At 38.3% G+C, this 72,089-nt stretch overlaps 1 protein-coding gene and 4 long non-coding RNA genes across 6 annotated transcripts; all 5 read right to left on the minus strand.

The window, feature by feature from the left end:
* Positions 1 to 13,423: 13,423 nt before the first annotated feature.
* LOC139192795 (uncharacterized) lies at positions 13,424 to 16,742 on the minus strand. The gene is made up of 5 exons (XR_011577183.1): positions 15,705 to 16,742; positions 15,462 to 15,621; positions 15,288 to 15,356; positions 14,540 to 14,598; positions 13,424 to 13,668 (listed from the first exon to the last, which is right to left on the minus strand). It is a non-coding gene; the product is annotated as an uncharacterized lncRNA (long non-coding RNA).
* Positions 16,743 to 20,117: 3,375 nt separating this feature from the next.
* On the minus strand, positions 20,118 to 22,690 carry LOC139192801 (uncharacterized). The gene is made up of 5 exons (XR_011577200.1): positions 22,477 to 22,690; positions 22,234 to 22,393; positions 22,060 to 22,128; positions 21,312 to 21,370; positions 20,118 to 20,440 (listed from the first exon to the last, which is right to left on the minus strand). It is a non-coding gene; the product is annotated as an uncharacterized lncRNA (long non-coding RNA).
* Positions 22,691 to 28,211: 5,521 nt separating this feature from the next.
* On the minus strand, positions 28,212 to 36,172 carry LOC139196772 (uncharacterized). 2 transcript variants are annotated; one of them, XR_011581850.1, is made up of 3 exons: positions 35,426 to 36,152; positions 34,036 to 34,109; positions 28,212 to 33,866 (listed from the first exon to the last, which is right to left on the minus strand). It is a non-coding gene; the product is annotated as an uncharacterized lncRNA (long non-coding RNA). The 2 variants fall into 2 exon arrangements; XR_011581849.1 differs by having other exon boundaries at positions 28,212 to 34,109; positions 35,426 to 36,172.
* A 7,730-nt stretch (positions 36,173 to 43,902) lies between these two features.
* Positions 43,903 to 44,760, minus strand: LOC114826059 (vicilin-like seed storage protein At2g18540). Its single transcript, XM_070822189.1, has 2 exons — positions 44,395 to 44,760; positions 43,903 to 44,238 (listed from the first exon to the last, which is right to left on the minus strand). Exons 1-2 carry the CDS (start codon positions 44,758 to 44,760, stop codon positions 43,903 to 43,905), a joined length of 702 nt encoding a protein of 233 aa, XP_070678290.1.
* Positions 44,761 to 60,240: 15,480 nt separating this feature from the next.
* Positions 60,241 to 64,156, minus strand: LOC114827313 (uncharacterized). The gene is made up of 2 exons (XR_003776496.2): positions 64,008 to 64,156; positions 60,241 to 60,822 (listed from the first exon to the last, which is right to left on the minus strand). It is a non-coding gene; the product is annotated as an uncharacterized lncRNA (long non-coding RNA).
* Positions 64,157 to 72,089: the final 7,933 nt, after the last annotated feature.

The raw sequence follows: 72,089 nt of genomic DNA on the forward strand, positions 1-72,089 counted from the left end.
AATGACTGAAAGAAAAAATGTATATATACCTCAATGTGCTTTCTAGGTTCTTGGACAAGTTGGACATGTGTGATATTTATGACGAACTTGAGGGGAAGTGACCTTTGCATAATAATTGTAATATTAGGTTTCCTAGTATAGTCCTGATTACTTATAATTAGTCATGTAGTTGTGGGATTATGTTTGTAAATCATGTATATATACCTCAATGTGAGACAAATAGCACATTAGTCAGACTCAAACAACATTCTTCTTTTAAAAATGTACATATGTCTTTCTTTAATTGGCATCAGATGTCAGCGTGATGATGTATGCGTGTCATGTAAGTCATTAAAAAAAGAGTGATCTCGTCTTAAACTAAAATGTCTACGGTTCTCCCGAAATATTTTCTATTTCGAGATTTTAAGCTATTAGATGGTGGCCATGCATCTTTTACTAAGAATCTAATAGCTAAACAATTCTTCGAAAAAGCTCAAAGTCTATAACATCTCATTGTGCACTAAAAAAAGCTCTAGAGAACACATTTTTAAGTTTTTAACTAATGACATGAATAAGCAGTAATACCAAACTATTTAAGTTTTCAACTATTTAGAAAGTATGAAAGGAAATAAAACCAAAATGAGATGTGTTGTAGAATTATTAATCATGTTATTCAGCAGTAGAGAGCCTTTGATACAATGATATATTTACAATAAAGTGGAGAAGGAATAAATTGATATCGGGCACATCATTCATGAAATGCAAACATAAGGCCTATCATTTACAAGTCAAGAGTTAAGTACTCTTATAAATTAGTAAAGTGCATGATGTTTCATCCCAAAAGCAACTTACGTGGAATGGGTTGATCCTCATGAAATGTGATCATTTTCTTCTGGTGCATTTCGGCACAAATACCGAATTCTTTTTGCCATCTAACATCATTCCTTTTTTTTTTTGGGTCAAACTAAATTACTTCTATTAATTAAAAAGGCAAGTACAAGTCACTTAGTACTATGGTCTAGTGATAATCCTATTCACTTGTAAGTGAGAGGTGTTAGGTTCAATTCTCGTCAAAGGCGAATTTGAACCACAGTATTGTTAACCCATTATTAGGTTAAGCTCATCTCCCTTCCCCTTAATGATCACATATAATTATATTATTAAACTGAGACACTTCATTAGTGATAAATCCATTTCATATAAGTCATTTTCCTTCTTGTTGTACGAAAAATCCCAACCTATATCTCGTTGTAATCGCCTGACCAAAATTTCCACGCTTGTCAATATGAAAAAAAAAATGTTAGAGTGATCATTGTGGCTAATGGGTGCATTTTTTGCGCACCACCCTCAAATGGTGATAATACTCACCACACTACTTATTATTATAGGATGAGTTTAAATTTTAAGATTTGTGTCTATGACAAGACAAGACAAATATTGAAATTAAAACTCATCTAATAGTGATAAATAGAATGTTTAGCATCACCATCACTTGAAGGTAGTAAGCAAAAATATTGCCGTCGACTGACACTATGAATAAGATACCAAAAATTGCACTAATATATTTTCTTGTTCATAATCTCTTGCAAATAATCAGCGAGTCTTTTCTTTTTAATCTTGATTTCTTCCCTTTTTTTTTTTTCTTCAAGATTTCTTACTTTTTAATTTAGGTATGTTGCGGTTTTGATATGATACCGTGAGTCCTCTTGGGCCCGCACGGCTCCTCATTAGGCCATCTACAACCGAAGGGTCTAGAGGGTCAAAAATAGCCTGAAAACCGTCTCCAACCAAGGGCTCAGCCAAAGGGTCAAAGGATCAACCGGCTGGCCTAACTCAACCAGCCAGCCGCAGGCTGGGCCAGAATTTTTATTATTCTTGTTGATTATATCCAGCAGGAATGGTAGGCTAAAATTTCAAATACAATGGCAAGTTACAGTTGGATTCAATTTTTTTTTTGGCCAAATTTTTTTTTATGAATTTAATTTGTAGTTTTTAAATTTAAGTTTTAGTTTTAAATATAAGTTGTAATTTTTAAATTTAAGTTGTTGTAATTTTAAATTTAAATAATAAATTATGTTCAGCCATATGACCCTTTGGCACTTAGTTGGAGACGATTTTTTGTGATAGGGCTAAAACGCGCCCTATGGCCCTCGATTGGAGATGGAGGCAAATATGGTCATGTATTGTTTATTAAAACATTAATATCTTTGAGGGCAAAAGGGCTAAAACGAGCCCTCTGGCCAACCTTCGGTTGGAGATGGTCTTACTACCCTCTACCCATTACCAACCATGTGATTTACAACCCCATAGTTTGGCGATTTTTCTTCTGGTGCATTTCGGTACAATTGCCGAATTCTTTTTGGCGTCTGATTTCATTCCTTTTTTTAATTTTTTTATTTTTTGCCAAACTAAATTACTTCTATTAATTAAAAAGGCAAGTACAAGTCACTTAGTACTACGGTCTAGTGATATGCCTCTTCAATTGTAAGTGAGAGGTCTTAGGTTCAATTCTCGCCAAATACGAATTTGAACCACATTATTGTTAGCCCATTGTTAGGCTAAGCCCATCCCCTTCCCCCTTAGTGTAGATAATATTGTTTTTTCACAAACAAAAAAAAGAGGCAAGTACATAGAAAAGGCAGCCCACTAACTAAGTATATGCCCAACAACAAATAAGAAAATGCAGTAGATAGGCCCAAAAGTGGTAGCTGAACAACAACAAAAAAAACCTAAGAATGGAATGGAAACCAGCAGCCACCAGATGCACCTCAATTGCAAGGCCACACTACCACCAAGAGAACGAATCAACGAAACAACTGGATCAACGGAAAATAGGGGTAAACGAGCCACCCGTGTAGTGAATGCTCCCATAATCCTACCAAATAATGCTAAAAGCACTTTAACAGCCACCCAACACCTGAGGAGAAGCACACAGGCGGATTAGCATTGAGGACGCGTGAAATATAGTAGCATCGGAATAAGGGTCCAGATCTGAGGCCAGCTCATGGAAATTGAGACAAAGTTCAAAGAATAAAGCTTAAGAGAGGCCAAAACAAATACCAAAAGAGAAAAAATGCAGAAATTAAAAAAGTTTTTGAGTGGAAGGATGGGTGAAGGATGAAGGAAAGAAGGGGGAAGAAGAAAGATGCAAAGAGTGGAGATGGATGGGAAAGAAGGAAGGAGGGCTAGAAAAGGTGGGAAGGATGGGAGAAGGATGAGGGAAAGATAGGGAAAGATGGGGAAAGATGGAAGATGCAGAGGATGGAGAAGGAAGAGAAAGAGGGAATGAAGGCTAGAAAGAGGAGGGAGTCGGGCTGCTGCCAACATCAACCCGTTTGATATCATTTAGCAGCTCAAATTCATCACTGATTGACTAAGTTACAGAGTATAATATCAGAAAATTAGAAATTTGTCTAGGTTGGGAGAATTATTGGAAGTTAGTTGGAAAGTCGGCTCCTTCAGAAAAAGACAAATTAAAACGGGTGATTCGTCTGAAAGACTAAAATGCCCTTGTGGAATCGCTCGAATCTGTTGCTCTTCGTTGAGGAAGCAATCGAGCAACTGATTCTATCCCCGTATTGGGTCAAAAGGGCCAGACATTTTTCACAGATTCAATCCCTCCTCCGCGGACCTCGGCGTGGGTGTGTGTGGAGGCGGTGACGCGACTCATGTTCTAGAGGTTAGTGGTGAACGACGGTGTGCAGGTATCAGGGATTGCCTGTGTAAGGTTAGATAAAAATTAAAATTTATATACGAGATTTCAAAAAAGGCGAATTTTTATTCAAATTCTTTCACAGGTAATCCCTAATAGTTAGTTGATTAATAATAAAATATGAAAAGAGATGAATTGTTCATTACTAAAATATTCATTATTTTGTGAAAATAGCGGATTGTTGAAGATGCTCATGTTAAATTGACTAGCTATAATAGCTTTTGGGTGATTTTGATGCTAAACTAACAAAATTTTAGCTAGCATTGTTGGAGATACTCTTAGGCTTCAATCGTTCGTTGGGCTTCCAGTCTTTAAAACATTTCGTGCCACCACATTATGACGTAACTTTGCTACATGCTTTCTTGGACTTTTGATTAAAAATGATATTACCAATCTAAGTTACGCTATAGAGATAAGGGGAGGGAGAGAGTTTGACTTCTGGCAATGGCGGAGTTAGAAATTATCGGGGGAAGGGCGAAATTTAAAATGTTAAAAGATCTCAAACATGTAGACAACCAAATCTTAAACATCAAGCTAATCATTCTAATGACCCCGCATAAGCATTAGGGGGCTGGCTACCAACTCGATTAATCTCTAAACGTTTGAAAATTAAGAAATAGTGTCTAGACCTACCTAGTGTCACGGGCCGCATGTTAAAAACAAAGAAAATGCCCAAGACATCATATATCTAAGCCCATAAAGCCTTGTCTTCATGGAAGCTTCTGGAACGTCCCGGAGAAATCAAGAACGTGGCGGAGCATTCAAGATAATCTTAGGGCATTCCGGAACATTCCACACAAGTGTACATATTTAAGCCTCACCTAGAATAATCTAGATTAGGCAAGTTGTATCTAGAACTATGCTAGATATTTTTGGATGTAAGTAGGGGATTCTAGAACCCTCCATTGAGGAGGTGACTTAGACCTATAAATAGGAGGTAAGGCCATTTGGCCAAACCATCCAAGAATTGTAAGCAATTGTAAAGTTCTCTTAACTTTCAATACAAAGCTTCCTTTCTCCCATCTTCTAAGTGATTTTAGCATTCTCCAAGCTATCTTAGCTTTCTTTGTGATTCGATCCGGGGAAGCGAGGCTTCGAAGGCTTACTTAGCTTGTTCATCGAGGTATTCAAGTCTAAGTGCCGCACGGGCGGAAGGCTTAAAGAGTCATCCCGTGACAGCTGGTATCAGAGCCTAGTTCGTGAATCACTTGAAGGAAAGTAAGATATGTCAAGTGGAGAGATGGTGTCCGGAGTCTCCGATCTAAGGGAGCGTGCTGCCGAGGTCCAAGACGTTGCCAAGAGCAAGCCAAAGTTAAAGGACTTGCAAGCATCGATGGAGACCATGGAGGAGCGACTCGAGAAGGTGGAACGAACCATACTCGAGTTCGATACTCGACTTGATGAGGATGTTGTCGACAAGGAGGAAATCCAAACCATGGTGGACAATGGTAAGGATGAACTGCGTGGCTTGGTGGAAGGGCTACGAGATGAGCTCCTTGGCGCTCTCAACACCATGGCAGACAAGATGCGGAGGGAAGTCCAGGTTCACCTTGACAACATAGAGGCAAGGTTTGTGGCGCTTCAAGAAGAGATAAAGGACACAAGGGAACTTAAGGGAGATGTGGCGTTTTGTAAAGAAGCAGTCGTGAAGCAATTCGTGCAAGGGTCGAGGGAAATCAAGGCGTTGGACTCCAAGGTAATCGACTCCTTTAAACCCAAATCCTATAATGGGAAGAGGGAAGCAAAGGAGCTCGACACATTCGTGTGGAACGTGGAGCGATACTTCAAGTACCTGAAGCTTGAAGATGACGAGTCCAAAATCTCAACGGCAACCATGTTCTTAGCTGACAATGCCCTTATGTGGTGGCGTCGCCGGAGCATGGAGATTGAGCAAGGTACGTTCTCTCTCACCACTTGGGATGAATTTAAGAAAGATCTTATGTTGCACTTCTATCCCCAAAATGCCAAGTACGAAGCCAAGGAGAAACTAAGGTGGCTCAAGCAAACGGGGAGCGTCAAAGACTATGTCAACGCCTTCGTGAGCTTGTTATTCGAGGTGCCCAACATGTTAGAGGAAGACAAGCTCATGTACTTCATGAGTGGACTGCAAAATTGGGCAAAACTCGAACTACAAAGGAGACACGTGCAAACATTGTCTGATGCCATTGCCGCTGCCGAATCCTTGATTGAGTTTAAATCAAGCCACCAAGGTGATTCCAAGTCCACGGGGAAGAAGGGTAACCATGAGAGAAGTGGGGGAGAACATAAGCCGAAGGACAAGGCCGAGACAAGCAAACCGAAGGAGAAGAAAGCCGATAAGCATGACAAAGGCAAAGGTAAGTCTTGGCAACCCACTTGTTACCTATGCGACGGCCCTCACATGATGCGAGATTGCCCACAAAAGAAGGCCCTTAAGGCCATGGCTTTCAAGGAGGACAAGGCCGAAGAGAGTAACGATGCAACGATGGGATGCATCCGTCTACTGAATGCCATCCAGACAACCCTCCCACAACCTAAGGCTCAAGTTGGGGGAGGATCATTGTTCGTCGACGTCAAGACTGGTGACAAGACGACGCGTGTGTTGGTGGACACGGGAGCAACACACAACTTCATGACGTCGGAGGAAGCCACAAGGCTTGGCCTCCGAGTCACAAAGGAGCCTGGTAGCGTGAAGACGGTAAATTCCGCCGCCACCCCCATTGTTGGAGTTGCGCGTAATGTGCACGTAGACATTGGCACATGGAAGGGAACGATCGACTTCACCGTAGTCAAGATGGACGACTATGGCGTAGTCATTGGGTTAGAGTTCATGGACAAGGTACGAGCCTTTCCCATTCCCTTCTACAATATTTTCTGTATCCTGGCCGACGGAAGACAACCTTGCCTGGTGCCATTGGAAAGGCAAGCCAAGAAGTGTACCCAGCACTTGTCGGCAATTCAATTTGCCAAGTCTTGGAAGAAAGGCGAGGCCACATTTCTTGCAACCCTAATGTTGAATGAAGGAGAGGAGAAGTACGGGCCTTTGCCGAAACAAGTGGAAGACGTCCTTGTGGAGTTTGCGGACGTGATGCCTAGGGAACTGCCAAAGAAGTTGCCACCAAGGAGAGAGGTCGACCATGCGATTGAGTTGGAGCCTGGTGCTAAGCCTCCCTCCAAATCACCTTATAGGATGTCGCCACCAGAGTTGGAGGAATTGAGGAAGGAGCTCTTCAAGCTACTTGGCTCGAAATTAGACTTCTCCACAGCTTTTCATCCCCAAACTGATGGACAAACGGAGCGGGTTAATGCATTGTTGGAGACTTATTTACGGCACTATGTTAGTGCCAATCAACGAGATTGGGCTAAGTTACTTGATGTTGCCCAATTCTCTTATAACTTGCAACGTTCGGAGTCGACGGGGAAAAGTCCGTTCGAGTTGGCTATAGGGCAACAACCCTTGACCCCGAACACGGTCGTGACTGGCTACACGGGGAATAGTCCAGCCGCTTTCAAAACCGCTAAGGAGTGGCAATTAGCCCACGAACTTGCTCGAGCTCACTTGGAGAAGGCTTCAAAGAAGATGAAGAAATGGGCGGATCGTAAGCGAAGGAATGTGGAGTTCCAAACCGGCGACCAAGTCTTTGTGAAGCTCAATGCGTCTCAGCACAAGAGTACTCGTGGCTTGCACAAGAGCTTGTTGCGGAAGTATGAGGGACCATTCCCTATCATCAAGAAGGTTGGCAAAGCCGCTTATGTTGTGGAACTCCCACCCCGCCTCAAGTTTCACCCGGTGTTCCATGTGAGCAACTTGAAGCCTTATCATGCAGACAATGAGGAGCCAAGCCGAGGTGAGTCTCATCGAGCACCCCCTTTGATGACAGAGGCATTTGACAAAGAAGTGGAGAACATTGAAGCTAAGCGTGTCGTGGTGCGACCAAGACAACCAAAGCATGTGGAGTACTTTGTCAAATGGAAGGGGCTACCATACTCCGAAGCAACATGGGAGAAGGAGTCGTCCTTATGGCAATATAAGGACTTGATCGAGACATTCGAGAGGCAAGAGTCGACGAGGACGTCGACGGCTTAAGTGGGGGAGGATGTCACGGGCCGCATGTTAAAAACAAAGAAAATGCCCAAGACATCATATATCTAAGCCCATAAAGCCTTGTCTTCATGGAAGCTTCTGGAACGTCCCGGAGAAATCAAGAACGTGGCGGAGCATTCAAGATAATCTTAGGGCATTCCGGAACATTCCACACAAGTGTACATATTTAAGCCTCACCTAGAATAATCTAGATTAGGCAAGTTGTATCTAGAACTATGCTAGATATTTTTGGATGTAAGTAGGGGATTCTAGAACCCTCCATTGAGGAGGTGACTTAGACCTATAAATAGGAGGTAAGGCCATTTGGCCAAACCATCCAAGAATTGTAAGCAATTGTAAAGTTCTCTTAACTTTCAATACAAAGCTTCCTTTCTCCCATCTTCTAAGTGATTTTAGCATTCTCCAAGCTATCTTAGCTTTCTTTGTGATTCGATCCGGGGAAGCGAGGCTTCGAAGGCTTACTTAGCTTGTTCATCGAGGTATTCAAGTCTAAGTGCCGCACGGGCGGAAGGCTTAAAGAGTCATCCCGTGACACTAGGCACCCGCTAGTTGGCGACTCTCACGCAGACATAAAATAGGTAACTTTTATTTTGCATTTTATCTTTTTCAATAAATTGTAGGAGACTTGTTTAATACTTGGATGAACACTCATTATATGCTGGTTCCTTATGTTTTCAATATGCTTTGATACTTTATAATCTATATCTCATTCTATTTTTCAATTTATGTATCCCAATACAATTATGTAATTTTTTTTAAGTATAAGTAGACATTTATTTATATGTTATATAATAAATTCAATTATAATTAAAAAAATCGCCTAGGCACCCGTCTTGAAGTTAAGGCTCTAGCCCTCTGCCTACCGCTTGACTAGCACTTAGTGACTTTTAGAACCTTGCAAATCTATAATCGGATAATATCGCAATCAGGACATCTCAAACACAAACACAAATAATGACAACCCTCAACCAAAAGAACAAAACCATGAAAAACATAAAAAAATTAAAAAAAAAAAAAGACAACATAAGACAAATTCATTACACAGAAAGAATAGAGGCAATGTATGTAAAATCAAGCGGTGAATTTTCCTGAACTACTAAAATGCAGACCCAGCAGCCATTGACATAACCATGGAGCACTTGGGAAGCTGAAAATTTCATCACTCCGAGAAGCGGCTTAGCTGGCAGCTCCTCATACAACCCATTTTCTCTGAACACAAACTCCCCCTCCACTTCATTTCTCTTCCCTTCATCTAATCTTTACACATGCAAGCTCCTGATCAACTCGGCTACACAAAAGAGCATAAAGATTCAATATTTAGAGAGAAAATGGAAAATTAGAAAAGGTGGATGGTGTGTTTTGATAAATTTTCCGTGGTTGATGGTGTTCTTAAAGGCCATGAGAGGTCTCAGCAAATGGGGGTCAAAGTCACAGTCACAAGAATGAGAAGCGAGAGAAGAGGATCATGCTGTTGGGGGTAGAAAAAGTACCAAACGCGGTCGATTTCTAACGACCGGAGGTTTGATAGCACTTCCTTGCTCCTTTGTGGCTTTGCCACTGACCCCAGGGCACAGTGGGTTGAGGAGGAAGGTCTTATCCACTAGAAAAATCCATCATTTGTTGATTGTATGAATATTTGTAGTATTATAAGATTGTATCTTTCCTCATGATTTTGTAGTATGGCCAAGTAATTTTATTTTGTATAAATGATTCCTTTTGAAAAGTAAGAGTTTTGCCGAAACAAGCATAAGCTGCATAACCACATTTTCTAGAGCAAATACATTTTCCTATGTACTTCAGTTCGAACCATTAATCCTCTTAGCAATTTAAATTAGTTTGAAGTATAAAAGGCCACTACTATTCATTGAGCTTCTATACAAACAAAAAAAAAAAATGTAAGAGGTTTGTTCACACCCTCTTCTTGAAGTCTAGGTACGTACATCAAAAGGAACAAGCACTAGTAGAAAAAACCATTTGCGCGATAGATCTTTGTGCCACGAAGGAGAGAACGTCATGCAAGGCTGTTTCGCGCGACGAAATCAAGGGATCGTCGAGGAATTTCGTCGGACTAAAATTAAAGTACCAAAAAATTTGTGCGACGAAACAGGGTCATTGCATCACAAAGAATGGACCCCATCGCACAAAGTTTGGCAGAAAATTGCATGTAAGCCTTTAATTGGCGCCAAACAAATACGCAATGAAACAATTACCACAAAAATCTTGCGCAAGAAATCTTCGTCGTGCAATGAGTAAATATTTATGCCAGACAGTTAGTCATTTGAGTCAGAGTAAACATTTACGCTAGACGGTCGGTCTTTTAAGTTAGAGAATCAATGCCAAGCTTCCTTTAAATTTACAGTTTCCCTCTCTTATTCTTCCCAATTCATTTTGGAAACGCCTTAATTTTTTCTGGATTATTATTCCAATTGTTGTTTGAATTTTAGTATGATAGCCGACTCTGGTACTCGTTCGTCAAAGAGAACCTTGATGCCAATAAAAAAAGGTGCATCCACGAGATTTGCACCGGCTAGTTCACTCAGTGGAAGAGTGACCTCCACAAGCATTATGAGCGATATGACGATCTAGAGGTCGCTCTAGCAGTTAGGTGGCCTAAGAAGTTGGTGAACTGTCGGGATGAATGAAAGTGGATTTGCGGCTATTTTCAGGAAGAAAAATACCTTGTAAGTAACATACATTTTAAAAATATTTTTATAATATTTTAATGATATTATATTTTTCTCATTAATTTGTTATAAATATCGAAATTAATATGTTTTTTTAATTTAACAAAAAAAAGTGAAGGCAAACTTGATCAATCGATTGAAGAAGAAACTTCTTCACCACTCTGGCTTGTGACGCTTCTCTTATAGGTTGGAGGAGCGACATCAGGTAAGTGTATATTTATTTTTAGTTTTAATATTTTTCATTGTCCATTACCCAATTGATAACCTATGTGTTAATATTCTTTTATTCAAGGGGGTTGAAGTTTCCATAGATTGACATGTTTAAGGAGGTATACGTTCGGCCCGACAATGAGTTGGCAGAGCAGCTCCATGTAAGTTATTTCAACTTTTAATATTTAATTAGTATTAATATTAATTACATTTATATTAAAATCAATTTGTTTGTTTTCTCTATTCTAGGCCACTATGATGGAGAAGATCTAGATCGTTTTGCAGGAGGTGGCTTCCCAGCTTCCTCTGGAGACCTCGCTCGAGGATATGGTTCATGCCGAGGATGCGGGTTTTCAGATCATGACGGACACCCTAGACCAGACCCTTGGTCGTAGGTTGAGGAATGTTCACCTGGGGCTTAGGAATGCCTGCCATTGGGACCCGCCTACCTTCTCCTCCAGATAGAGTATAAAAGAGGTCGAATCGTTGACATTTGAAGTGGTAGGCCTAAAGCAGCATATTGCGGTCCAGAGCAGTATGATGAACCAAATTCGTCTCCCCCTTCAGTTCTTTGGCATTCGGTTCCCCGATGCATAACCTGCTCCAACTACGACCTCCTACACCCCCTAACACAGTAGCAACACCACCGGCCGACGATTGTGACGTGGACGACTATATTTTGTAGTTTTCTTATTATATTCGGATTTTATAAATTTTCCTCCCATTGTATGAACATTTTAATTAAATATTCTTCTCTTCATTTTCTGTTTTTAATTTCATTAAATTAATTTAAAATAAATAAAACTATATTAATTACAATTACTAAAAAAAAAAAAAAATTGTGCAACGAAGACACTTCGACGCACAAAATACAGAGAAAGGAAAAAATTTTGTCGCGTGATAGTCATTGGACAAAATGCATATAATTAATCATTATTTAAATTTATGGAAATTGATAAAACATCCTTTCGTTAAATTTTGCAAAACGAAAGAGTTCATTGCGCAAAGTTTATGGCAACAACGGACTTTCGTCGCACAACGTTCTTAGTGTTGACGGTATTTTGTCACTGAATACTTACTGGGACGGATTCTTTTCGTCATGCGGTTGCGATTGCGCAATGAACTACTATTCCTCCGTCGTGCACAACCTAACGTCATGACCTTTGTGCGACAGAGACTACGCGACGACGATTTCACCGTTCAAAATTTCTAGCGATAGATTTCAGTTTAGCGAGAGGCCTTTTCTTCGTTGCGCTACCTGTTATTCTTAGTAGTGAAGTGTGTCACCCACTGAATAATGTACATATAAGACCTACACTTGTAATTTGTCTCATTGTCTAAATACTGAGAATGTGAAAATAAAAACAAAAAAAATCGTCAAGATTGAAACCTTAAGATGTTATGCAGGACCCAACCTTGCCATTACATTGGGAAGAGGATCCTCTTCGGACCCAATGTCATCGGATCTTCCGGATCCTTCTTCTTTAAAGGCCAAGTTGGCGTCATGGTTTTCTCGGAGCTGGCGTCGGCCCGGAGTTGGCGTTGTGGCCTCCTAGGAGCTAGTTATTGGCAACGTCATAATAGTCATCGACGACTTGTGGTTTTGAAGTTTTCCAATAAACAAACAAAAAAATGAAGAAGAAGACTCAAAATTAAAGAATTAAGGATTATTGAAGAAGAAGAATTGAAGGAGACGAGGAAAAAGAAGAAAAACTGCAGAGAAAAACGACGGAGGAGGAGGATCCGGAGTGATTGGGTCCGGAAAGGATCCTCTCCCATTACATTGCATTAGATAATTTGGACAACTTCTGGAAACTGGTCAGGAAAACATTGCACAAGGCTCAAAATTACCATTAAAATGTTGAGAATCAACTTAGGATCAGGCGCCATAATAGACCGAGGTGTTGGGTGGAAACGGATCCTCTCCGGATCCCTTCCACCAAATCCACCAAGTCAAAGATTCCAGGCCCTTTAAATTTGATCCAACGACTAAAGTTATTATAACTTTTAAAGGGGGTTCCTGTTTTTAGCTGTTGAATCAAATTTTAAAGATCCTGATTCCTTGACTTGATGGATTTGGTGGAAGGGACCGGAGAGGATCCCTTTCCATGTCCGATTAAAAGGGTGCTTTAGATTTTGGCCCTTAGAACTCAATATTTCTAGATAAAAACCCATCTATCTTTAAAGATCCATTTTAAGCCCAAATTTAAAATTTGCAAACATATGGGAACACTATTGACCTATTAATACAATTTATTTACACTCATGCCACTCATACTTTATGGTCCTTTTTCCAAATTCCTAAATTTATGCCAAATTAATAGTAGAAAAAGTGAAATAAAATGTAAAAAGTGTTTGCATTAACCGTATCCATGTCAAACTAGAAAAGTAATATTTTTTTTTCGTGATATATTTTGTAACAATTTTACCTATATTAATTGGTAGGTAAATTAGTTTGTTCCAATTATTTAAAAAAAATACTACACCTATATTATATATTTTGAATCAAATAACATTCCTCTAACTTGTAGGTAAATTATTTTCTATGTATTGTTATATATGTTAGACAAGTTTTGTTGTTGTATAAACATGAATGGAACATAATATTGTTGATTTTATACATCAAACTGCATTTCTTTTGTTATAGGTAAATTATTTTCCATGTACAAGTACTTATGTTAGGCACGTTTTGTTGTTGGTACATACAATATTTTGAATCATTGTAAAGAAAGATATTACATTACACCCATGGTATAATTGTTGTAGGTAAATTATTGGAAATTAATTTGTAGTTAGGTAATGAACATTTTGTGACACACCCCATCCCGAAGGAGGGCATGCTGGCCGTCACGTGAGAGTGACGTAACCATTTGCACAGTACGGAAGCTTTAAGATACAATTTATAAGTTGATACACCCGAAGGTGAGTCCTAATTTTGACCAATCTGTCAGAACACCGTCGAATTCCTCGTAGTCACCACACCTTTGTGATTCTTGAACCTGGAGGGCGCAAAACCAAAATTGAGTGGGTCAGTAAAACAATTCTTTTCCAAATCCAAACATTTCTCAAAACGTTGTAACCCCTCTCCGTAAAACCTGTATACTTTCCCAGAAATGTAAAATATAAATATACATATATATTCTCAAAACTTCATTTTTACTATCTCAACATTTTTCTTTATCAATCATGCCATGCCATGTCTAATTCAACAGTTAAATATGGATGCATCAACAATAATCATATCAGGTGCAAGAAAGTAATCAACCGGAGGCCCTCTAATAGCCCTGTACGGTTGAACCTAGAGCTCAAAATCTATCACTATCACTCTACCGGAGTCACCTCTGTGACCCGTCCGGCCTTCTGCACACAAGTTACGCTCTAGTGCTTTCTCATCAATCATCTGTGCACATAATCTAAGGTCACCCACCAGTCGGAATCTCACTAACACTCTCGCGACTGGCCTGTTGTACCCACTCCGCGTGGACTGTACGACTAGCATCTACTTGGATCCAAGGCGAGCGTGCGATGCGGTGAATACTATAAGCACTAAACCATGGTGCAGGATTTGAGCTCAATATATATCAACATCATCATAACAGTAATTAAATACTCACCTGATACTCACCTGTGCGTCCGCCGCACCATTCATTCATATGCATCATATCTCAATTCATACTTTTCATATCATTTCATGCATGGCAATTCGATTCACATTTCTATATACTTTTCATATACTTTTATGCATGGCATTTCAACTAATATATCTCATATACTTTTATACATTTTCATTAAAAGCATAATTTCATGCATTTTCAATTTCTGGGAAACGGCAAGTATATATGTATACGGAAAACAAAACTGTCCACTCACCTGGAGTTCGCCCTACAACTCCCTAGCACAATACGCCAAGGCGTCATGACGATCGGCGCCTAAAACAATAATTAATTCCAACCTCAGAATTCATAGTGATAGAATATATAACTTATATAAAATACGTCACTACGTAGTTCGATCCGGAAGATCTGCCACTCAGATTTTAAATCCATAACTTCCAGAGGTCCACAATATACCTCTAGGACAACTTCCTAAAATTTCATTACCATCCAACGGTCGGATCTCCGTCAATTTCCAAAACTAAGTGACGGTTAACATTTTATTTTATGAACTTACAATTCCAATTCCGGAAGATCCGTAACTCGGATTCCCAATCCGTAAGTTCCAATAATCCTCAAATATTACGTATTACAACGTATCAAAGTTTGGTAACGATCCAACGGTCGGATCGTCAATTCACATTTTCACCAAAACTATAAAACGTTATTCGAACACCTAACCAACAATCCTTAATAACTTTCTCATACGGTGCTCAAATTGGGTATATGAATATACCACGGTGATCTACTCGACGTCACGGACGTCGACATATTTTTAAAATAATTTTATTTATTTATTTTTTTTAACTGTAGCACCTTCTTCTTCCTTGGGTCGCCGGACTGGTTTTTCCGGCGGCCGTTTTCCGGGCAGTTTTTCAAATTGTCATAACTTTGTCATTTCTCAACGAAATCAAGTGATTCAAAAACGAAAGTTGTAGCCCTTGAAGAGACAAAGAGAATGGTACCTTGCACAACACCTAGTTCGCCGTGGTTTGGCCGGAAACTGCCTCGAAAGCCTCGGAGGTCGCCGGAAACTGGGTATTTTTCAAATGAGTATAACTTCTTCAATACTCAACGAAATTGAGTGAAACAAAAAGGAAAGTTGTAGTACTTGACGAGACGAAGAGATTGATACCTACCTCGACTCCTAACTCGCCGGGGATTCGCCGGAAAATGCCTCGAAAGCTCCGGCCAAACTTTGAACTTGTCGATCTCCGTGTTCTTACGTCCAAAAACTTCCAACGAAGCACTCCGAGCTTCCTTGGAACCTCACTAAGCTCACTGTGAGCTTGGATTGTCCTAAAACAAAGTCAATTCGAAGATCATGAACAGTGCACTTTCACGGGGAGTTTAGAATCTAGGTTTTCCGAAGTAAAACTTACCTGAAATTGGTGTCTACGTGATCGTGGAGTCTCCAGGAGTTCGATGGTGGTCTTAACTCCGTCGTTGGTATAGATTTAGGGTGGTTTTGGAGCTCGTCTGTGTGAGTTCGAAGGAGAGGGAGAGAGACAGAGAATGAGAGATTGTGAGGGAGGAGAGAGAGAGACAGGGTACGGGAAATAGGGAGGGATTTGAGGTGTGTGGTCCTACCTAACCCCAAATCATAAAATTCCATCTCCAAATAACTTAGAAACATATATTTCACCAATATATGATTCACATATCTTAATCACGTTTAAGGGAAATTCCGTCAATTTACAATCACGAGTGTAAAACTTTGGGACGGGCTGTGACAATCTACCCACCTTATAGAATTTCGTCCCCGAAATTCCAGCAACCAACTAAATCAACCATACTCCAACAATAGCTTCGGGTAAATCTCTCTCATCCGATTCTCTTCTCCCACGTAATTTCTTCCACCGAATAATTTCTTCACACAACTTTTACCACTTACACTGTTTTAATTCTTAGGACTTCCTTTCTCCAATCCAAAATCGTCCTTAGTTCCTTATCAATCAAATCCAGTTTAATTCTCAATAGTTGCACCAGAATCTCATGTGACGAATCTACCACCTAGTGACAACGTATCGAACCCAAAATACATTAAGTACCTTAGCCAACTCTGAAGACATCACCACTTGTATGCAACTTTATTGATTCCTTTAGTGATCAAAAATGGTCTGATGTGTCTAAATCTTATCTTGTCTCCTTTCCAATTCTCGCCATTTCTGCTCGTGGTGAATTTTCCAAAATATCGAATCATGAAACACATCATGTACTTACAACAACTCTGGAAGCCATTTAAATCTGTATTCAACTTCACCAACCCTTCGATGATCACATAAAATTCGGTTCACCTAGGATTTAACTTGCCTTCCTATCCAGACCGAATCACACTTTTCCAAGGTGAAAACTTCGAAAATATAAAACCATCTGTCTTATACACTTGATTAGTGGCATATCCATCTGTTGATCTCTTTTGCCATTCCTGATTACTTCAGGTTAACTTAATCACCTGAATACTTTAAGGAGACTCATCCATAGTCTCAGGGTCTACTAAAACTCTTTCTCGATCGAATCTTTCTCTACCCAGAAACATTCCATTCACAAGTCATCAAAAACCGACTCACGTGACACATTTCATGGTCCTTATGGCGTTACTTCGGAAACTGCACAACCAACATACTTAAGAAACTTAGCAGTTCCGTAATCCAATTCTCTTTTCCATAAAACAAATAAGTAGTGTTGCACTGTCTGGGAAAGGTTGTTACTCAACACTGGAGTAAATGTACTAACTTGTTACTTAACAAGTATAACTTCTTCTCGATCTTCCATTCTTAATTTTTCTTCCGTTGGTTTTCAATCCACAAAATGATACTCTTGGCAAACGTGCCAGATATTAATCTTACTGTAGTCTTCTCACCAAGTGCTTCAGCTAGAACAAATTTTACGATCACCCTGATCGTACAATCATGTTCATTAAGCAATACAATTCACTTTCGCTGCCTCATATCAAAATCCTTCCAAGTAATGGATATTGAAGACTTTTTGGATTCGTAAAAAAAAATCTTGCATTCCCACTAAAATATAATGTCTCCATAACTTCACAGCAAGAATGGTAATCGTGACTTCCAAATCACCAGTAGGGTAATTCATCTTATGAGATTCCATTTATCGTGAAACGTATGCAATCACCCTAACATTTGCATCAACATGCCTCCAATACCATTCAAGAAACATCACTAAAAATTTATGATTACCACTATTCTCTGGGAATACCAAAATACGTGCATGAGTGAGGAAATACTTCAGTTATTGAATCCTTTGCTCACAATTTCCTTCCCACTCATACATAATCTCTTTTCTCAACAGTCTCATCAATGACAAATCAATGACTAAAAAAATCTTTCACAACCATCCAAGATAGCCTGGTAAGCTAAGAAATTCCAAATCTCAATTACGACTCGTGGTTGTTCCAAATTCTCAATTTCTGCTATCTTTTAAGGATTCACTTGAATACCTTAAGAGTATATAACAAATCTCAGAATACCACCTGATTCATCCAACATTCGCATTTGCTAAACTTTGCATACAATCGACATTCTTCCAATCTTTGCTTCACCAACTTAATATGTTTACATGCTCTGCTCTGGCTCAGAATGTACCAGAATATCGTCAATGACAAATGATAACAATTTATCATGACATTCGTGGAATACTTCATCCATAAACTCCTAAAACAACGTGAGTTTTCTTATAGCATCACCAAAGCTCATAAAAGATCATAACAAATCCAGAATACCATCTTATGATCAATGTCGCTCAAAATCTTCAATTGGTAATAACCAGACCTCAATCAATCTTTGAAATTACACAAACATCTCTGAGCTTATCAACTAAACATCAGTACACTATCATGGATAACGGTTCTCGATCGTTACCAATTCCATTGTCTATAATCAATGAACAATCTCTAAGTCCATTTTCTTTCTCACCAACAAACTGGTGCTCCTCAAAAGTGTTGTACTAGGTTGAATGAAATTTTTTATCAACCAATTCTTTCAACTGAATTTCCAATTCACTTAACTCATCATGAACCAATCTCTATCATAAGATTTATACCTGGCAACAATTCAATAGTGAACCTCATATCTCTGCCTGAAGGCAATCCAGGTATACTTTCAAGGAAGACATCAAAAAAAGTCTAACCCCTTTTTCATTTTTCACACTTCTCCGAGCAACATCCTTTAGTACCACATGAGCTAAGTATTTTTGACAGCCTTTCGAAAACAATCTATTTGCTCTCACAGCATTAATAACGGCCTGACTCAATCCATTTTGCATACTTACAAAAGTAATCTCTGGTCATCCAGATCGATGGAAAGTACTGGTTTCCCGTAACATTCCGTCTTATCACAATTATAACCAACCAATCTAATGGAACAGAATTAACTGATACAATATATATTTTATTATACTAACATAAAATAATCTACCGGTTTGCTTGCTTAACGAATCCACGAATGAGTTATTAATATTACGGTCTGCAGCCCGCAATACTGATAAATCATCGTTGTCTCGATAAGTAGGCAACCACTCTCAAAGATATAACATTACTATTTTGTCACTCAATGCAAAATACATACACTCATCTCAACTACATTTATTTACTACTCTCAAGGTAATAACATACATAATAAGAAATATATCAGCCGAAGTCAACTAGAATGACCCGTACGGCTGATTCAACAATTATCTCAATAATACGTCGGCCGGATCCACTCCGCGTGGTCGGTACGGCCGAGCCTATAACTCACCAATTTCTCATGTGTCAGTCGAATCCACTTCTCATGGTCTGTACAGCTGAACATATAACTCATCAAATCTCTCTGTACTCACGGTCAATCCGACCAAACTACTAAGTCCATAACTCTGCTGAATCGACACTATGATATCATGGAAAATTGTTGAGTACAACTGATTCTATAGACGATTCACAATTCTGTGTCCCCTCTGTTCACATAAACACATTCATTAATTTCACACTTCCCAAAGTGTTAATTTTGTACCTGCTGCACAAAGTATATTTCCTTTACTCGAGACACCTTGTCTCAAATATCTGGGATTACCAGTATATCCATCACTTTTATTCTGACCAGCGACATTAAAACCTCTGCTGGAAGAATTAACTCTAGCTTCACTTCTTTTGAAGCTCTGAATCTTTCTATATCCTTGATATGACGAATCATTAACTTTATCGTCTTCTTTTAATTCCTAATCTTTTCTTATTCTTCTTTACTCTAGCTGATCATATTCTCAGAGTTCTCAAGGCTCAACAACATCTTGTATACTCTTGGTAAGAAATACAATGGATAGTGGTCACCCAAATTACCACTTCCCTTTTTGCCACCCAGCTTAAAACAACATAACACCTCCACCAAATTAACAACAATATCTGGATGGAACGAGGCAAGTCTGAAAACTTTCTATAATATCCCTCGATCATCACCTTCATTGTCTCATATTTGTAAACTCTTGTTTACTACCATCAATAAATGCCGGAGGGATAAACTTTTCCTTAAAAAATTTTAAATCGGCTGATTCCTCTGGTGACAACAATTAACATTCCTGTTTCCACCAGGATGCAAATTCATACCCAAAACCAGGTAGTCGTCTCGACCCCCTGTCAGAAGGAAGATTCCTTTGACTTGCATAATCTGAAACATCTTTTCCAAATGGTTAAACCGTTACTTCGCTCCCTCAGGTTCATCATTTCTCTTAGGTGATTCAAGTTCAACTCATTACCCATCTTAAAATGTCCATTTTGATAATATACTGAATCACCATAATAATAGTTTCCCCCTAAACCGCTAAATCAGGGAGACTAAGTTCCTCTAACTACGTGGTTTGCTACGAGGCGGTGTAGTTCTGACAGAATTCACTAGAACTTCTCAAAATGTCCAAGATTGCAACCATGCTCTGATACCAACTGACACACCCCATCCCGAAGGAGGGCATGCTGGCCGTCACGTGAGAGTGACGTAACCATTTGCACAGTACGGAAGCTTTAAGATACAATTTATAAGTTGATACACCCGAAGGTGAGTCCTAATTTTGACCAATCTGTCAGAACACCGTCGAATTCCTCGTAGTCACCACACCTTTGTGATTCTTGAACCTGGAGGGCGCAAAACCAAAATTGAGTGGGTCAGTAAAACAATTCTTTTCCAAATCCAAACATTTCTCAAAACGTTGTAACCCCTCTCCGTAAAACCTGTATACTTTCCCAGAAATGTAAAATATAAATATACATATATATTCTCAAAACTTCATTTTTACTATCTCAACATTTTTCTTTATCAATCATGCCATGCCATGTCTAATTCAACAGTTAAATATGGATGCATCAACAATAATCATATCAGGTGCAAGAAAGTAATCAACCGGAGGCCCTCTAATAGCCCTGTACGGTTGAACCTAGAGCTCAAAATCTATCACTATCACTCTACCGGAGTCACCTCTGTGACCCGTCCGGCCTTCTGCACACAAGTTACGCTCTAGTGCTTTCTCATCAATCATCTGTGCACATAATCTAAGGTCACCCACCAGTCGGAATCTCACTAACACTCTCGCGACTGGCCTGTCGTACCCACTCCGCGTGGACTGTACGACTAGCATCTACTTGGATCCAAGGCGAGCGTGCGATGCGGTGAATACTATAAGCACTAAACCATGGTGCAGGATTTGAGCTCAATATATATCAACATCATCATAACAGTAATTAAATACTCACCTGATACTCACCTGTGCGTCCGCCGCACCATTCATTCATATGCATCATATCTCAATTCATACTTTTCATATCATTTCATGCATGGCAATTCGATTCACATTTCTATATACTTTTCATATACTTTTATGCATGGCATTTCAACTAATATATCTCATATACTTTTATACATTTTCATTAAAAGCATAATTTCATGCATTTTCAATTTCTGGGAAACGGCAAGTATATATGTATACGGAAAACAAAACTGTCCACTCACCTGGAGTTCGCCCTACAACTCCCTAGCACAATACGCCAAGGCGTCATGACGATCGGCGCCTAAAACAATAATTAATTCCAACCTCAGAATTCATAGTGATAGAATATATAACTTATATAAAATACGTCACTACGTAGTTCGATCCGGAAGATCTGCCACTCAGATTTTAAATCCATAACTTCCAGAGGTCCACAATATACCTCTAGGACAACTTCCTAAAATTTCATTACCATCCAACGGTCGGATCTCCGTCAATTTCCAAAACTAAGTGACGGTTAACATTTTATTTTATGAACTTACAATTCCAATTCCGGAAGATCCGTAACTCGGATTCCCAATCCGTAAGTTCCAATAATCCTCAAATATTACGTATTACAACGTATCAAAGTTTGGTAACGATCCAACGGTCGGATCGTCAATTCACATTTTCACCAAAACTATAAAACGTTATTCGAACACCTAACCAACAATCCTTAATAACTTTCTCATACGGTGCTCAAATTGGGTATATGAATATACCACGGTGATCTACTCGACGTCACGGACGTCGACATATTTTTAAAATAATTTTATTTATTTATTTTTTTTAACTGTAGCACCTTCTTCTTCCTTGGGTCGCCGGACTGGTTTTTCCGGCGGCCGTTTTCCGGGCAGTTTTTCAAATTGTCATAACTTTGTCATTTCTCAACGAAATCAAGTGATTCAAAAACGAAAGTTGTAGCCCTTGAAGAGACAAAGAGAATGGTACCTTGCACAACACCTAGTTCGCCGTGGTTTGGCCGGAAACTGCCTCGAAAGCCTCGGAGGTCGCCGGAAACTGGGTATTTTTCAAATGAGTATAACTTCTTCAATACTCAACGAAATTGAGTGAAACAAAAAGGAAAGTTGTAGTACTTGACGAGACGAAGAGATTGATACCTACCTCGACTCCTAACTCGCCGGGGATTCGCCGGAAAATTCCTCGAAAGCTCCGGCCAAACTTTGAACTTGTCGATCTCCGTGTTCTTACGTCCAAAAACTTCCAACGAAGCACTCCGAGCTTCCTTGGAACCTCACTAAGCTCACTGTGAGCTTGGATTGTCCTAAAACAAAGTCAATTCGAAGATCATGAACAGTGCACTTTCACGGGGAGTTTAGAATCTAGGTTTTCCGAAGTAAAACTTACCTGAAATTGGTGTCTACGTGATCGTGGAGTCTCCAGGAGTTCGATGGTGGTCTTAACTCCGTCGTTGGTATAGATTTAGGGTGGTTTTGGAGCTCGTCTGTGTGAGTTCGAAGGAGAGGGAGAGAGACAGAGAATGAGAGATTGTGAGGGAGGAGAGAGAGAGACAGGGTACGGGAAATAGGGAGGGATTTGAGGTGTGTGGTCCTACCTAACCTCAAATCATAAAATTCCATCTCCAAATAACTTAGAAACATATATTTCACCAATATATGATTCACATATCTTAATCACGTTTAAGGGAAATTCCGTCAATTTACAATCACGAGTGTAAAACTTTGGGACGGGCTGTGACATTTTGCATCATTAGAAATGAACATTTCAAATAGTAGGTAGGTAAATTAATTTGTTCTAATTATATAAAAAAAATTACACTACACCTAGTTATATTTAATTTTTCCAATTATTAAAAAAATTTATACTACACCCAACCAAATAACATTTATCTAACTTGTAGGTAAATTATTTTCCATGTATTGTTAGATATGTTAGGCACGTTTTATTGTTGTATAAACATGGGTGTAACATAGTTTTTTTAATACTATGCATCGAACTACATTTCTTCTTAATATAGGTAAATTATTTTTCATGTATTAGTACATATGTTAGGCACGTTTTGTTGTTGGTATAAACATTATTTTGCATCATTGTAAAACAGAGATATTATATTACACCCATGGTATAATTGTTGTAGGTAAATTAATGTGCATGTAGATAATGAAATACACTGTTCTAATATATTAATAAAAAAAAGATAAATTCAAAAGTATTCAAGAGTAGGGTGAAAAAAACCGAATCGAATAGTTTTATGAAAATTCAAAGCCTTTCTAAAAAATTAATATGCAATAAATTTTTGACATTAATGTCTTTTTTTTTTTTTTTTTTGCAAAATCATTTACTCTCTCCTTACAATTAATTGTCTACATCAAATATGTAATAGGGGTATTTTAGGAATGTGAAAAATGTAAAATGTGTGAAGTAATATGAAATTAATGAATTTTCTTATGTGGATCCTAGTTATTGGGTTTTCTTTGAGTAAAACAGTGATGTAGGGTTTTATATGAAGAAAATTGAATTAGAAGGGCTAAAATCATATTTTCAGATTAAAATAATAAATTAACATCTTCTCGTTATGCAATTCATCTTGAATTAAATAGTATAAACACGCAACAAACAAAAATATAACACTAAACACTCACGAGATCACTAAACAATGCAAGTCGTAAAATTACCGTTATGACACCACAAGAAAAACTGCACCACCCTTAACAATTGTTGAGTTTCCCCTTCATAGCCTTTTGCCATGCGCAAAACTAGTAAAAACACAGAGACTACCACTTCAACTTTAAACAACAACCATCACCCAAAAATTTGAGTTTGAACACTAATTTATATGTGCTACAAAATCTTTTTTTTAACATAATGAGAAAGCGACCATAATTACCAAATTTTTTCTTATCAGAGCAAAAGAGCAGCCACAACAGAGAAATAGAGATGATTAGAAAGTGAACAACGCTTACTCGGTCCCATACACACTCCTAAGCTTAAGCAAAAGAAGTAGATTCTCCAAAATTATAGTTTTTAGTTAATTACCCCCACAAAACCAAAATATCCATTAATTTCCTATTTTTGAAACCAGAAACGGAATGCATGTTGCCACCTTTGTAGCATCCTCTCAGTGGCTCGGCTTAAGAAGCCCCCTTAATTAGCCGTATCCGATGGATCAAGTATGCATTTTTCTTGGTTGATGTACTACAGCTTGGATGTGACCTAAGTGATCATTTCGTAAGTCCTCTGTAATCCCAATTTTTTCAAACGTAGCTTTAAATAATTTCTTTTATATTTGCACACAGCCACCACCTTTCGTTGTCGCGTCCCTACTATATATAAAGATATAAGAACCACCCCAAATTAAAAATTAAAGTTTTAAAAGAGGTTGAAGATAGAGGACCCATGAGCCCCAATATCCCAACTTACTTTAATCAAAAAAAAAAAAAAAAAACAAAAAAAAAAAAAACAAAACCAAACCTTATGAAATATCCCTTTCACCCATTTCATTCTGGAAGGTCCTTTTAGTCCAAAAGAAGGGGAAAGATGGTAGTTTTGGGTTTTTCCTAAAGCTAAAATTACTTTTGGCATATAATTTTTCTTTTTTAAATTGTCTCTAGCTATCCCACTAATCCAGGGGCTCCACCAATGACAGCAAATAGTGTTTTGTCTTGTGTTAAGTAACTTAGGCTTGGTTTGGTACTGAGGTGATTCTAAAAAAAATAGGTGTAAAAAAAGCTGGGAGCTTTTTTGTGTTTGGTAAACATTCAGCTTCAACTTTTTTTCACAGTTTTGGATGCAAAAAAAAAAGAAAAAAACACAAAGTTGCAAAACCCAACTTTGAAAAACTGGCTTTTTTTCACATTTGTTTTACATAAAAGTTTACCAAACACTATCATACTGTTTTTTTTTTTTCAAAAGCACTTTTACAAAAAAGTTTACCAAACACTCTGTTACTTGATTTCACAACTGCTTATTCTCACAGCACAGCAGAAACAGTTTTTTTTTCAAAGCACAGTAATACCAAACCAGCCCTTAATTCTGTAATATCAAATATCCCATGTTACCCATATATGACAAAACCAAGAATGTGTGAAGAAAGAAACATAATTATTCAATATTCTTAAAAGTTTATAGAATTTGATTATATGATTATTTTTCTCGAATTTCAGGATTCCCATGCAAGTACGTACCAGTAGAAGTTAAGTTACTGTAAATGCTTCCATCATTTGTCCAAAAAAATAAATAAATTATTTAGTAAGATGTTTGTTAACATTGATAATATATTACGTTCTGATACCCTCACTTACATGTAAGCCTATTTCTATCCGAGGGCTTCTACAATGAAATGAACTCATGTTTAGAGATTGCAATTTCGTACTTGTTAGTATTCGAAAAGGATAAATTAAATTGTTAGAAATAATGATAAATTAAACACTAAACAAGTGTATCATTATTTCTAATTACAGATTTTTGTTGCCCCCAATTTTTATTTTTAATTGCCAACTTGACTTTTCACCTTAGACTTTTTCATTTTTTAACGTTAAAGAAAATCGAACCATAAGGGTGTGTTTGTTTGCACTCACTAGCACTCATTAGACTAGACTGGACTAAGTGGCAATCTAGTCCCATGTTTTTTGCACGCCGGGACAAGCATTAATGAGACTCGCCCCGACTATACGGGACTAAGCACTTCGCTAGAGGGTCATTACGAAGCCCCCCAAAAACAACGGGATTGCTAGTCTCGTCTCCTTCTTCTGCAAGCCGCATCCCGTGAACCAACATGAGCAGCATCATCCTTTCTTCGCCAGTGACCAAACCAGAAACGGTTGTCGCCGATCTCCATTGTCCTGCAAACCCAACACCCTTTTGGCATTTCAATTGGTGATTTGGGGTCTTTTGCCATCTGGGTCAACCCGAATGACGGCAAAGATGGATGTTTTGCTACCACCGCTCTGCTTTTCCCCTCCCATCTCATCCTTCCTAGCTTCCGACAACCTGAAAACCTAGAAAATCGAACCCAAAAACCCCAGAAGACTGAACCCAGAAAACCCAAAAAAAAAAAAATCTATGAGATGAGCTTGAATAAACGATGGGAGTGATGTAGACCAAACCCAGAAAACATAAAAATTGTTGATCACAGACCTTACCTATCTTTAACCTTCGAGCCAATTGTACATGCACCTTGCCCCCAACTCCTTAATTTACACTCTATTTTTTGCTCTGTGGTTTGATTTTGAAGATATGCACAATTGATTATAAATTGTGAGAGGGAGTGAAGAGGGTGAAAGGGTGGGGGAGAATGAGCTAGACGGGAAATGAAAAGGGAGGAGATGGAGAAAATGAGGAGAGATAGTTTGACTAAAGAAAAAGGGAGAGACATAGAGACTTCTAGAAAATAAGAAAAAAAAAGAAATTTTTTTTATTATCCTGCTCTTTAGTCTGAAATTACACCAAATACTTCACTAAATTAGTCCAGCTTAGTTTATTCTAAGCTATTCCAGGTTAGTCCATGGAGCTAGTCTAGTCCGAGATAGTCCGATGCAACAAATGCACCCTAAAACCATAAATTCCAACTCTTACTCCTAAACCCTATTTAGAAATATAAGTGGTTCCATGAACTTAGGCACTTGTTGCTATATATGCAGAGTCGCAGACGGCAGTGAGGGCGACAAAACATAGATCTATAGTTCTGAACGGCACATGGATTGCAGTCTTTCTTGACTAATTGAGAGTCCAAAGCATGCACACAAGTGCACCAACTGTTTGGGAGTAGGATTCTCTCCCCTTTTTTTTTTCCCTCTCCTCATATTTGAACAGTCACGATTAAGCCACGTTAACATCTTATATTAATTTTTTTATAGAAAGAGAAAGACAAAATAGAGAATGTGAGAGGAAGGGATGGAAGGGAATGGAAATAGGAGGGGAGAGAATCCTACTCCAGTTGTTTGAACTTTGTAAGAGATGTGTGTCAATGTGTTCTTTGCAATCAATTTCTTCAGATCAAGCAAAGACTGACCAAAAACCACAAAGATAAAGCTCAAGCAATCACTGATGTTTAAAAAGTAGTTGTATGTAGACTGCTGATATATTACGCTTATCATTTCTTCGGACATCTGTCGACCCTGATTGTAACATCCCACATCGCCCAGGAGAGTGGATCATGTAAGCATTATATGTATATTCCTATCTCTACCTAGCACGAGAATTTTTGGGAGCTCACTGGCTTTGGGTTCCATCGGAACTCTGAAGTTAAGCGAGTATTGCGCTAGAGCAATCCCATGATGGGTGACCCACTAAGAAGTTCTCGTGTGAGTTCCCAGAAACAAAACTGTGAGGGCATAGTTGGGGCCCAAAACGGACAATATCGTGCTACAGTGGTGGAGCGGGCCAGGGATATGGTGGACCCTGGGCTGGGATGTGACAATTGGTATTAAAGCCTAACCCTGGTCGTGGTGTGCCGACGAGGTCGTCGGTTCTCAGAAACAAAACCGTGAGGGCGTAGTAGAGGCCCAAAGTGGACAATATCGTGCTACGGCGGTGGAGCGGGCCTGGGATGTGGTGGACCTCGGGTCGGGATGTGACACTGATCACTCTTAGTAGCTAGCTTTAGGTATGTAGATAATTTTTTTATCAAAATAATATTGGCAAAAACCCTTTTTCTTATAGATATATAAATAAATCCTACCAATTTTTCATGCTGTTAATTTGATACAGAACTTGTATTCACTACTACAAAAACACTCTGCGCGACGACATAAGTTTGTTGTGCAAAGTACAATTTTGTCACGCAAAACGTTACGCGACAAAATTTTGGTCACGCATGGTTCGTCGCGCAAAGCTTGTGAAGATAGGGTTTGCGCAACGAAATATTTCATCATGCAAAGATTTTTGTTTTTTAATTTTGTAATTAAATTAAATTAATTTAATATTTTGCGCGACAAAATATTTTGTCGCGCAAGGTTTTTGACTTTTTGTTTTATTATTTCTCTAATATTAATTGTTTGCGCAACAAAATATTTGGTAGCGCAAAATTTTTCAAATTTTTACTTTTTAATTTAATTTAATTGTATGATTTAATTTTTTAATTACTTTAATTTAAATTGACATATTCAAAATAAAATTACATATGAAAAATAGTGATCAAATAATCCAATATATATAATATATTCAAAATGTACACATAAATTAACAAAGTACAATAATAAAATCCTAATACAAGTCTATTGTGGTGGTAGTGGCGGGGGATATGGTTTGATAGCGTCCTAATCCTCAACTTTAACCGTCAAAATCTTGACAATTCCCTACAAAAGAACAAACATGGTCAAATAACCAAAAAAACAACATAAAATAATACCAAAAAATTGACATAATCTCCCCTAAAATTAGAATACCCCAAATCTGACCCCAAACTTCACCCTTTACCCTGTACTTGACCCCAAACCCTGCACCAAACTCAAAATTAATTCCAAAAACACATATTAATGATAAAAAATTAAAATTTGGGGAGAATATACCTTTTGGCAAGATTGAGAGTGAGTAAGAATGAGAGGAGGAGTGAGTGTGAGAGAATTAGAGGAGATAGTGAGAGAGAGATGAGAGAGATGAGAGAGTGAGAGATAGTGAAGAGAGAGAGAGAGAGAGAAGAGAGATTAAGTGAGAGGAGTGAGTGAGAGAGGGTTGGATTTGGTGAGAGGGAAAGAGCGCGGAGAGGTAAGAGAATAGAGAAATACATTAAGAAAATTGTGGAGTTATTTTGGTTTTAAAAACCGTATCACTTTGCGCGATGAAGGATACGAGTTTGCGCAACAAAATATTGGTCGCGCAAAGTCTTAAAAATTTTAAATTTTTTTCTACATCCCATTTTTGGTGCTCGCCCAAATTTTTAGAGTTCTGTGCGACAAAGTGTTGGTCCGTCGAGCAAAATTTATAAAAAATAATTTTATAAATAATAAAAAAGAAAATAATTATATTTTACAATTTCAAATATAAATAAATTAAAATAAATAAGGTTTAGGCGACCAAATGTGTATTCGTCAGGCAAAAATAAAAAATAAAAAAAATAAAGAAATAACTAGTTTAACAATATAAAATATAAAAATAAATACAAAACAAGTAAATAAGGTTTAGGCGACGAAATATTGATATTCGTCATGACACACCCCGACTCGGAATGTCCATGTAGACACTCAAATCGCAATGTGCTGGCGGACAACTAGAAGGTGACGAAGTCATAAAGTATAGTGATGTGGAAAATGTGAATAAATTAAAACATATAAGTGACTAATTTAGAGTGCGCATGTGAGCGGGATTGAACCCATATCACACAAGTGATGTCAGAGCATAGATAAACTGCAGTAAAAGAAGAGTAAGGACATTTATACTGAAAGGAGAAGTCTCCTATGTAACAACTTTTACCAACAATCCTCGTCGTCACGAAAACTCTGGCACTAAGAACCTAGAGGGGCAAAAAACAGGGATGAATGAGCCTGAAAATAAAGTTTTGTAAAACATTTTCAAAAAGTGTAGCCCATTGCTGTAAAGCAAGTATATGGTTTCCCAAAAATATTATAATAATAATATCAACAAGTGTAGCCCATTACCTACGCACTCGTAGCGTCATGTACTTCGAGAATAAGTGTGCAGTATCTTCGAGTTAAGCCCAAACCAAAAATAAATAACTAAATGAATAAATAAAAATACTAACGTAGACGAGCCTACTTGTCCCTTTGCTTAACGAATCCGAAGAATAAGTTATCGATACTACAGTTTACAGCCCGCAATACCAACAACTCACTGTTGTCCCGAAGCGAGTAACAAATTCCCGAGGGTGCAATATTGCCATCTTTCCCCTCATTGGGAAACACACATACATCATTTGATCAAAGCCTTGATCGCGTTCACGTACTACCCACTCGGGCGATAACGCTAATAACACTCAATTTCCTAAATTGTAATCTCGATCCTTCGATCACCTGTTTGCAATACTATTATGTCAACCATATACTATGCATATAATCTATACAACGTCTTAAACGATGCTATACCCAAAACTGAAAGTTGTAGCCGTAGTTACATGCAACTGTAACAAGGATAGGTGTCAGTCATAATCATGCTAAAATTACACAATGAATAAAACACAATACATCAACAGAAATCTAGATAGTTCGTTCAGACTGGCCATTAGTCTGAGGGTGAATGTGGTATTGGATAACAACTTAGTACCCATGGCTTTCAAGAAGACTTCCCAAAACTTGGAAGTGAAACACGCATCACAGTGAGATAATGTAGTGACATGCTCACCATATAGTCTAACAATGTAGTTCACAACGCCTTAGCGAGTAGATTCATAGTAAATTTCTCTCGAATTTTAGCGAAAAATTATGTCGAGAAGGCTAAAAGAACATTCAAGAATTTGAGAGTCAAAACAAGTTCATCAAATCTAGAGTACAAGGTAATTGGATTAAATGCATACCATCTCGCTACAACGGTAGCTTCTGGAAGATTCAATCACCAAGGGTAGAGATTCGTTTAGTAGAGTACTTGTTGGGTGATTGAGGCATTGATGGTCGTAACTAAAATTTCAAGGTCCGAGCAATGTTCCTAGACAATCTGTCTTCTTCAGAAATAATACCAAAAAGGCAGTAAGGTAGACACGTGCCTAAAGTTGATTGGAATATCGTCCAGCATAAGAGGTGAATATGGGATCATGGTCAAAGTAGATACCAACCAAAATGCTAGAAAATCTGATAAATTCAAGCATGAGAAATTTTACTAAGTGGTCTAAAATGTAGTCCCTCTAGGACCAATGGAAAGTGAACTGACTTGTCAAGTCGGTTGATAATCACCAAAACATCATCATAATGTCCACATGTACAAGATACCTCGTACAGGGAGCTTATGGTGATATTTCCCTATCTCCATTTAGATACATGAAGTAATTATAACCACTTAACGGTTTCTTGATGATTTATAGGTAACGTCATATCAATACTCATGAATTTCTGTTAGAATAAGATATGACAGGTTGAAAGTGTTCAAGGGTAGATATGTCTTTTGCTATAGTAATCAGTAATTATGTTTGCACAACTGGGGTGGTACACGACGGTGCAATTGTAGGTGTTGATCTAGTTCGTCCATCGTCGCTATAAGAAATTTAGTTCCTTTCAAAGGAAGATATATTTGAGAAGTTTGTGAGATTGGTAAAGATTTTGGACACGTTTCTCCACAAATAAGTGTTATCCAGTTTTCAAGTAAAGATGATAACTGTGGACTCTATGTCATGAGTAAGATGGTTCATTTCATACGATTCCAACCGTTAGGAAGCTTACGTAATATTTCGTCATGTTGCATCAGTACGTAGCCAAATCATTCAAAGAAACGTCATCATGGATTTCGAAATTATCGATGCTATTGAAAAGTGTACAAACAAGGGTAGGAAATAGACAACACCTCAGTTGTCACAACTTTAATCATATTCCACGTCTCAACTAAACTGATTTTCCTTGTCCAACATGGAAGGAAAAACGCCACCACTGAAAGGTCACTAAAAAATTGCTGATAAAATCGACAAGGCCAAGGATATCGCATATTTCACAACAATTTGTGGGAATATCCAATTTTCTACAATTGCAACCTTTTTGGAAATTAACAAGAATGTCTTCTGTTCAGATCACATCTCCCAAGAAGAGTACCAATCTAAACAAAGCTACCATTTGAGGAATTTGGTATAAAGTTGGTTGTCGATGTTTAGAAATTTGATCTTGTTGCTCGGGTAGTTAAGAAGGTCGTCGACAAGACTACTACAAATTCGTTAGGTTATGGTAGAAACTCAATTCTAAAAGTTGGTCAAAGAGACCATCAATTCGAAGTATAGGTTAACGGTTTTTAATCGTCACCCGGTTGAGTTGCTAAAATCTAGGTACGATCCTAAGGTTCAATCTTTCGCCTTCACGGATAGGTTTGATGCTCCCAAGATAAAGTATTTGGTTGGGTAGTTTCCTAATTGGTAAGTTTTGTAATTAAGTTTACTCAATGACGTTATAGTTGTTCAGGAAGATGCCAGGAAAATTGGTGTAATACTAGAAAGTGGACCGATGGTGTACTTCATTTCACAATTTGGTGATATCCTAGGTAAAATTTTGGGAAATGACGCCAAAGATATTTTTCCTTAAAACGTACCATACTATTCTCTTCCTAATGACACGTGCTAATAGGTCTTCATGGCATTCTCGATACTCAAATTGCTCTTACAACGGAAAATTAACTCATGCTTCAATTCTAATGTTTGTCGATGGAAGCGATCACAATGATGAATGGTCGAGAATGTTCTGGTTACCTAGATAGGTAAAACAGTTAACACAACTGCGAGTTTACTGTTCTCCTAAAAGGCTTGCTCCTAAGTTTCCACGATTTTAATTTCTTCGGCTCAGGTAGTCACTATTAATCAGTTTATTAGTTACGCAACTAATTAACGCATTTATGATATTTTGATATCGTTCATTACCCTAAAACTATGAACCAGCATTTTGGCACAAAGGTATCACTCCCAGATACTAGCAACTGTTTGGTATCAGAAATCATACCGCCTGAATACTGGTTTACAGTTCTGGGATATCGGATATCATCTTCAAAGTGCTTTCGTAGGCTGATTACAGGTTAAAGCCCACTCGGGTGGATGGTTTTCGACGTTTGGTTAGAAATTGGTCATATGAGGTGGTTTCATAAATCTAGGGAAAATACTTACTACTTCGGGGATTTCTACTAACCGTTGGTATAACAACTCATACTTTGGTGCTTATACTCATCGAAATGACGAGTACATCACCAAAAGAAATTCTGGGAACTAGTATTAGTTGGAGTGTTCTAAAGTCAGAAAAAGGAATTTGCTACTAACCTACTTCAGAACAGGTTTAATGAGATTTGATCTTCCTCCTGAAGATTCAGAATTATAACTAACTATTTTAAGAAGATTAGTGCTATCGGGGACCAAAAGTGATTGTCCCCCATGCGTGTTTCCACTTCAGCATCACCAAAAGAAATTCTGGGAACTAGTATTAGTTTGAGTGTTCTAAAGTCGGAAAAAGGAATTTGCTAATAACCTACTTTAGAACAGGTTTAATGAGATTCGATCTTCCTCCTGAAGATTCAGAATTATAACTAACGATTTTAAGAAGATTAGTGCTATCGGGGACCAAAAGTGATTGTCCTCCACTTGTGTTTCCACTTCAGCACTAACATAGTCACTCAGGACATTTTTGGAAACTTCAACGTGAAGCAAAACCTCGAGGAAATTTTGGGAGATGGCACAAAATAAAGATTGCCAAGGATGAAAGTGCTTGAGGTTTCTTAACAAAGAAGGGTTGGTAACGATGGTTGGATTGTAGTTGTGATTGATCGGTAAATTTTTGGTGGTACACAATTATCGATGCGTCTACCCTACTTCAGGGTCAACAAAACGTCTTCATTTTAGGTATTTCTTAGCAAAGAGGTTCTTCACGTAAGCCCTAGTGGTGGTCGCCAAAGTGTTCTTCTAGAAGGTCAATAAGTGGTCAACAAAGTGTCAGTGATAGTCATTCCAAGTTGCCCAAAAGTCATGAAAAGTTGGCACATTTTGTGTTCGATGAGGTGGCATAATTATAACATTAGAATTCAAGAATTGAGAATGCTTACATCACATGTGTGATGATTGCGATACTGCTTGACCTATGCTTTGATACCAAACTGACACACCCCAACCCAGAATGTCCACGTAGGCACCTGAATCGCGATTTGTTGGCTGACACCTGGAAGGTGACGAAGCCATAAAGTGTAGTGATGTGGAAAATGTGAATAAATTAAAACTTAAAAGTGACTAATTTAGAGTGCGCATGTGAGCGGGATTAAACCCATATCACACAAGTGATGTCAGAGCATAAATAAATTGCAGTAAAAGAAGAGTAAGAAGATTTATACTGAAAAGAGAAGTCTTCTATGTAACAGCTTTTACCAACAATCCTCGTCATCACGAAACCTTTGGCACTAAGATCCTGAAAGGGCAAAAAACAAGGGTGGGTAGGCCTGAAAATAAAGTTTTGTAAAACCTTTTCGAAAAGTGTAACCCCTCGTTGTAAAACCAGTATATGGTTTCCCAAAAATATTATAATAATTGTACGTAATAAGGTACCCTGCAGCACTAGTGAGCTAAAGGATGTAGGCCAACAACAAGGTATCACAACATCAAATCTCAATTCGTTATTATAAGAAATCAATGCTCATTCATTTATGTAGGCACATAAGTCCATTGTGGAGATATTCTGACAATGGAACAGGTTGGGTGTGGGTTTTACATTTTAGTACTACATCATGTGAGATGCGCTAGTGACATCACATACGAGTCCAAAACATCACACAAAAGGACAAGCTGACACCTAACTCTGATTCCAAAGCGAATGTAAACGATGCATGTGAACTACACGTGACGTTGGTCCCAGAATAATACAAATAACTAAGAGACACCGTGCAAACATGTAATAATGAGTAGATAAAACACAAGGATATCATCCCACAAGTTTATGCTCACAAATAATATTAAAAACATAAAGTGTACGAAAAGTCAATTTGTAAAGCTAAACATGGCATGTCACATCATAATATATAAAAGCAATTGTTGGGAAAATCACACACACATATATATATATACACGTAAAAACGAAAAGACCTACTAACAGGTACTTGAGATGTCATGTCCTTTCGAGCTAAAATAGTCGGAGTCTCCGATAGTAATCACACACAAGTATAATATTGGGGCCCATTAGTAAAACTCAACTTAAACGACTAAATTTGGGAAAATGGAATGCGGATTCGGAATCAAAGCGTCGAAATACGCCAAGAGGCATCCTGGTAAGTTTCGTAAAAGGTCAACGAAAAGTCAACGGTCAATCCTAAAAAAGTCAACCGAGATGCCTATGCGGTCAACTAACCTAGTAATTTCACTAAATGGATGTCAAAAATAGACTCAGGTCGTCAAAATTAGCTTAGGAGGGTTTTCAAGAAAATTTCAAAAAAAGTTCCATCCTCAGGCAGAATATTCTGTTAAAGTTAACGAAATATTCGAGGGAAATATTCCCTCTAAAATTTGAAATGGATCCGGGTCAGATTCGGGTTACGGTAAATGGGTCGTGGGCTTGGGCCGATTCTAGGTTTGGGCTTTTTTTTCCTAGTTGGGTTGACTCGATCCCTGTCACGGGTTCCGTCGCTGAAATCTGGGTAGCGATTCCAAAGCTCCAAACGAGTTCAAAACTTAACCATTTTTCACATTCTTCCTACCAAAATGAAGATAAATGAGAGTAGTTTAGAATTATACCTTTCCCCGAGTTAGCCGTGGCAGGAGTTGGCCTGAAAAGGCCTGCAACTCGCGGCATACACCTCCCAAAAAACTAGGGAAGACTCCCGAGGTATGTATGCATTCAAATGTCACCAAAATCCTTAAGAAACACTAGAAAAGTATAGTAAAACACAATCCACGAAGATTTGGGTGGTTTTCAAAACTTACCTTCGTCGGAAACGATGAGGAGTTGCTGAAGGACACAGCGATGATTTCGGTGCCTCTGTTCCGTGAGCACAAAGAAAGTGAGGGAGACAGAAGATTGAGATAGAGGGAGAGTGACAGAGGAGAGGGACGTGGTGATTGGAAACAAGGATGATGGTGGTCGTGAAACAAGGAGTTAGCGATCGCCATGGCTGATTCTGTGCAGCGAGCACAGAGTGAGTGAAAGAGGTAGGGAGTCCATGAGAGATGTGAGGGAGTCTGATCCTTGTGAATTGAGTTTTGGAAAGGATGACAGGTAGTGGCCTTAAAATGGTGGTTTAGTGAAGCTCGCCGAAGGTGTGGCGGTGATGGCGGGCCTCTGTGTTTACAGAGAGAAAGAAAGTGAAAAGAACGAGTGTGCGGGACTTAGAGTGTTGAGGCAAATGAGCGATAATGACAGAGGGATAATGCTTGACTGAGAGAAGAAAACTGAAAAGATAGGGAAAGTGGAGATTAAAGAAAACAAAAGATATGGATGTGATGGTCAAAATAACAAAAGAAATGAATATGGTGATTATAAAAACAAGAAGAGTCGGCAAAACTCAGAGAGGGAAATCACGGTTTGGATTTCCAATCCCATATAGAAATTAAACGTGGGTCTCACCACTCAATTATAGCAATAGGTAGAAAAATGCTAATTTCGAAAAGGAAGCGTAACTAAGACTCCGAATTCGGTTCTGCTTACATCCACGAGTTCGTGCCGTCGAGTACTACAATGATACATTAAGAGGATGTTTCATATGTCTCACTATACATTGGTCAACGAAGGTCAACAATCTCACCTGTAGGGGCATTTTTCTCAATTCACTCTTTTAAACGTAATAAAATCGAAAAATTAAGGATGGACTGTTATACGTCGAGCAAAGTTTTTAAAAAATAATAAAAATTTATGAAAATAACTATATTTTAAAATTTATAATATAAAATTAAATAAAAAAACAAAAATAAAATGGTTTAGGCGACGAAATATTTGGATTACGTCGTGCAAAGATTTAAAAAAAAATATTTATTGTATTTTATTTATTTTTGTAAAGACTTTGAGCAACAAAGTTTAAAGTTTCGTCACGCAAAATGACTTTGCGTGACGATGTGTGTTTCGTTGCACAAATTTCATCACGCAAGACTTTGCATGACGAAGTTTAAAATTTTGTCGCTCAAAGTGAAGTGACTTTGCGCAACGATGTGTGTTTCGTTGTGCAAGGGTTTTTTTTACTAATGATTATCACACAACAAAACACCGATGTGCACTGATGGTGTAAGAAGCAATAACAAACCCTTTTCTTCTACTAGCTAGCTGCACTCCTAGACAGATATATGACTCAAAATTATATACCTGTTGGACCATATTACACGTACCTTTGCTACATGTTTCTCATTGACAATGAGCTTTCATATTTATTGCATTCTACCCCAAGTGTTAGCCTTTTCCCACATCTTGTCTTTTTTTTTTTGAACAAACGGTATTATCTACATCAAATAGTGAGGGATTCGACTAAGTCTCAAAATTGGCTAGCAACAATGTAGTTCAAATTCGCATTTGACAAGAATCAAACCTTAGACCTCTCATTTACAAATAAAGAAGAATACAACTAGACTGTATTACTAAGTGGCACATCTTGACTATCTTAGACCCATAAAAATCCACATGCTTTCAAAATAGGATCAAGGGATGGGTAACTCCTGATAAGACCTGTTATGGGGTCAATTTTTCTATATACACAAAGCTGCACGACTACAGTCCACCATTTTCTAAGCTAAATATGGGATCCTACTCTAAGAGCAACTCCACCCCTTAGACCATCTCCAAACTTTAGAATAAAACTCAAATTTTAGGTTCTAAACTTACCCCATCTTGCTCCAACCCTTGGGGCAAATATGAGTTAAACCTCAAAACTCATTTATGGAACAAATTTAGCCCAAGATTCCCCCTAGGTTAGTGAAGATGGCCCACCATATATGTATACTTTTTTAGTTTTATATTTACAAATTCATTGAATCTAACTATTACGATCTAACTTGATCAAATCCAACGGTAAAAAAAGATATCTAACCGTCTAAATTTAAATCCAACGGCTAAAGTAATTGAAAAAAATATTTTATGTATTTCATATTTTTTCGTATTGTTCCACGAGTTTCATGGTGTCAATTAGTGATTTTTCAATATTTCTCGGAATCTAAATATTTTTACGTTAAAATGTTCATAAAATTAAATTAGAATAGTCTACATAATTTTAATTTTTTTTTTAAAAAAAAGTTACTTTAATAAAGAAATTATCCTAAATTCATTCTTTAATAATCTTGAACTAAAAATTTAACCCAGAATGGTTGGAGGAGAAAAGCTGGGTTAAAACCAAAATTTTATGGCTAAAAAATTTAGGGCCTTTTGGTATTGGATTTGAGTCCAAAGTTTTTAACTCAAAAACAATTTTTAAGTTTTAAGGTAAAAATACATGTTTGGTAGGCCCATTTTGCAAAACTGGACTTAAAATTTTTTAAAAACAGCCCAATATAATTTGAAAACAACAAAAGTCAGGTTTTAGGGTTTTTTTTTTTTCACGAGTTCAATTCCTGTGCCGCGATGGAGGTCTGAGCTGTGCTGCGCAGACCATGATCCGGCGTTGCACCTCACCAACAACGAACTACCAAGGATAAAGACAAACAGGTAATCCCTTTTTTTGAGTTTCTGGGTCTTTGAGACTGCAATTCCTCAATCCAATTCGAAGAGACCCATTTCACCTTGCATATTTGTGACTCGATTTCAGATTTAATTTTCTGTAACTCTCTCTCTCTCTTGTTTTCTGTATTATCTGTTTGTGTTGAATTGCATGAATGTTTGATTGTTTGTATAATTGGTCAATTTTGTGTTTTTATTGGTGGTTTTGGAGGTCTGTTGCAGCTGGGTTTATTGGGTTTCTTTAGAATTAGGCAACTATTGGGAAAATTGGGGGAAAATGTTTCCTCAAAGTCAAAATCATCCAAGTCAACCAAAATGGACGAAGCTCTTGTAGCTTGGGCAAAGTCACTTGATGCCAAGACTGAGGCTACATTGGAAAAGGTTAAGCATAAAAGAGAAAAGGAAGTATCCTCCCCATTGAGAGAGTTAAGTACCATTGAAGATTGTATGGAAGTACTTGAGGGCATGGAAGATGTTGATGATACCGCTTATTTGAAAGCTTTGGAGAAGTTCACTAGCTCGGATTGGAGGAGGATGTTTATGAAGATGTCTGAGTCGAGGAAAAAATTATGGCTCAATAGTCTAAAATGAATAGTTAGAGCCCTAGTAAGAAAACTCAATAGTCCAAGTTGGTTGTTAGTTAGTGTGTTGGTAATATGATGAGGGTTAGTAAGATGAATATGGATATGCTTTTGTGTTTGGTATTGAGATTTTTTGCTTTATGATGAACTATAATTAAATGAGTATGGAAATGACTAGTGTTGGTAATATGATTAATGTTATGTTATTATCCTATAGTATTGTCTTGTTACTTTGTTTAGCTATTAATTACATGATAGTTGTAGAATATAATTATTTGTTTGTCTATATAGGATGGATTCAATTGAAGTGGACAATAATGATTCAAGTTCAGAAAGTGATTCATCATCTGATTTGGATGATTCACTTGGAGAGTTGCTTTTAGTTACAAGACTATATGATCATTACTCACGTTTAAATAAAGAGCCATGCATGACTTCACATTTTTCAAGCTGCCAATATGTGATAGATTTATTGAATGGACATCCACATAGGTTATTTGATATTATTAGGATGGATAAAAACACATTCAAGAATTTGTGCTCGACATTGAGAGAGATGAACTTTCTACAAGATGATAGATCAGTTTGTGTGGAGGAGGCCGTATGCATGTTCTTGTTTACTATCAGTCATACAATCTGCAACAGGGTAATTGCTGAAACTTTTCAACATTCGAAAAAGACTGTGTCAAGACAATTTAATCGAGTTCTCAAAGCAATATGTCGACTTGGTACTCATATAATTCAACCTCCAAATATGGATGCAACACCTTCTGAGATTTTGGGAAATCCAAAGTATGACCCATGGTTTCAGGTAATATATTTATAAAGTACATTTTATTTTTTAGTTAGATCATGACCATTTTTCTACAAAACCTAGAAAGATACATGTTTAAAGCTCTAGAATAACAACTTAGGTTGAAGTAAACTATATTTTGTGTACTAATATGTTATGATTTGAACTATAAAATGGTAGAATTGCATTGGTGCTATTGATGGAACACATATCAGTGCATGGGCTCCTTCATCAAAACAAATTTCATACCGAGGTAGAAAAGTTAGTGTGACAAAATATTATGTTGGCATGTTCATTTGATATGATGTTCACATATGTCTACACCGGATGGGAAGGAACGGCTAATGACTCGAGAGTGTTGATGGATGCAATAACAAGAGAAGAGAATATGTTTCCAATGCCTAAAAAAGGTACGAAGTCATAGAAACATATCAAATTACTTGTAATTTTTTTTCTTTTTGTATTTGGCTCAAGTGAAATACTTATATGCATTGTTCTTGGAATAGGAAAATATTATGTTGTTGATTCCGGCTATGCCAACATGAGTGGGTTTCTTGCACCATATCGCAAAGTGCGTTATCACTTGCGTGATTTTAGAGGAAGAGGTAAACGTCCAAGAGGAGCAATGGAATTGTTCAACTTTAGGCACTCATCACTACGTAATGTTGTTGAACGATGCATTGGAGTGCTTAAGAATCGTTTCCCTATTCTAAAGTTGATGCCAAATTATCCAATTAGGAAGCAAAGACGCATTCCCGTTGCATGTTGTGCCGTGCACAATTTCATTGGAATGCAATCAAGGAATGATACTTTGTTTCAACAATTTGAAGACAATGATGTTGATGTGGTAGATGAAGAAAGCTCGGGGCCTAATCAAGAAGGGGAAAACATGCATTTGAATGACGACAATGTTATGAATGATGTTAGAGACCACATAGCCGGATCAATGTGGCTTGATTACGTCAATAACAATTAGTCTCAAAGTTTATTGGTTTTCTAGAATGTTTTAATGTAATATTTATTATCTAAGACTTGAAGTTTAATTTGATTATCGAACATATATGTGTTGCATTAGCACATAGATATCAAAATAGTATGTTTAAGGTTTAATTTCATATGTTTTGTATATCTTAAAACAAATACATAATTGGAAAAAAGAAAAAAAAAGAAGCTGTTTTCAAGAGTTAAACCAAACAAGTTTTCAAATTTTTAGATTCGAAAACAGTTTTTAAGTTCAATGCCAAACAAGTTTTTGAAACCTAAAAAAAACTATTTCTAAGAGATGATTCTGAAAATTAGTTTTAAGAACAATTCAAGTTTTTTAGTAGGATACCAAACAGGCTCTTAGGTTTTAACCCAAGGGTTGGAGATGGTCTTAGGGTGATTATTGCCTAGACTATTGGACAATTGACAATTGTTGTCTTAGTGAAAAGTAATTGTCCAAGAGCATCTCCATCCCTAAATTAAATTGCCTATGCAATTCACCTTAAAAAATTATTTTTGATAAAATAATAACAAAAATATCTCTTTTAAGGAACCATCCCTTTCTCCTTTCTTTTCTACCTCTGCCCTTCATTTTCTCCGTCACAACACAGAGATTGCAACCAGAATGCCATCGTCAGTTTCTGGAACCATCCATTTCTCCCTCCCTCGTTTTTTGAGCCATCCCTTTCTCCTTCCTTAGGCAGAGTTCATCGCCTTCACCTTCGCCTTCATCCTGGTACGCAGATCTGGAGCTTGCTTCGTTTGTCCTTCTTCGCTTTCCCTAGCTCTTGGCCTATCTATTCCATCGCCCTAGCCTGCAAATTTTTTTTGTCATGTGACGTTGGCATGACGCCATATCACCTAAGGTGCAGAAGCGGGCTATAACAACCTGAGTGCTGAGTCTGGGGGAGTTAAGCCCAACGAATAGCAAGGGGAATTTGTGTGCGCTGCAGCAACTTTTGTTGGGGTAGGCAGATTGAATCACCCAATTCAAGGGGGATTTGTTGGGGTGGACTGGCTTGGACGACTAACTCATTTCAGCCTAACCCATCTGAGGGCTCAGACATAGTTTATATGATTTTTACCACCTTCAAATGTAGGGATAAAAACACTGAAAAATACTTGCAAAAGTATAAGGTAATCGTAGTATAGTTGGCTTTAGCAAGGTCGTTTCCACATGGTTGAATGAATAATGTATGTTACACCAAATCTTAATTAAATATTTGAAAACAAAGTTTGAAAAATGGTGATTTTATGATCTAAAATATTAAAAACGAATTTAATTAAAAAAAATTAAATAAATTGGTAAAGTAAAGAAAACAAAAGAAAATAGATTTGAAAATAAATTTGAGCACTAGGTTCCGCGTCACCTTAACAATCCTACGTAATTCTTCCAATTATTTATGAATTACTCATGCATATTTTGATGGTTAGATTTTCCTAAAGTATGTCATACTTGGAACCTCTAACATAGAACGTATATCTAACATACAACCCGTCTGTGATGTCTAGATCGAATGTGAACATGCAAGACCGATTAAGTTTTGTGAAAACCTTTTGAAAAATCATATAACCCTTAAGACGTGTCGTCCATTCTAATAAGTTACACATATTAACCACAAGAAGCCTTTGTCAATTTCAAGGACTGTCCTCTGTCAAATTGGCATCGAATTACTTTTCTAAATATCCTAATGATGACCAATCATAAAGACAATTAGATAGCTTAAACATGATGATTAATAATTCAAAACCTGCATGCATAATATCATAAGTAAATTGAAAAGAAACTACATATTCTTAGTAAGGCTCGTGGCCTTGCCCTAGCAAACGGAAATTAATTACGCACAATCATTAAACAAAATACTATTAAGAACATGGATAGAAAACACTTTGAAAATAAACTTGAATCATCAAAAACTCTCTAAACTATGTTCTCCAGAGTAGTGCCTTCTCCTTTTCTCTTCTCAAACCCTAATGGCTAAAAAGTCTTATTTATACTACTACAAAATAAAACCCTACCTAGAGAAGGTCTTAGAATAAGACTAGGAAAACAAATAAATTAAAATCAAATAGGAAATATAATCTTAAATTGAATAGTAAAATTCACCTAAAATCTGCACAGCCATGTTTTAGACCCATATCTGCTCCAAAACTGGCCCAAAATAGTTGGATTTAAAGCTTGGATTATGCTGAACACTTTCCATCACTGCGCACTGTTTTTTTATTTCATCGCCAGAAAATAATCGTTTGGTGGAAAAATCTAATATTTTGACATGATCAAGCTAAGCAACTCACGAACGTCCTCCAATTGGAATTACTCCAAAATTCATCCATTTGCTCACGTTTTTCTCAAGAGGAAGTTGAATGCCCTATATTAAGAAATAAAGCAAAGTATCAAAATTCTCACAAAATAAACAATAAATTAATACTAAAAATATGGTAAAATATATAGTATAATATCGACTCATCAATAGTTCTACCCCAAGTGTGTATGTCACGTAGATGACAAGATCTGAGATTACCTCCCTTCCTTAAATATCGAGGAGTGTTGAGAATAAATCTCATATTGATGAGAGTATGGACCTTGCAATGACTTATAAGTAAGTTAAACTACTTTCCATATTATTAATTAATTTTATGGTGGAAATTATTTTAAAAGAATATGATATTTTCGAATGAAGGCTATTGATCTAGAGAAGTTCGATCGTCCTGGTAAATAATGTTATTGGTACCATAAATTAACACTTTGTTTATATTGGCAGAAACAAAGCTGCATGATCTTTATCTAATTTTATTGTACAATTCTGATTTCTGCAGAACTCTCTAATTTATAAAACTTCTCTCCTTCCATGAGAGCCTTTCTCTCCATCTGGGAGAGTTTCCTCCCTTCCTTTTGGTGAGGGTCTTCATCTTGTCCACCTTCTTAGGCGTCGACACTCGCTTTGGCTGGAGTCGATTGCCACTATTCTCCTAATCTTCCTGTTTTCTTCTTCCATAAATTAACACTTTGTTTATATTGGCAGAAACAAAGCTGCATGATCTTTATCTAATTTTATTGTACAATTCTGATTTCTGCAAAACTCTCTAATTTATAAAACTTCTCTCCTTCCGTGAGAGCCCTTCTCTTCTTCTGTGAGAGTTTCCTCCCTTCCTTTTTTTCCCGATGCTTCTTTTTTTCCCCTGCTCTCCTTTCCGATCTGGCCATTTTTTCCTACCCCCATTAGTGTTTCTCCTTGCTCCTCTTTGCTCCGATATGCAGCTGCTTCAAAACCGCAAATTGTTGCGGTTCCTTCTTCTTCTTCTTCTTCTTCTCCCGATGCTTCTTTTTTCCCCTGCTCTCCTTTCTGATCTGGCCATTTTTTCCTACCCCCAGTGGCGTTTCTTTCCTATTTGGCCATTTTTTCCTCCCCCCAGTGGCGTTTCTCCTTGCTTCTTCTTCTTCTTCTTCTTCTTCTTCTTCTCTTTTTGCTTCTCCCAATGCTTCTTTTTTTCCCCTACTCTCCTTTCCGATCTGGCCATTTTTCCTACCCCCAGTGGTATTTCTCCTTGCTCCTCTCTGCTTCGATATGCAGCCGCTTCAAAACCGCAAATTGTTGCGGTTCCTTCTTCTTCTTCTTCCCCAGTGGTTCTTCTTCTTCTTCTTTTCTTTTTGCTTCTCCCGATGCTTCTTTTTTTCCCCTACTCTCCTTTCCGATCTGGCCATTTTTCCTACCCCCAGTGGTATTTCTCCTTGCTCCTCTCTGCTTCGATATGCAGCCGCTTCAAAACCGCAAATTGTTGCGGTTCCTTCTTCTTCTTCTTCCCAATGGTGTTTCTCCTTGCTCCTCTCTGCTTCGATATGCAGCCGCTTCAAAACCGCAAATTGTTGTGGTTCCTTCTTCTTCTTCTTCTTCTTCTTCTCCTCCTCCTCCCGATGCTTCTTTTTTTTCCTCTGCTCTCCATTCCGATCTGGCCATTTTTTCCTACCCCCAGTGGCGTTTCTCCTTGCTCCTTCTTCTTCTTTTTCTTCTTCTCCCAATGCTTTTTTTCCCCTGCTCTCCTTTCCGATCTGGCCATTTTTTCCTACCCCTAGTGGCATTTCTCCTTGCTCTTTTCTGCTCCGATATGCAGCCGTTTCAAAACCGCAAATTGTTGCGGTTCTTAGAGATGGTGTGTAAAGTTTCGGTGTTCCCACCGACTCGGGTGTTCAACACCACCACCTTCTCACTGTTTGTGCCTTTACCGGCAGTGTTGTTCGTGGGTTGCCACAAACTTCATCCTGATAATTGGCTTCTTCCGATCACTTGCTGCCTAACCTTTCTTTGCGGCTGTGCTCGGGACGTTAATCGATGTGAGATGCTGTAATTGATCTGGTGCTGCTTGGCTATGGACGAGGACTTGATCAGATCGATAACGGTGGCGACTGTAGTAGAATTGTCTGGTATTTGGAACCTCTTTTGTGCATTTTGGGCTTCACCTACTGGTTGGCCCTTTGTAGTTTGTCTTTTTTGGCCCGTGTTTTGCTTGTTTATGTGTGATGTTTGGGCATTGGGTTTCTTTTTGTGTATCTTTTTCGTTGTAATAAATGTGAAGAAGCCTTTTTTCAAAAAAAAAAAAAACTCTCTAATTTATTTTCCTTAACATATATTTGATACTTTATTATAAAACAAATGTACAAATACAAGCGGAAAGGGATGAAATGGAAAATCCAGTATTGTATGGTATGAGGTATCTTTCTTACATGAATAACGCCAGAGACAGCTAGGATTTGTTTACATCTAACTTTTCATTTCCTAATTTTTGTTGAAGCTAAAGACAGAAAGTAAATATCCCCCACTAGCAGGTAATGCGTATGCACAGAGAAAAAGAAGTAGGAATCCGAGCATTATAAGTTCATGTGTCGTCAAATTTAGTCTGCTTATAAAACTAAACTAATCAATGGAAACGCATGCATGTATACCTAAATCTCTAATGGTGAAATACTTGTCCTTATTACATTCTTTTCCCAAGCTATGAATTATTAAATCGACAAGAAGAGGATAGCAAACATACTTTAAGTCGTCGGAGGTTGAAAAAAGGCCCCATATCTTCCAAAAACTAACAACTTGATTCATTGAACAATTCGGATAACTACTGGAAAAAAGCCACCCCATCTAGCTATCGTAGGATTATATATTAACAAGATGACCCCACCTAAAAATGCTTGTAAAGTCAAAGAAATTGACCATGCGTGAAATGTATGCATATAACCACTCATGCACACGCCAACCACACATCAAAGGGAGAAAACTAATCTACTCCTACTGTTCTACTGTGTTACAGAGCGAACGCTACCGAATTTTTACTGATAAATTTTTACTCAAAAATAAATAAAAATAAAAAGTTTAACGAGTAAAAAACTCAAAATATTCTATAATACATAAAACCATAAAATATTTTCTCCTCCAAAATCATATATTTCAATTTCCTTATGAAAAAACACTCGTTCTTCTTCCTTTTCTGTGTGCCAGTCACTCTCGTGGGGTTTGTCCTGACGGTGACGTCTCATTCAACTTTCCGAATCCATCAAGCAAACTGTCGCTATCCGACGTTGCATGTCCATCCACGCCACCGTGTTTGACATTTGACCTTGGATTTATTTGCCTTTTGTTTTGTTCTTGTGGCAACTGGTTAACTAGTCTGGTTTTGCAGCTATTGTTGAACTCCAAAGTGTGTGCGCGATGGTGTGAGCACACTTTTACTTAAAAAAAAAAAAGGTGGTACTATCAACACACTTATTTTTATCTCACACATATTTCTCTTAATTTATCGACTGTTGAATCGAAAGAATTAAAAAGAATCAATTTACAACGTGTGTGAATAGCACTTGTTGGCATGTGAAATCCGTACACAACTCTCCCCTGCGTGAATGATAAACTCTTGTCAATTTGAAGGTGCCTTAGCAAAGCCTTGATTAGGCTTTTGAGGCTCTCTTGTAAAAACAGTTGTTTTTAGGCTTGGCATTACTAGTCAAGACCAACATATATATATTGTTTATTTTTAAATGTCATATAGGTTATTTGCTTGCGCCACAAGTAAATTGGCCTTCGTATCAAAAGATTTTTCTCAGGGAGGGGTTAAGTCCATATTTAAGGTCATTTCAATGCGTTGAATACAAAAATTTTATATTTCTTTCGTATTGAATGCAAAAAAAAAAAAAAGACCACAAACTGATTAGTGATGGTCCAAACTAGTTTGCAATCCTTCTAAAAAGGTAAAGATAGAAAGAAAAGTAAAGTAAAATAAAGCGAGAACCGCAAGAAAAATGATTGCAAACACTTATGGAATGTTTGTGAAATGGATAGTAAATAACATAAAAAAATGGATAGTAAATAACATAAAAGGACAATAACTTGAAAGCAAATGATAGATACAGGCAATAAGGCAAAGTATAAACCTATTTGGGCAAGTTTCAATGCCTATTGAGCAAGTTCTTGCAGTTACTTAGCAATACTCTGAGAATGGACTTTAATATATGGGGATCGATACTAAAAAGGAAAGTATTAGAGCTATAAGAGAACATTTGAACTACAAAGAGAATAATTGCAAAGTAGATTGTAGAGCTTTCAGAAGTCTTTTTTTTTTTTTTTGTAACATGAGTTCAGTGTTTTCCTTCAATGCCTCTGTTGCCTTTTATAAAATTCAAGGTTCTAAAAGGCGCTAGGCACTAGTTGGACGGCGGGCTAAAGTCTAGCGCCTAGGCAGCTAGGTGGGCGCCTAGGCGGACTAGGCGGATTTAAGTAAATCTATTATATTTCGTGTAAATAAGTGTTTTTCTACATAAAATATATGTAATTACATCATAAACTACAAAAAGAATGACATATATATATATATATATTATGAAATATTGGAATATAATGAAAACATGGGGAACAAGCATATAATGTATGTTCATTTAAGTATTCAAAATGAAAAATATCTATTTTATGTCTAAGTCACAACCTAGGTGGGTCTGGGCGAGCTAAGTGCCTAGGCCGTCTAGGCCGGCGCCTCAGCAGGTCTAGGCATCCTTTCTTAATTTTCAAACGCCTAGGCATTCATTGGGGCGGTGGCCAACTGCATAGCACCTAGGCGGCGCTAGGTGGGGATTTTTAGAACAATAATAAAAACAGTTCATTTCTTCCAAAGTAAGTTCTCAGTTGATGTCTAACTGGTTAACGTGACCTCGTCTGAGGATTAGTTTCCCATTTGGATACTTGAGCTTTGATCTTTTCGTATCTACTACTTTGCCATTGAAAATTGCTTTTCTTTGTAAAAAAAAAACTGACTGCAAAACCCTTCATTCAGTACAAATGAGGGTGATCTTGCCACCCAAATATGTTATGTCAAAAGTAATTTTAAATCTTGGACTGTTCACTATTCATATGTGCCAAAGTAAAACACCCAGTAAGCAAAAAGTTTGGGTTAATATTTAACATTGGGCTTAAGTATTAAGGGAAGCCCAAAGGCGCTAAAACAAATCAAATTTGCCCGAAGCTCAGCAATGAAGCCTGAAGCAAACTGAAGCCTTTTTCAACCAAGGCATAGGTTATGTGCCTATGATTGAAGTGACAAATGACAGAGACCAACTCACTATTAGCCAAAAAGCACTTTCTAGTAGCATTACAAGTAAATAGATAATGACTCACTGCCGTCCGAGAGCCATCGGCCAAGAATGAAGCTAAAACAGTCGGGCTAAATTGCCTATAAAAGCCAAGAGAAGCATAGGAGACTGCTCTTAAGCTAGTTTGTGCCCAGATAGTTGAATCTTGTCCATATCAAGCCTCTTTCAACTATAGTTTACCCATAGAAGGCTACCATTTTGTCAAAGTTTAGAAGCTCTGCTACTTTCCCTTAGTTTTGTAGTATCAATTCCATCTAGGAAACCAACCTTATTTATATTTCCCGCTTATATTTCTATTCTCTAGTACCCTAAAACTTCTACAAACTCAAAGAGAAGTGGTTGCAAAAGGTTCGACCATACCTGACAAGGTTAAATCTTGCTCGACTTCCTTATGTTTGTACTTACATGTTATAGATATGTCATTTAATGCATATTTTGTTGTGTTTTAACTTGCTTTTAACTGCTTTTCACTTTAAAGTTCTATTTATGAATAAATCGAACTAAGTTAATCAACTTTACTTATATAAGTGTTCAACTGATAATCAATCAAATGTTTAGAAGGGCTCTGGACTTCCTTCTCTTAGACATACAAATTATAATTATATGTCCTTGGTCACAAGGCAAGAAAAAGAACTTAATGTAGACTTAACCCATATGCGACAATCCTTTGATAAACAAGAAGTCTAAGTAACTTGGACCGCAAGTAACCAACTTAACTCACTTCGAATCAACAATTTGTTATGTTGAGATAACAGTGGCATGCCCTGCACCCTTATTAGGTTTGATTGTGAGACTCAAAGCCTACACCAACGGCCCCACAAAGGCACATTTCAAACTAACTGTGATCTCTCTTGCAGTATACCCAGCAGTAAGAACTTACCCTATAACCAACCAAATGCCAACACCCCCGGAGAGCTGTGCAAGGGAAATCTTTGCCTGAATATAGTTTTTGGCACGCCTGGTGGGATCAAGATAATCTTGTATGCCAAGAAGAAAAAGGAACGAACGAACTTTCAGGTGTACAATAGAATACGGACAACCTCTTTGTCTAATAAGATCAGGCATGATAGATCACCTGAAGGACTTTCCACCACTACGAGGATCTGCTATCCTAGAGAGCCCGACTTCATTTGAGAAGTCAGGTGAAAAAGTTACCAATGAAGACTTGTAAGCTACTATGGTGCAAGTACTGAAAAACATGAAGAAAATTTCTCTGAAGACTAGAGGGGAGGTCAGCAGACTCTATTCATTAACAAGGAGTCTGCAGAGAAGATTAGAGTTAGAGTACTCCATCCTAAAATATGGTCATCCTAGGGAGATGATGAGAGAGGCAAGTCCTGAGAAAGAACCACTGATTCCCTTATTTCTTTTGCTCGAGGAAAAGAAGGATAGGGGGAAGAAAAAGGAAAACCTGGAACCAGTCAGCCAGAAGAGGAAGAGATCCAGGAACCAAGTTTGCTTGACCTTCTTTTATTCCCACTAGATAATAAGGGGCATATCGGGCCATAAGGAAGGAAGCTTGGAATGACTCAGCAAGTTTGAGAGTCTAGTGGAAAAAGTGTGCCTTTAGTTGCGAGCAAGCCTTCCCCTTATAGGCCACCATCATTTGTTAATAAGGGAGAGGAGTCTAGGTGGAGATAGCCAGAGGCAAAGAAAGAGGCTTTCTCAGGTTATGAGCGTAGCCCGAAGTAGGGACCTCCTTACACCCCCACACAATAATGCAGCTAATCCGCAACTTAGAAATAAGTTGGCTAAGCTGAGCAAAATAGTGGACCAGAATGCCCAACCATAGGCTCGCATGCTGTTCAGGATCACCTACCAAAAGCCTTAGTGGTATTCTCTGTTACCCCCCAATTCCGTCGCCAACTGGGAGCAAATGAAGATGGCTTTCCACAAGCAATTTTATTAAGTGGGGCCTGAGATGACTATCAATGATCTAGTGGAGGTAAAACAGTATGAACATGAGTCGACTAAAGACTTCATGATGAGGTTTAGAAATACAAGGATGAGATGCCAGTTCCCGATCAACCATTCTCAGCTTATATCTATTGCTCAGAAAGCTTTAAGATTGACATTGAGAAAGAATTTCTATGATGTACAATTTAATGAGCTGTAGGAGTTGGTGATAGCTACTACCAAGTATGAGAAATTGTTAATTGAGGAACAACAAGTAAAGCATTCATCCAAAGTGCCCCCTTTCTACAAGAACAAAGTTGCAATACACCAATTGGAGTTTGAAGGATCTGACTCAGGAGAGAATGACAGCAATATGGGAAAAGGAATTGAGATGTGTGCGACCGAGATGACCACTCCTTTCAAACCTTTGATGGTGAAAGGATTGGTCCAACCTGTCATGGACCAGAAGATTGTCATGAATGATGGAGGGTTTATGCCTATGAAGCCTCCAAAGTACCAGACCTATTCTTTTGAACTGACCAAGGCAGTTGGCATTTATGAGGAATTGGTGCAGGCAAGAGTGATTGTGCCCGACAGTAGCAAAAAGATGCCCAAACCAGAAGAGTTGAGAGGAAAAAAGTATTGTAAACTCCATTACACCTTTAATTATTTCATAATCAATTGTGTATAGTTTAGGGATTGGATACAAGATCTCATAGTAAAAGAAAATCTATTATTGGAGAAACCCCAGGCAAATATGATGATTGATACAAATCCATTCTCGGTGGTTCCCATCAACATGATCAATATCAACTGGGTTGAAAAAGGAAAGGGAATAGCTACTTGGGAAGAGAATGGTGAAATAAGGCAAGTTGTTAGACCTTCTGAAGGTGTTAGAAGATTGCCCGACATACCAAAAGTGGCTGTAATCAAGGGAGTAGTTTTATGCAGTAAGTGCCAATGTGAATGTGAGTTAAAGGTGCCAGCATCAGGCCTTATTATTGACCGAGAATTAGTTAGAAGGAAAGAAATAGAAGAACAAGAGGCCTGCAAAAGTACTATTCGGGCAGTGAAGAAGGAAACTTCTAATAACGTGTTCCAAAGATTAGGAGGAGATTCTAAAGCTAAAGGTCTTTCTAAGGTATTCAGGAACTATGAGGCTTCTAAAGAAGCTAAGGACAGGGAAGCCAAGATGCCAAGGTGGATTGAGGTGAGACCTCCATAACCAAGTTATCACAGCAATGCTAGGCAAGGATGGATAAGGAAAACCATGAACCCAATACCCTTATTTACTAAGAAAGATTCAACCCAACTCGATTTAAAATGGTATGTGGTTAGGAAGAATGGAAGACCTATTAAAGAGATGGGGGCATCTATGATCAAGAAGGTTTAAAGACAGCATAAGGCTCACATGAATTCATTGAAAATCCCTACCATTTCAAAGGCTTCGGGCAATGTTAAGTTTGAGGAGGCCACACAAGGTGGGAAGAGACAACTCCAATGGAAGAGCAAAAAAAAGATAGAAAGGGATAATAGTAAAATTGAGGGTGAAGGAGATCACGTACCACAGAACCTCTAGCCAGGAAAATACATAATCTTGATAAGAGCTCAACAGAATGTAGTGATGATGCCTACACCAAGCTGGAAGTCAGAACCTCTTTGTTTTGGGACCATTTTCTCTGAGAGTGGGATACCTTCACCTATACCGAAAGATGCACTCTGTGAAACCTCAAGGTAGTTGCTCAAGTTTGATATAGTAGTTGAGGAAGAGGTGCCAGAGTTGATGTTAACCAAGAATGCTCAGGCATGGATGGATGAGTTTGTGTATCAAATTGGAGGAAAGAAAGAAGGAGAAATACCTAGACCCAGCAACTTCCACGTAAACATGACCTATGTTTTATCAGCCATGTTTTGGGTCGAACCAGATTAACCAGCCACGATGGAGGAAAACTATTTGTCACCAGAACCAATGATGACACTTGTTAGTGTTGAGGAAGCTGGGAAAAAAAGATTAACCATGGCAGGCTTGTCCAAACGAAAAGAGCCCGAGATGGTGTATTCTAACCAAATGGTGTTCAATAAACCAAGTCTAGCCTTGGTAAACCATCTTAAGCCTATATACGTGGTAGCTCATCTGAAGGGAGTACCCTTCAAAAGGGTGTTGCTAGATGGTGGAGCAGCAGTCAATGTGCTTCCACTTAAACAAATGAAGAGGCTGTGTAGAAGATCTTATTCCACTTATCTAACAGTTTCTAGTTTCTCTAAAGCTATTACCAAAACATATGGGATATTACCTTTGGAGGTTGACTTGAGATCCAAGCAAATCATGTTGGCATTCTTTGTAATGGATAACAACTCTACTTATAGAGCCTTGCTAGGTAGAGATTGGATTCACCAAAGTCTATATGTGTCATTCACTTTACATCAACAAGTTGCTGTCTACCATGAGTCTAGAGACGAGGAACCAGGATTTTGGGAGATTGTGGAGGGCGAGTCACGACCATTTCTCCCCACAGCCAATGTTGCAGAAGCAAACTTCTACAACCCTAATATCCGAATCTTGTAGTGTTTAGGAGCTGATGAGAATGGTCGCCCTACCAAGCTGATGGCTCAAAAGTTCCTAGAACAAGAATTGTCTCTCACTAAGAAGGAATGAAACAGGCCTTACATTGTCCTAGCTCACTAATATTGATGATGTCAGAACAAAGGAGAAATGACCAAGTGATTGCAATCAGGTCTTTAATCAAGAAACTATTGGTGTATGAGAGAGAGAGAGAGAGAAGAAGAAGAAGAAGAAGTGAGAGAGAGTTCGGACAAGGAGGAGGTAGAGTGGGAGAAAGAAGTTTTAAGCATCCAGAACAGAGAAAGATAAGAGTTTTTGGGAGATGAAGTGGAAGCATCCATTCAAATGGTTGAGTGTATATATGACTTGGACTGGCCAGATGATGCGCCCGAGGTACCAAAGTCAGTTGAATTTTTTTGTACAGAGCCTGATAAGCTACCACTAGAGGTATAAGACGAAACCATTAATTTGGGGACTGAGAAGGATCCAAAGCCAATACAACTCAGTGGCTTGTTGGAAACTAGAGATCGGGCAAAAATAGTTGATTGTTTGCATGAATTTAAAGACTATTTTGCTTGGCACTACACAAAGATGCCAGGTTTAGACTCCACCTTAGTAGAACACAAAATGCCTATTAAGGAGGGGTATAAACTTGTAAAGCAAGCTCAAAGAAGAATGTCGAAGGAGATAGAAGAAAAAGTCAAACAAGAGATTGAAAAGCTAGTAAAGGCGGGATTTATTAGACCTGTCAAATATGTAGAGTGGTTGGCCAACATTGGACCTGTACTTAAAGTTGCAACTAATGTTATTCGATGTTATGTTGATTATAAAAACATTAATGAAACTACACCCAAAGATGAATACCCCATGCCTATGGCTAACCTATCTATAGATGCAGTGGCAAAGAACAAAGTTCTATCTTTTATAGATGGGAATGCTGGTTATAATCAAGTAAGAATGGCTGGAAACGATATACATATGACAAGTTTTAGGTGCTTAGGACATGTAGGACCATATGAATACGTAGTTATGTTATTCGGGCTCAAAAATGCTAGTGCAACATATCAAAGAGCAATGCATGCTATTTTTCATGATTTAATCGGGCATAGCATGGAGCTGTACATTGACGATATTGTGGTAAAGTTTAAAACCGAGGAGCAACACTTAAAAGACCTCAGACAAGCCTTAATGAGAATTTGGACCCCAAGTTAAAAATGAATCCTAAAAATGTTCTTTTGGAGTCAGGTCGGGCAACTTTATAGGATTCTTGGTACATCAAAGAGGTATGGAGGTAGGTAAGAACAAGGTGCGGGCAATAATGGAATCACCCTCCCTTACTAACAAAGTGCAATTGCAAAGATTGCTAGGGAAGATTAACTTCTTGTGAAGATTCAGTGCTACCCTGGCGGGCAAAAAGAGTTTGAGTGGGGCCCAAGGCTTTTGACATAGTGAAGGCCTACCTAGCCTTTCCACCAATACTTATGCCCCCTCAGAGAGGGAAACCTTTAAAGCTCTATATCTCTGCGTCTGAAAAGTCAATTGTGAGCTTGCTGGCCCAAAACAATGAAGAAGGAAAGGAGCAAGCAATATATTACCTCAATAGGACACTTACTGAGGTAGAAACAAGATATAACTTAGTGGATAAGCTATGTTTGGCTCTGTACTTCACTGCCTGCAAATTAAGGCATTACATGTTGCCTTGCCACATTTATATCATTGCCAAAACCAATGTGATCAAGTATATGCTAACAAAGCCAATGCTAACTGGGAGAATTGGAAAGTGGATTCTAGCACTTTCAGAGTTCAACCTTTAATATGTGCCTCAAATAGCAATAAATGGGCAAGCCATTGTAAATTTCTTGACTGAGCACCAATAATCACTAGAAAAACTTGTCAATATCCCAAGAACTTTGGAAGCAGCAAGTCTTTGGATCCCACCCAATAAAGATCACTCGGGCAAGGAAGAATGGATCCAGCAAGAAGTAAAGAGAATAACCAGCCTATGGATCGCTCATTAGAGATTGTATTTTGATGGATCTTGCACTCAACAGGTTACTGGAGCTGGGTTTGTCATTATTGATCCAAAAGAGGTTCAACATTGTTACTCATTCTTTCTAGATTACCAAGATATTACAACCAATCGGGCAGAGTACGAGGCACTGATAATTGGCTTGAAAATCCTGATAGAGTTGGGGGCAATCAAAGTTGAGTTGTTTGGTGATTCAGAATTGGTGATTAATCAGCTAAATGGAGTTCTACTTGGGAATGGCCTTTCAGCATCTACAGAGTATTAGAAATAGAAGGGTATTACTTGGTAGATTTAGAGGGAAACTTGCAAAGGCATCCAGTCAATGCTAAGTTTTTAAAGAAGTATCACCCAACTTTATGGATGTTAGAGATTCTTATATCAAAGAAGTCTAAGTGTTCTGAGGAGGGATGAAGTTAGTCTATCCATTTACCACAATTAAGCTTTGAAGTAAATAAAACAAGTTAGAAGTGAAGAAGCAAGTCATTTCATTTCATTAAGAGAATATTACAAAAGCTCTAGTCTAACAGTTTTACATCCTTAGCCAAAGCAGTTATCCTAGAGTGATAGGTCTGCATTATTGTGAAGATTCAGCTTGGTTCCTTTAGGGCAATGTTGTTGTTGGTTAGTTGAGCTTCAGCATCATCTACTTCCAGATTGACTTTCTTCGCCTCTTCTATTTTTTGATAAAGTTTGCTTGATAAACTCATAAGTTCGGCCTTCAAAGCAGAGAGCTACTCTTCCAGCTTCAAGATCTTTGAAGTAACCACCATAATGCGATCTTCCAAAGCTGAACCTTCTTCTACCAACTGCCGCAGAGAAGTTGAAGTCCCAACCTGCTTTTCTTTATAACACTTGACTCGGTTGAATGACATTTCTACTTGAATGTGTTGGTCCCTTAGAGCCTTCAGGTTCTCGAAGAAGTTGAGGAAGGATTCATACTGAACCTTTGGCATTTGATGAGCCTTGTATAACTTAGTCAGGGCCTTCTCAGCTTCTTGGAGGGCCTTTAGGTTGAAGGAATAAGTGAAGTCCCTTTGCACCAATTCTTAGAAGATCCGGTGCTGAACTTGAAGAATTTGAGGTTCAGAAGGATTCCTTGAGGACTTCAGCTTGGTCTTGATTTGCCCGAACTCTCTGACCAGTTTGGGCAAAGAAGCTATGGCTGGAATAGATGCAAGAGGTGGAGATACCACACAAGCTCTCTCGAAGGTAGTTGCAGAATAGGCAGCTTTAGGTGCAAGTGAGGGAAGAGATTCAGAGGTGGAGGTGACCCTAAAAGATGGAGTTGGCATTGTTGCCTTGGAGGGCTAAGAGGACTCAACCTGCCTTGCTAAAGGAAAATGAGAGTTGCCCAAGCCCTCATCAGAGACATATCAAACCAAAAGAAAACGACAAGTGTTAGCAAGTTGAGCTGTATAAAGAAAAAAATGAAAGTAAAAGACATTTGTATACTTGAAAAGACCCTGGGACTTTAGGGAGAGCCTCCGTGGTTTCAGCTGCCTTAAGGGATGTAGCTAGGCTAGCCCGAGAAGGAGCCTAAGGAGCCCTCGAGCTAGTCACTTTTGAGACCACAAGGATCTCATGGACTATGGGCTTCTCAAAGGTAGTTAGTGGCGAGCGGCTTCATGCATTGAAGAAGACTAACATAAGCAATACACAGGTTATATGTCATTAAAGAAACTTGAAAGAAAGATGTAAGGAAGATCTTGAGGAGAAAAGTATTACTAGAGCATTTTCATCTTCTACATAGTGCAACCACTCCCTAATCCTAGGATTGAATTGGGAAGTGGGAGTTACCACCATCACTGGAGAATGAGTAGAAGAGGTAGAGGCTGAGCTTTACCTGACTTGTGGTGTTGATACCCCAACCTTTGCCTAGGAAGTAATAAGAGGTATGGGTTAGCTTGGAAGCTAGAAAAATCACAAATTTGACCAATATTAAGAGATATACATGTGAAGGCTTGGCCCGACAAGGGGAAATATGCACCACTCGGGCAGAATGAGAAAGCTCGGGTTGGGTGGTCCCTTCACCTCTAGTATCCTATTTCAAGAAAACAAGTAAAGAAAAGGCATGAGTGTCAAAGAAAATGAACTAAAAAATAACTCAATGATTAAGGAACGAAAGCTATATCTTCAACTCCTCAAGGATAGTGTCAAGGATCTCCTTGTCTGCTTGTTGAACATCCATGCCCGACTGCGATCCTTGGGGAGTGGGGGTAGGTTTTTTGGTGGCTGGAGGTCCTAATTACAAGAAGAAAGAGAAAATTTGCTTAAAGCTTAGAAGAATCAAGATTGAGACTAAGACTAAGATACTTACTGGAAGACTTTTGTTTCTTTCTGCCTACTTCAATTGGTTGGGTAGACTAGGACTATGAAGCTCAAAGAATTTGGGACCTGGTCCTCTTCTGAGTTGGAGTTACCCTAGGGCCAGGCAAGGTGAATCGAGGTGTAGGCTTATCCTTTGGCTCGGACTCCGAAGATTACCATTGTTGCCCTTGCCCGACAGGGTGCCCGAGTCTTCACCTCAGGCCTAGCCTCGACTTCTGAATCTCCAAAGAGCTCGGAGATGTCTCCAGTGTCTCTAGCAGATTGGCTAGACCTAGCCTCTTGCATCGCTACCTCAGTCGCGGCTTCTTAGAAGACCAGAGCATCTGCATCTTTTTCTTCTGGCCCAACATCCACTTCCTCAATGTTGCCTTAGGCTGTAAAACCAAAATAAGAATCAGTGATCAATAGACTATGGAGGTATCACGAAGAGAAGTAAAACAGAAGTAGTTAAAGATACCTATGAGAAGAAGCTGGTTCTTCTGGTTAATCATCTTGGGGTAGGATTTGAAGAAGAGTTGCCCGAAAAGCTGGTCGTAGGCCTCTATGAGATCTCCATCATACTTTTTTCGATAACTTGGCCTTTCACCAAGTGGCAAATGGAGGGGTGCATTCGAAACTTAGAGCCACATGCTTGTGGGTGAAGCAGCTCTTTACTTCCAGGTTGCACCGAACTGCCTAAAATGTCACATCAACAGGAGAACGAAAGCTGAAGGAGGTTCCATAGTGTAAGGAATTAAAGTAAGGCACTGGGATCGCTTGCCTAAATCCTAGTTGTCTACCACAAAAGTTAGGGTGGTAGACTTCGAGCCTGCGCTCATACCCAACTCGGTCAATTCTCACTCCCCAAGCCAGGTCCCGTTGCTGGATGCAACTTATAAATTTCTCCTTGTATGTGCTGCTGGTATCTTCCCCAAAAGCATCATGGAAGATCTGGTTCGAGAACCATGGGTACCTCCTGAGCACGAAGACACCCCACTCTAAGTCTACCCGAGTTCGACAGACTTTAAAGAAGTATAGGCAGGCAAGGGTTGAATGGTTGGTGGGAGACGCCTCAGCCAAGATGCGGACTGGAGCCACTTATTCAGGAAACTCTAGGTTAGGCGCTCAGAACTTGGGGAAATACCATTGTAGCCACAATTGGACCATCTAGGTTGGCCCGTTGAGGTTGGTCTTGAAGGGCTCATATCGGGTCATCTCAAACAAAAGGTGGTAAAGGTGTGCGAGAAGGAAAGGCCCCGTGGCCACGTCATCGAAAGAATGAAGAGCCTCTACCAATGGGATCCATTCCAGCTTCACTTATTTGGATTTGTTGGGGAACACATGTTTGTTCAACCAATATATGATGAAATACATATGCTCCTGAGCCCTATCTGCAGTGGAAGAGGGCGGGTTAAAGGTTTTCTTTGCAAATGGGATGAAGCCCGCGAAGGACGTCCCATAGCTCTTGAAGGTGAAAAGAGTATACTCTAGGCGAGTAATGGACTCAAAGGCGCCTGAGCTTTCACCGGTCAGGCGAGAAGGTGAAGACCAGTCGTGGGTGATGTCCACGCACCTACTCGAGGGCCTTAGCCCGAAGACTTGAGCCATGTCAAGGATTGTGGGAGACATGGGATCCATTCTGAAATCGAATGTGTTGGTCCCATTATTCCAAAAAAGAAAACATATGGTCAAAAGCTCGGGCTTGGCAATGATTGTGACCTTGGAGAGCATGATGAGCTCGTAGACTCCATTGGCTATCCATTATTTCTTCCAAATTGGCTCAAGCTCGTCCACCCATTGCGACCATTCCTCATCCTTCATTAATGGGAAGCCCAATTCAATTGATTGGACCATTTGGAAGCTGAAATGCTGGTATCAGCGGAGTAAGGGTTCAAGGTAAACCAGTACGCAGAGGGCATGTTGTTCTCCACAACAATTAGGACTCAGCTAGTCCAGGTCAATCCTAGAGAGTGAACACCTTCTTCCTCAAAGAAAATTGAAGAATTTAAACCATCCCGAGGGTGATGAAGGGTCGTTGAGTCGGCGACTCAAGTTGACGATCCCTTCACCGGACTCTCATGCAGGACGAGTTTTAGGTGCTATAGTTAGTTTTGGGAAGAAAGCAAAGAAAAACTGCAAAGGCAATGGAGTACTGGAAAACTTGGGAATTCTGGAAACTTGGAAAATAAGGATTGCTAAAGATATTTGGCCGAGAGATTTAAATGGAGGTTATATAGTGGGTAGTTAGTTAACGTTGGAAATCGTGGGTTAGTGCAAAAGTTTATTCGAAAAGGGTTGTTTAAATGCCGCAACTCCCGAGTTAAAGCAAGTCGCTAGTGTTTAATCATTATTAATGTCTCTATTAGTAGACTTAACAATGATTAAGGGGGCACAATTTGGGTTAATATTTAACATTGGGCTTAAGTATTAGAGGAAGCCGAAATGCGCTAAAACAAGTTAAATTTGCCCAAAGCTCAGCAATGAAGCCTAAAGCAAACTAAAGCCTTTTTCAGCCAAGGCATAGGCCATGTGCCTATGATTGAAGTGACAAATGACAGAAGCCAACTCACTATCAACCAAAAAGCATTTTCTAGTGGCATTACAAGTAAATAGATGATGACTCACTGCCCTCCGAGAGCCATTGGCAAAAAATGATGCTAAAGCAGTCAGGCTAAATTGCCTATAAAAGCCAAGAAAAGCACAAGAGACAAGGACACTTAACCAATCAAACAAAAGACATACAAACTCTGCTCTCAAGCTAGTTCATGCCCAGAAAGTTGAATCTTGTCCAGATCCAATCTCTTTCGACCATAGTTTACCCATAGAAAGCTACCCTATTGTCAAAGTTTAGAAGCTCTGCTACTTTCCCTTAGTTTTGTAGTATCGATTCCTTCTAGGAAACCAACCTTGTTTATATTTCCTACTTATATTTCTATTCTCTAGTGCCTATAACTTCTACAAACTCAAAGAGAAGTTGTTGCAAGAGGTTTGACCTTACCTAACAAGGTTAAATCTTGCCTGACTTCCACGTGTTTGTACTTACATGTTATAGATATGTCATTTAATGCATATTCTATTGTGTTTTAACTTGCTTTTAACTGCTTTTTGTTTTAAAGTTCTATTTATGAACAAATCGGACTAAGTTAATCAACTTCACTTCCATAAGTGTTTAACTGATAATCAATCAAACGTTTAGAATGGCTCTGGACTCCCTTCGCTTGGACATACAAAGTATAAGTAAAAGTCTTTGGTCACAAGGCAAGAAAAAGAACTTAATGCAGTCTTAACCTATCTGTGACAATCCTTTAATATTGGCCTTGATTATGATTAAACGTTTTCCCTCCGTCGATTTTTTAAAGTGTTTAGCACCACTTGATTGTTTTAATTAAATTATACCACTTACCCACGCATACCAATGGGATGATTTTTAATTCTCTGTCATCAGATCCAGACCAGGTTCTCAAGTCAGGTCGAATCGGTTTAGTCACTAGTCCACTGCTGCAACCTTGTCGAAAATTGAAAATTCGATCAAAATTCTTCCCAAGCTCACTACATCGTCATTGTTGCTCCGATCTTTGATCTAAGGATAATTTTCGATTCCTGGATCCAACTGAACACCATGTGTGTGGTCTCGAAGCTTAATTCCAAGCAGTTGTTCGGAAATGTCTCGCCGACCCTCGATTTCTCACCAAAAAATTGGGCATCTTTCCTAAGCTCCAATCTGCAAAAAATCTCAACCATTTCATACAATCCATACATGAAAATACATCTACACAACACAAGGAATCTGGACATAGTATTTTCACTAAACAAAAACCATAGATGAAATCGTGGTGAGATGAGGAAGGTGATAGTGGGTTCAAAAACTTGTTTGTTGAAGAAATTTATGATGTTGGTGGTGTATGTTTCGACAGAAAACAAGAGTGAACAAGATGAGAGAGAAATGAGAGAAAAGTGAGATAGAGGAATGATAGAGTGGGATATGAGAAGAAGGACTAGGATTTTCTCCCCTGCTCTTTCCATCCCATTACATCACATCCTCTCACATTCTCTATTTTGTCTTTCTCTTTCTATAAAAAAATTAATATAAAATATTAACGTCGCTTAATCGTAACCGTTCAAATATGAGGGGAGGGAAGGGGAGGGAAAAAAATGGGAGAGAATCCTACTCCTGAGAAGAAAGGGGGAACACGAGAGAGAGGTGTGGGGCCCATTGGCACACCTCAAACTCTAAAAATGACAGAAGAAAATATTTCCAGACAATGGCATTTTGTGTTTCGTAAATTCTTCGTTGTAACTCCAAATTCAAGCGCTCACCTGTTCGTATCGACTGGTACTACAAAGATACTAAAAGAAAGGAAAAAATTTATGACCTGAGCGCAAGCGTCCATATAGAATTCCACTTAGCCTAACATGGGCATTTTTGTCATTTTACACCTTTAGGAATTAACAGGTCATAACAACATCAAGTTGACTTTGATCTCCATATTAGTTTATCAATTCTGAACTGATACATGAAATATAATTTTTGACTTATGGATGAAAAAGGATTAATAAGTATTTTCTGCTCAAAAGTGTTTGCTTATTAATTTTTCTTTGATGTTCAAGAAATTGAACTTCTGGTTTATTTTTTATTGATGGATAATTAATCTGCTCAAAAGTGTTTTCTTATTCAGTCTAACTATTAATCAATCTATAATGAAACATGAAATTAACAAGCTCAAAAGTGTAGAAGCTATGTATGAATGCCCCTTGTGTTTTGTGTAGAAAAACTGATATTGAAATTATATGCTTTTGTTGTAATCACAAAACATTCAGTTAAAGTTTTTCTATTTTTATCAACTATTTGATGAACAAACTGATTAAATAATTTGTATGTTTTTCAGTCACATGAATCACTTCCCTGCATTTACTTGTAATGGAGATGTTGAGCTCACAAATTTTATGATTGTAGATCCCATGACTAATGCTTTGCGAGTGGGAGTATTTAAAAGGCATTTTGTTTCATTTTGTAGGCATTTATAAGGTTTTTTACTCTTAATCAGTGGGAGTAATAATTTGCCTACATAATTTTGTCTCTTTTAACCAATGGAAGTAAGAGATTGCCTTTTGGATTAAAATTTTAAAGTGTTAGGGGTAATAGTTTCAGAGGAAATTTGGTTTAAGTTTTGCTCATAAGTTTTAACAAGATATCTTAATTTTGTAAATAGTGTGGTGTATTTTTACTTGTTCTTTTACTCTTATATCAAATATTGAATTGACCAAAAAAATTGATTTTGTTACCAATATTATTGAGCTCTTTTGTGAACTACTTTTGTTTTGAAGGATTAGTGTAATTGAACATTACCCTTGATGCCATAATGTTGTTGGCAACATGTAAGATTATTTTGAGTGTATATGTGGTTATAGAATACTAATATAGTGAAATTGTGTGAACATTTTTATTGATCTGCATTCAAGTTAATAATGACAATCTTACTAGGGTTTGGTTACAGAATTTTGTAGACTCAGTGATCACTATTATTCTGGTGATATTTGGCTAATTTACAAATTTATTGATACTCAAGTGGGAGAATGTAAGAATTATTGTATGTATCAATAACTTGTCAATTACGTCACTTGAACTTTTAGTAACTTATCATTTAAGTGACTTGGTATTCGATTGATTTTGTAACCCCCCCAATATGGCTAGAATAATAGACTCTTAACTTTGATTGACCAATTACGTAATCACTATTTGGTAAGACTTGTTATGGTGAGACATAAAATATATTATTGTGATTACGAGCATCGATCTCTCATTTGTAATAGGTTTGATTGAGAGATATCCTAACAACTATGTAAGGATTGTCCATACTCTCACAATAATAGTTAAATTATTGGAGAGAGTAAAAGACATCCTTATGCTTGCGTTGATTCCTCTTCTATGAACAAGTTAATTGTAATTATTTATTGTACTTCAGTTAATTAAATCTGTAATTCTAATGTCCTGTTATTCTTGTGCTTTTCAGGATATGTTAAAAAGTTTCATAATTTTTTTTTCCTATAATATAATCCCAATCAGCTCCCACCTGCAACAACAATTTGGTCCATACAAAAGACTAGGCTAATATTCAATCAAAAGTATGAAGGATTCCCACCTCTTCAGTATTTTCTGATATCTTTCGAATTTGTACTGGATTGGATGGCCTCAACAATTTGAAACAATTAAGTTCTTATGATAACAAAAACACAATGAGAAAGAACAAAAATTAGGAGTAAAAGCATAGCCAACAGAAAAAAGACCAAAACGATGTGGGTGCTTTTTGGTTTTGTATCAAGCGCTCAGATATAAAATTCCGTGTGATAACAAAGTGGAGCATGCCACCCTATATGTAGGCTGCCTGAGAAAATTATGAAAAAATGGAGGTGATGAGGAAAGTAAGTATATACTATAGAGACAGTGGAGGTAGTCAGACCAAAGCACTATTAAAATAAACCATCGTGAAACACCTGAAGTGGGAAAAAGAGGCAACAATGAGATTCTTCCTTTTAAATTATGAATATATATATATATATATATATATATATATATATATATATGTGTGCCCAGATGCTCTGCAGGCAGGTTCGATCAATGAACAAGAAAAGATAACACCTCACTGCTGATAAACTATTTGGTTCATTGATAGATTAAAGATGTGTGTTTAAGAGTGCTTTTCCATGAATCGATTTTTAATGCTATTGTTAATAGTGCTTTTGCTATTTGTATTCAAGTTAAGAAAAATTGTTTCTTTACATATTTTTTTTCTGTGTACACGTTCTTGTTTATTTTTTATATTTGATCAAATAAAGCAAAAGGAAATCAAATGACAGTTTAAGATATAAGTGTGTAGAAGAATAAATAGAGCGTGCGTAATCATTTACCTTAAGTTGAAGCTCAAGTGCTCCATATACTCAAATGACTAGAAATGATGATTTGCTAAAAACCTATCCTCTGCCTCCTTGAGCTTGGAATTCCTCTTTTTATACAAAATGACTTATATGGAATAAATTTACAACTATCGTGGTGTCTTATTACAATAAAACAATAAGAATATACGGTTATCGTGGTGTCTTATAACAATGAAACAATAATCTAATTTTTTTAAAACATAACACTACATTATTAAATCGACATGGAATGGTAAACCATTTCATGTAAATTGCTAACCTCTTGATTAAGATGGGACGAAAACGGCTAGCATGATACATTGTGGGACACCATCACATGGCTCTACAATACCCTTATAAATTAAAGTGAAAGGTAGAAGGGACACGGCCCACAAATTGTGCGGGACCTCCAGCTTTTAGTAGTACCACAGCTAAGCCAAGCTTGTAGGCTTGTAGCCATTCGTCCAGGTCTATATATTAATGTTGGATTGGAAATTGGATTGGAATATCTTCTGTTTCCCACAGCTTACCTCATATTCGAACTAATTAATATTAAATTATAAGAGTACACAGTGTAGGACAGATTTTTTAATGTAACCAGAATATAAGTCTATACACTATATATCGTAATATGAGTGAAAAAAATATATTTTGTAATGTTCTTTTATTTGTATTATGATATATAGTGTATTGACTTGTGTTAATTGAAGAATCTTTCCACACTATAAGTTGGTAATTTGAATTTGTAATTGAAATAATAATAAATCAAGCATAATATACTCAACTCGGGATTGATGAATGGCCCTAAGTAAAATACATCCTTTGAATATGATGACATGAACAAATTAAATCGGACCATCTGTTTCTACTCGATAATACTCTATAGAATCAAGTAACATTATTGAAATTACCATCCTCCAATGAAATCGATAATGCTCTATAAAATTAAGTAACGTTAATAGAAATTATTATTTGCCCAATGAAGGTAAATGTTATAGTTTACCTAAAAAGACTACTTTTCAACAGCTTGGACACCTCTTGGCTACTTAGTGGCCCAATCTTCAGCAGCCACATCACTCCAAACAACGACATTTTCATGCATTCACCTTCAGCAACCCCTAGCTCGGGCGACACCATCCTCAGTTGCCCTTGTTTGGGCGTCATAATCACCAATTGTCTTGCGAAGAGTGGCCTCGAAAGAAAAGTCAAGCAGATCCTTTGGAGAAACGGAGAAAGTTTCCAAATCTTTACCAACAAACTCACAATCTGACAACTTATTGAAGATGGTCTACATAGCTCAACTTGTAGAAATTGGCCCAACCCTGGGTAAGCGAAGCCTCGAGACTAACCTTCTTGCCCTTCAACTGCTCGTTCTCTTCAAGTAGACCAATACGAACATGTTGCAGCTCATCCACTTCCTTTTTCAAGCCCTCGTTGATCTTCAGCGCACCTTGAAGTTCCAATTTCTTGGGCTCAAACCTCTTGACGATATTCTACAAGTAAATCACCTGATTATATATGGCAATCAGTTCTTCATCCTTTGTGTAACCGGCATACCGTAACTCTGAAACGGCACGCTCAAGACCCTGAATCTGAGGTATGTAGTCATAATTCTCCTTTTCTGCAAAATAATACTTCACTTGGATTGCGTTAAGCCTAACCTTCAAGCCATCAATCTTCTAGCGAACAGTCTCAAGATACAAAGAAATGGGGAAAAGACATTAGACACCTTCAAGATAGCAGCTTCAGACTACAACTTTTTATTTTCTCAGCAACCGAACGAGCTTCAGCTACCATGAGCAACTTTATCTCCCTAGTAGCCTTGGCTTCATCTTTGTCAATGCGCATGGACTCGATTACCAGGAACGTAGTCCTCTGCATCAAAGCAAGAAAAGAACTCCTCTTATAATGGGTCGTACGCTTCACAAGGAACTCGAGTCAACGACCTTCCCAACGTTATCAACAAACTTGGCGCATGTATCTATGTCCTCGAGCAGATCAGGTTTTAGCAGTGCACAAATCTCAATCAACTCTCTAGAAGCAAGCTTGGTGGATTTCTCACAATTGTCCACACGACCAGACTTTTCCTTCTTAATAGGCAAATTAGTCCCTGCAGCAAGAAGAACGGGCCCAGGTGCCACTTTACTAACAGAATCCTCATTTTTGCTCTTCATGACAGCAAGCTTCCCCGGAGCTAGACTGAACTTAGCTTTAGACGGATGTCTCAATTTAGACCCAGATACTGGGGGCACAACAGAACTTCTACACTACGTAATCTTATCAGCAATCATTCTAGCCACATTTAGAGCAGCAAGCTTCACAGGCTCAGATTCAACAACCTATTTCTTCCCCTTGGAAAAAGTTAAATCAAGCACAAGCTTCTCAATAGTGGGCAGACCTTTACAGGCAACAAAAGAAGTCGAAATGCGCACTTTCTTCATATCTGGCAAAGCCTTGGGAGTTTAGCCAAATTCTGAATCTACGCAAACAGAAGAGGACATTCAATGAACAAGTTAAAAACAACTCAACACTAGCATAAAGCAGCCCTAAGATGAGGCAGTTCAATTACCATCGATGAACTCAATCGGAACATGCAACTCGGGCGAGAAGTCGGATTCCCACTCTCCCCTAATTTCCAAGGTGTCTCTGGCCCAATCATGATCCCTTTTGCTCGGGAGATCAAACGGTTTATAACGATACCTCAAGCCTATGTTGGCTCGTCCCACATTATTTTCTCTCAATCCAACAGGTAAGAAGCCTACATGCCCACATTCCAGCAGCCTAAGAGGCCTACGGCCTCTTTTTTTCTCTCACTCGTCGACCTGGCCCACGCTAGGTCCAAAAGCCCAAAAGTCTTAAGCCATGTGGCTCACCCAGCACTGCGCCCTAGTGCCTCAAGCTGCGGCCCCAACCGCGCAACCATCCTTGGCTCCAGCCAAGCTGAGCAGTCCAAATAGTGTCCCCTACCACACCACCTCCTGGGCCCAAGCCGAGCCGACTCTTAGCCCTTGCCAGCCGACGTGCCGCACCACCCTAATGGTTGCCTAACACCACCTATGAAGAAGATAAAGAAAATTAAATTTTTATTACCTTGGTGCGGCACAAAGATGAAGGAAAGCAATGGAAGACAATTCTTTGCACGTGTAAGTGAAGAATAATGCTAGGGGAGAGGAATAAATATCCTCTGGTTTTCACTCTTTCTTGCATAAAAATTGCTCTCCTAATTTATTTAATGCCCTGCTTAAGGCAAACTTAAATAGGTTTTGGTGGAAATTAAAAGCCCTTTCCTAGAAGAATTTAATTCCAAGTTGAAGTGAGAATCTACATCAAATTGGTAAATAACTTCATGCTTACCAAAACAACTTAGGATTTCTACACCTACTGCCCTTTCCTACAAGCCACCCAGCAGGCAAGGTTCTAAAAGACATTAGGTGCTAGCTGGGCAGTAAGCTGGGGAACATGCATATAATGTGTATTCAACAAGTCCCTTACAATTTATTGAAAAAAATAAAATGCAAAATCAAAGTTATCTGTTTTCTGTCTAAGTGAGTCACAACCTAAACGGGTGTCTAAGCAAGTCTGGGTGGGCTAGGCAGGCGCCTCAGCATGTATATATGTTATTTCTTAATTTTCAAACGCCTTAATCGGGACAGTTGCCAATCGCCTAGAGCCTAGGCAGGGCCTAGGAGACACTAGGTGGGGATTTTTAGAACAATGCCAGCAGGTATGGTGGCATTTGTGGACCCAAAAATAATCCTAAAAATTCTGGAGGCAACATGTGGACTCTTGCCCAAGAAAGACAAGATTGCCCTCATTAAATGGACAGACTTCTCAAATACTCACACGTGAAACTCAACATCCCTAGAAGTTCAAGTAGCTGACTAACGACTGCTCAAAGCTCCCTTGCTCGTGGCAAGGAAAAGTCAAAAACATTAAAGATAGGATTTATTACTTACACAATGTTTTGGAATATTCTCACTAAATCCTACCCTAAAGGCTGGCCATATTCCCTATAAATATCCCATTTCTCCATAAAAAATGAGTATGCTTTTCTACACACAAAAAACTCTAAACACTCACTTTTTCAGAGAGACTAACTTAATCAATGGAGATCCATTAGCCAAAATCCCCTTCCGCTCATCATGGGTGCATGAGGCTTTTGGTATTTGATCAAATGTGTTGATTGTTTTGCAAGTACATTTTTGTTAAAATGAAAGACGGCAAAAATTTGCATCGACAATAAATACACTATAATCTTAACGTTTTTTGCTAATGAAAAACGACAAACATACTAAAGATACACTTAACATTATATTGTTGTTACGAGACGTCAAAGTGATCATGTACAAAGTCATTCATCCTAAAATAACTCCAATCGTACACGTGTACACAAATAAGTCTAGTGAAGTCGTACGCACAGTCTCAAAAGTCGGAGCAGAATATCAGCGGAGAGGGCGCCAAACGCCATGTGCACGTCTGGCACTCAAAATCAGAGGGAAGCGATGATTACGCTATTGCCGAAGCCGTACTCCACAAAAAAGATGCAAGAGGCAAAAGTCATTGCTGGAACCCAAATGTATGTGAAAGTTACAAAAAGAAAAAGATTACAAGCAACTGATTGAAGTGAAGCACTCGTACGTGGCACCATCTTCCTACTTTCTATTGATGGTGCTTCTGCATAAAAAGATTTGTGTACATATCTAGTTTTCAAAAATCTCACAATCCAACCTCTTATTTTTGTATATGTATATATTCGTGTATTAAATTCGTATTAAGATATTTGAGTTTGTAATGATTTTCATTCAAATCACCTTTACTTGTTTTCGAGGTGTTAAATATGTTAACAATACGTGACAATGCATAGTCACGGAAAAAAATCTAGTTATACGACAATATTGTCATGAATATTAAGAACTTCATATTCTTACTTAATGAAATGGGTTAGTAATAATCCAACTGAAAAAGTTAGGTTATACTATAAAATCAATTGATAATATAAGAAGTATCTCAAATTACTAATAAACATATGAAGATTTATTTTTTTCTCGATACGAAATTTGTACTCTCAACACGCGGCCTCATGTGTAGCAAATTTTTAAACCTAACATGTGACAACACAAATCGAGTGACGTAGAGCCACACCTGCGATAACTTGCTATGATACCATAAAAAAAAAATTGAGGTTCCAATACAAAACCAATTGATAATATTGGAAGTAGCCCAAATTACATACCTGGGCGAAGCCACATGGGGACAAGGAGGGGCAACCGCCCCTTCAGTCGTCGGGAATCGCCATTGAGAGTAAAGATTTCGCCCCTCTGGTCCTCTGAGCTGGCGTCGAAATCTGTTGCGCTACTTCTATGTTTTATTCTTCGCTACTTCTTTTGTGTTTTATTTTAATAAATACCCAGGCCAAAACGACGTCTTTTTGGTCCTGGGATAAAAAAAAACATAGAACAACGTCGTTAAGGAGGGCTACGGTATGGTTATCATTATTCAAGAGTGTGATAGCCCATCCCGAAACTTTTCCTCGATAGTGTGAAATGACTATAGTACCCTTGAGCGTTTGTGGTGTTGTGTGGGTTAAGTTGTGGTTGTGGACCAATTATTCTCTTTCCTAAGTACTTGGACCCAATTAGAACTTAAGGTTTTAGTTATTTTTTTGGTTTGGTTGGCCAAATTAAGACCACTCACACACACCCAAGCAACCCGTTGACTCTTCTCTCTCTTGTTTTCTCGGATTTCATCCATTTTCCGTACAACGTACGAACAACTTCCAAGCCAACACTTCCAGTCGCAGATCGAAGGTGTAGTTGGAAATTTTGAACTCCTAGTAAGCTCAAGAGTTGTTCTATACCTATGGTTGGACGAGAAACCTTCGAAAACCCGAGAACTCTGAATCTCAGATTTTGAGTATTGTTCATGCACTCGTGATTGTGAAGTTTTCAAGGAATTTTAAGGTTATAAGGAGCCTTAAAACACCTTCACGAAGCTCGGGGAATAACTTTGGAGAGTTTTGGACGTCGGGAGGCTCGGGTTCGACGAGTTGCAGAGTTGGCCGGACTATCGTGCCTTTTTCCGGCACGATCCCGTGGATTTTAGGGCTTAAATTTGGTAAGATTTTGTTCTTCTCGTTGTAAGCTTCATTTTGGTTTAAGTTTCATGAATTTTAGTTGAGAAATGAAGAAGATATGAAGTTTAGAAAATTTTCCCAATTTCCGGAGATGACGACGGAATCCAGTGACTCGCCGGAGAAGAAGACGAATATTCCGTCAACTTTGTCAGAATATTCCTAACGGCAATTGACGGCGTCAGGTATATTTAACGGTATATGTTTATATTTAACGGAATATTCCCTAACGCCGTTATGGAATCCGTTTAGTGTGCTAGGCACGTGCCTGCTCATGGACCGCGTGTCTAGCCGTGCCTTGGCTGGCGCGTGAGGGCACGTAGGGTCATGAAATTTTTTTCTAAAAATATCGGGATGTTCCTAAGGTTGAGTAGATCATGGTGGTATATTCAAATACCCCATTTGAGCTTTGTATGAGAATTTATTTCCTAGTTTTGTGTATATGCTTTAAATAACATTTATTCAGTTGTTTCGCATATAGGTGAGACCTATCCTAAGGACTATCAATCGAGGCTCGGGCACTACAACCCTTCGACATATCAGTGAGTGGGCTTTTGGTTTTCCGTAATACCTATATACTTGAGTTTTTCCTAGAAAATGAATTTGAATGATTATACATTTTGAAATGCCATGCAAAGTATCTGCCTATTTTATTTATGCATTAGTAGTTGCATATAATTATGATTGGTGCTGCGGATGCACAGGTAAGTGCCAGGTAAATTTATAAATTAAAGATGTGAGATTACTTTAGTTATGTGAGTTATGATGTGATGTGATGAAAGCTCATAAACTTACACCCAGTGTTAGTGCTCCCGCCCAGAGTTAGGGCACAGTCCTTCACGTGATGTTCACCTCCCGCACCATATGCTCACCTTGGATCCAAGTTAGGTGCACAGGCTTGTCGTACATACCACTTTAGGTAGTTTCGACTCGTAGGTGACCCGCGATTATTTGCACAGCCTTCACGTGATCGTAGCATTAGAGCATATTTATTTTACACCTAGTCTTGTCGTGCAGACCACTTTAGGTGGCCCCGACTCGTGTGCAGGATTTGATTTGATATGATTGAGATTGGTTATGAGCTATATATCAGTCGTGTAGATTAAGTTAGAGGGATTTGGTTGATGCGATATCTGGCATTGATATATTTTTGTATGGATTACCTATTGCATTGCATTGAGATACTTTGGCATGGTATACTTCTATGGATTTTCATCTTGAGTATGATTTCTGATATAGCATATATTATATTTTCTGGGAAATTATACAGGTTTTACGGCGAGGGGTTAGAACTTTTGAGAAATGAAATGATTTTGAAAAGCTTTGTTTTTGCCTACTCATACTTTCTGTTTTGCCCCCTCCAGGTTTTAGGTAGAAGTGCTTGGTGGATCACGAGGATTTCAACGGGGGTTCTAACAGAATATCATTAATGTAGGATCACCTTTGGGTGTTGAATAATTAGTACTTGTCCTGCTTGACTGCACTTAGGATATTTATGCTCTGGTTGTGTATTTCACACTTAATCTCTCACTAGCACTCTATCTTAGCTAGTACTCTAGTTGATTTGGTTTTTGTTTATTCGTAATTCCTTATATCTCTTTTGCTTCGGCATTGTGCATATGGTTACTTCACTCTCACGTGACAGCCAACACGTCCTGATTTTGGTTGGGGTGTGTCAAAGAGTCTGTTAAGTTGTTTGATAGTATGAAGGAATTAAATGAGTAGAGAAGTTTCAAGTCCTATGAGGCTCTATTTAAGGCCATTATGTGCCACATCTGGTATATGATGGTCAAGAGGTATTTTAATACAACATTGAGAGGTATATAATATGGGTAGATAAATCAATTAATGCATTGATATTAGTATGGATACATTAGCATGGGTAGATTCTGAATGATCGATCAAATGGCTTATGGGTACATATCCTACAAGTGAAAAAAAACTGT

This window comes from Malus domestica, chromosome 01 (genome assembly GCF_042453785.1).
Source record: "Malus domestica chromosome 01, GDT2T_hap1".
NCBI lineage: Eukaryota > Viridiplantae > Streptophyta > Magnoliopsida > Rosales > Rosaceae > Malus > Malus domestica.

What these genes read in the sequence shown, in the direction of transcription:
- LOC114826059 (XM_070822189.1), bottom strand. Translation starts at nt 44,760, where the DNA reads ATGCCACTAGGGGTAGGAAAAAATGGCCAGATCGGAAAGGAGAGCAGG. An exon ending in AAGGAGAAATACCACTGGGG is followed by an intron (nt 44,239 to 44,394) that starts GTAGGAAAAATG and finishes ATATCGAAGCAG; the next exon opens with AGAGGAGCAAGGAGAAATAC.